The sequence below is a fragment of the Myotis nattereri genome (genome assembly GCF_964212035.1).
Source record: "Myotis nattereri genome assembly, chromosome: 5".
NCBI lineage: Eukaryota > Metazoa > Chordata > Mammalia > Chiroptera > Vespertilionidae > Myotis > Myotis nattereri.
This window is the reverse complement of record NC_138080.1, coordinates 76,643,312-76,713,800: the sequence shown is the minus strand read 5'-3', so window position 1 is coordinate 76,713,800 and position 70,489 is coordinate 76,643,312. Positions and strand designations below refer to the sequence as shown.

The 70,489-nt window shown below is 48.0% G+C and overlaps 2 protein-coding genes across 3 annotated transcripts; both read left to right on the top strand.

Annotated features, from left to right (window-relative positions):
* The first annotated feature begins 22,056 nt into the window (after positions 1 to 22,056).
* Positions 22,057 to 50,282, top strand: VDAC1 (voltage dependent anion channel 1). 2 transcript variants are annotated; one of them, XM_081091528.1, is made up of 9 exons: positions 22,057 to 22,179; positions 32,687 to 32,759; positions 33,286 to 33,335; positions 34,092 to 34,244; positions 34,332 to 34,384; positions 43,172 to 43,399; positions 46,179 to 46,329; positions 48,097 to 48,154; positions 49,375 to 50,282. In XM_081091528.1, exons 2-9 carry the CDS (start codon positions 32,693 to 32,695, stop codon positions 49,464 to 49,466), a joined length of 852 nt encoding a protein of 283 aa, XP_080947654.1. In that variant the 5' UTR covers positions 22,057 to 22,179; positions 32,687 to 32,692; the 3' UTR covers positions 49,467 to 50,282. The 2 variants fall into 2 exon arrangements, with proteins under 2 accessions (XP_080947654.1, XP_080947655.1); XM_081091529.1 differs by having other exon boundaries at positions 22,154 to 22,179; positions 32,690 to 32,759.
* A 3,451-nt stretch (positions 50,283 to 53,733) lies between these two features.
* LOC308519520 (keratinocyte-associated transmembrane protein 2) lies at positions 53,734 to 68,585 on the top strand. The gene is made up of 3 exons (XM_081091527.1): positions 53,734 to 53,891; positions 64,133 to 64,659; positions 67,140 to 68,585. Exons 1-3 carry the CDS (start codon positions 53,753 to 53,755, stop codon positions 67,269 to 67,271), a joined length of 798 nt encoding a protein of 265 aa, XP_080947653.1. The 5' UTR covers positions 53,734 to 53,752; the 3' UTR covers positions 67,272 to 68,585.
* Positions 68,586 to 70,489: the final 1,904 nt, after the last annotated feature.

Sequence of the window (70,489 nt, the reverse complement as noted above, 5' to 3'; positions counted from 1 at the left end):
AGGTGGACGCGTGTCCTCCTGTGGGGATGGATGGAGGCCCATGGCCTGGAGGGTGGACGTGGCCTGGAGGTGGGCGAGTGTCCTCTGTGGGGATGGATGGAGGCCCACGGCCTGGAGGTGGACGCGTGTCCTCCTGTGGGGATGGATGGAGGCCCATGGCCTGGAGGTGGGCGAGTGTCCTCCTGTGGGGATGGATGGAGACCCATGGCCTGGAGGGTGGACGTGGCCTGGAGGTGGGCGAGTGTCCTCCTGTGGGGATGGGTGGAGGCCCATGGCCTGGAGGGTGGACGTGGCCTGGAGGTGGGCGAGAGCATCCCTTCCCCCTCCCGCAGGAGCCGTCCTCAGGAGCTGGCTCACGCCCTCCCTCTCCCGACCTCCTGCTTGGAGAGGCTTTGGCCGCACCCCTGCCGTCCACCCTCCTCCAAGCTGTGGGGACACTGGCCGGATCTCTGTGGCTTCTCTGTGGGTTCCCCGCCCCCAGGTGCACCAGGGCCCCTGCCTGGGTGTCCGCAGTCACACAACCCTGCCCCTCTATGATCCCGGCTTCTCTCCGGCACCACCAGGGGCTTTCCGGCTGAGAGCATCCCTTTATCCCTCCCCAGGGCCCACGTAGGTACAAAGGCTTCGCTCCCTGGGAGCTCCCAGGGCAGGAGCTCAGCCTTGGTGACCAGCCTTGCTGGGCCATGTGTTTGGCCCTCCCCTTTCCAGGCCCTCACTTCCCGCGTTTCCGACTGAGCGGGTGTGGGTGGCTAAGCTCCTGCCGCAGCCCTAACAGTGCGGCCACCACACAGCACGCACATGGTGGCCCTTCATCATCACCCCACTTCCCAGATGAGAAGAGCGAGGCCACCAGGGACGTGAAGCCACAGGCCAGGGTGACCCCCTAGCAGGTGACCCCGGAAAGCAAACCAGGTGCTGCCGACCACACTGGGTGCAGCGTATTTCAGGAGAGCAGCTCCAGTTCGGGAGAGGCCTCCTTTTCCTCTGTCCTGGGGTGTTGCCCAAAGGGACCCAGAACTGGGGGCGGGGGGGGGGGGGCTCTGGAGCCCGAGTTCTGGCCTTCCCTCAACCCCTTTAGACCTCAGGTTGGTCCTTCCACTTCTGAGTGTGTCAGGCAGAATAATGCTCCCCCTCATCCTGATCCTGGAACCTGTGAGCAAGTTCCCTTCCAAGGCCAGAGGGACTTCCCAGATGTGGTTAGTTAAGGATCTGGCTTATCCAGGTGGGGCCACAGTCATCCTGAGGGTCCCTCATGAGGGAGGCAGGAGAGTTAGTCAGAAGAGCTATGGCAACGACGCAGAGGCCTGTGGGCGACTGGGAGACACCACGCTGCTCGTGTGGAAGAGGGAGGATGAGGTCATGAGCCAAGGAACCCTGGGAGCTTCTAGAAGCTGGAAAAGACGAGGAAATGATTCCTCCTTGAGCCCCCAGAACAGAGGTTCTCAACCTGTGGGTCGCAACCCCTTTGGGGGTCGCCTAAGACCATCGGAAAACACACATATAATTACATATTGTTTTTGTGATTAGTCACTATACTTTAATTATGTTCAATTTGTAACAATGAAATTGGGGGTCACCACAACATGAGGAACTGTATTAAAGGGTCGCAGCATTAGGAAGGTTGAGAACCGCTGGTCTAGAGTCTAGCACAGTGATGGCGAACCTTTTGAGCTCGGCGTGTCAGCATTTTGAAAAACCCTAACTTAACTCTGGTGCCGTGTCACATATAGAAATTTTTTGATATTTGCAACCATAGTAAAACAAAGTTATATTTTTGATATTTATTTTATATATTTAAATGCCATTTAACCACGAAAAATCAACCAAAAAAATGAGTTCACGTGTCACCTCTGACACGCGTGGCATAGGTTCGCCATCACTGGTCTAGAAGGAATGCAGCCCAGCTGACACTTCGTTCAGGACGTCTGACCTCCAGAACCGTAAGGTAGTAAATGTGTGTTGTTTTGTCACTGAAGTTGTGGTAAATTGTTACAGCAGCAACAGGAAACGAATATACTGGGCTTCAGCTGTCGCCTCTGTAAACAAGTGGGCAGCTGGCCAGGTGGGCCCTGCACGCTGTGCTTTCTCAACAGGTGTTGCAGGTCCAGGCCAGCAGGGCCTGGAGTCGCTTTGACTGGTTTTATGGACTTTCTTTGGGAATCTAGCACGTAGCTTTGTCTCCTACGGCCGTGGGCGGTTTAGTCTGCGATGAGCTTGGAGGAAAAGAAGGCAGCTTTGCAGGGTGGGCCTTGCTGGGGGTTTGTGGACCCCTGGGCTGGGCCTTGTCTTGGGACCAATCCCCTAAAAGGCCACAACTGCCTCTGGCTCCCTTAGAATTACAGCCTCTGCCCAGGCCTCCCCTCCCCAGAACGGCCAGGGTTGAGGATGCCTCGCAGGGCGAAGGGCTCCATGCAGACTCTGAACTCCACACGGCCCCATCCTGTTCCGCGTTCCCAGCACTGGCCCAGAGACTTCCAGGGAGCAGCTGCTCAAGAAATGTGTGTTGATTGAATGAATGATTCAATGACACACAGACACACGGCTGAGCACATCACACAGCCATTTCTGTACCGAGACACCTACCTCGGCAGGCACCTGCCTACGAGTTCACACGCACACACGCACACAGGCCTGGGCACGGACACAGTGAGCACAGGCACGTGCGGCCCAGCCCCTATTTTGGAGGAAGGAGGACACTTCTGTCCCATCATGAGAGCCGAGATGCCGGCGAGGGCAGCAGATCTGGGAGGATTTTATGAATCTACTGGCAGCAGGGGCTTCCCAACAGGAAGGACGGGGCAGATCTCCCGCTGATAGGCGGTGGGAGCCAGGTGCGGGCTGCCGTTGGTGGGCACGTGCACCTGCAGTGCCAGGAGCCAGCGCAGGTGTCTGAGTCCGCTCCCCCGCGAGGGGAAATGAGCCTCTGACGTTTGCGCCCCAATCGCAAGTCACCCTGGATCTTGGGGGAGGCCCTACTCTGGGGCAGTTATCCTAGAAATGAGGACCAGTAAGCTAAAAATGCCGCTGGTAAAAAGAAAAGGGTGGGATGGAGGGTACCGAGCAAGAAAGGACCCCTGCTCTCGGAAAGGCTTGGTTTGAGTGTGCCATTGAGGGCGCCATTGAGTCTAATCCAGTGGTTCTCAACCTTCCTAATGCCGCGACCCTTTAATACAGTTCCTCATGTTGTGGTGACTCCCCAATTTCATTGTTACAAATTGAACATAATTAAAGCATAGTGATTAATCACAAAAACAATATGTAATTATGTGTTTTCCGATAGTCTTAGGCGACCCCTGTGAAAGGGTCGTTTGACCCCCAAAGGGGTCGCGACATCCAGGTTGAGAACCGCTGGCTAATCCCTTACAAGGGTGCTTTTCCCTAAATGCCCACGAGGGGCTCTACTGAGCCGAATCCCTTACTAGGGTGCTGTCCTCTAAATGCCACAAGAGGGCGCTATTGAGCATAATTCCCTTACTAGGGTACTATTCTGCCCCTTACCAGCTGGTGACCTGGGCTGGTTCATTAGTGTCGCTGCATCTCTGGAATGGGCTGGTGAAGGTACCTACTTATCAGGGCTGGAGGGAGGATCGGATGAGAGAATGAAAGTGAAGTGCTCAGCTCATTGCCCAAAGATATAAGCAAAAATTGGGAGCGTAAGATACTGGAAGCCCTTGGTCCAAAGTCTGCTTAACCCATCCTAGGCCAGAATATCCAGGAGGAGGTGGGAAGTCCTCTCCGGCCACCTCCCACCGGTCAGCCGCACAGTCTAGAATCCTCTTCTGTGTTCCCAGCGCGGCCCAGTGACGCCCAGGGAGCAGCAGGCCCCTGCTGACCCGGTGCTGGCTTGCAGGGTGAACCTGAGTACATTTCTCCCCGCCTGTCTGACCCCAGCTGCTTCATGCTCTCCAGCCTGGAGAGTTGTGAAGCTCCAATGAGACTGTGCATGTAAAGCTACTAGAGGTGAGGAACCCTCACTTGGCCAGCAGCACCTCTGGCATCCCTGGTTCGATATGGATGACACTGTGCTGCAGGCCCGCGGATCCACCCTTCATCCTTGAGCCTCTCACCACTTCCTCCTGCACCTCTCGCGTTTGGCTCCCGTATGGTCACTGAGGCTGTTGCCCGGGTCCAACAGCACCAGCTGGGCGTCTGGGGTCAGTCGTCAGATGCTCCCATTTCCTCATCCCAACCCAGGAAAAGCCTAGGCAGGGCCCGCACCCAGCATGTCATGTCTCCTATGGCTCACATACCCTGCGTGTTGAGAGGTGAGTCCCAGATGCCTGGAGCATCCTGGTTTCTGCCCTACTGTGTGCTCCTTCCTGGAGGTGGGGGAGCCCAGTTTCATCAGGAAGCGTAAGTCCAACAGGCAGGTGAGACAGAGCCTGGACAACCCCCGTGATAGTACCCAGTGCCAAGTGGGTCCCCATGATCTCACCTGCTGGCCGGGAGCTCCCATGGGGCAGGGCCCAGGTCTGTTTCACCTTGTCCTGGGCCCCCATCTGGGACCTGGGGGCAAAAGGGATGCTGAGAGAGGGGATAGGTAGGGACTGCGGTCCCGAGTCACGGGGCTTGGTTTCCATTGCTGTGCCATCTCCCCACCCTCCATGCTGGGGGAGGAGGGTGTCTGCCAAGTCCACGCTGCCCAGTGAGTGTGGGGTGCCAGGGCCGGGGCCCACTGTGCGCGATCTGACCCGGCCACCGGCGCCGGGGCAGTGGCGGCCTCGTTTCCGAGCGCACCACACCCCCCTGACTCATTCTGAGACCGCGTTGCCGCGAGGGTTTCTGGCCTCTGAATTCACCTTTGGTTTGGTTTCTGCTCGGGCAGCTCAGAGCAGTTTTGTTTTTAAGTGCAAACCCACAGAGCTGCTTTCCCCTTTCTCTGATCCCCCAAAACAAACAAAGGATGTTGGTCTGCATTTTGGTTTGTTTTGAAGTTGAGAGGAAAGTGAGGGAAACGGGTCACCTCAGAAGCTTCGAGGGTGGCCAGGCCGGTCAGGGAGCGTGGGGGCCTCTGGGAGGGGCGGGTGGTGGTGAGGGTGGCGCCTGCTCCCTCGCTCCCTCGGGGGACAGGCCACCAGCCACGCTGGGTGGGCCCTGCTCTCATGGAGTTCACTCTTCTTCAACAGGGAGGCCTCAGGGCAAGGCCCTGCACGGGTGGGGGGTGGGGTGGGGGTGGGGCGGGGCATCGGGCCTGGGTCAGAGGCATGGCTCTGAGGCTCCTCGCTGTGTGGCCTCAGGCAGAGCCTACCCCTCTCTGAGCTCCTCCCTAGTGAAACGAGGCCTGGGCTCTGTTCCACCCTGTCTCTGCCTCTCCGCTGGCCGCGGGTTGGGGAGGCCACGCTGACTTCCAGGGCCGCCCTGAGCAGCTAGACCTGGGTCCATGGGGAAAGCACTTCACATCTTGCTGGGCCTTTGGCTCTCAGGCCTGGTGTCCCCAAGCCCCACCTGTCCTCCTCCATCTGCCCTCTGGTCAGGGAGAGGCCCCACGGTGCCGGGTTCCATGACCCGGGACGCCCACGCCCCCGGGCCTGTGGCCCTCTCCTGTGTCATGCGTGTACCTGAAGCAGAAAAGATTAGTCCAGGGACTCTCAGCCCGCAGGCAGAGGCCTCCCATCCGACACCTTCCAGGGAAAGCAGCCGCCTGCAGGGTGCGCTCCTTCGCACTCGAGCCTGCAGGCGCCCAGAGCTGTCCAGGGGGAAGCCGGGGGCCAGTCCTGGAAGCACCAAGGGAAGGGCTGTGCCTGTCAGGACTGTGACAGTGGGATGAGCAGGCACTGGATCTTAACATTTTTAATTTCTTCATTAAAGTCCATCTGTTTGACAGTTCTTAGTCATTTCTACGTGTAATCTTTCTAGTGAAAGCTACACTCTCTCCGTGGGGGAAGGGATGCACACGCAGAATGCTGCAGATTAAAGGGGCCCATGGATGTTAAACTCCTGGGGAGTCGAGGTAGTTCGGGGAGAAGTGACTTCCGAGGGCATCCCTCTTTCTCACTGGGGAGTAGACACTATTGGGAAACTGGGCTTTTCTTCCCAGGGCGTCTTGGGAGATGCGGAACCAGTCACTCCCCTTAAGCTGCCAGGGCGGCCTGCTTAGAGGCGTGCGTCTTGGCTGCCAAAAGGGAGGTAGTTTTCCTGTGGACCCAGGGAACGGAGGCCCCACCCCTGGGCCCCGGGGGAGCCTCTTTGGTGCAGGAGCTCCTGCACCTGAAGGGGTGGGCTGGCGCCCCTCTTGTTTTCTTAGTTGACCGGATCATTGGTGCATGGGGATGTGCTGTGTGTGGTGGGGTGGGGGGTGGGGTGGTACTGCTTCTGGGACCCTCTGCACCCTACTAAGGGCCGCCTAGGTTCCAACCAGGAGCAGCTGAGGAATTGGGGAAACGTCTTTTGTCCGACATCCACATCCTAAACCCCCCTTCAGCCAGGACTGCTCCCCAATTCTGAGGACGCCGCTTCCTCCCAGAGCTGGGGGACAGCCCCTGTGCTCATTTGGTCAGTTTCTAGCGCCACCTGGTGGGCAATTCTCTATTAGCAATGGGGTCTTCATCTGGCCACAGAGGGTTCTCCGCTCCAGCTGGGCTGCGCGTGTAGCATGTCACATTACTGATACCTGGAAGTCACCTCTGACCAATTAAGTCACCCTCTGGGGTGTGTGGGTGGGTGGGGGAGCAGAAGCAGTGTTCTTAGAGCTCTCCAGGTGACACGTACGTGAACCCAGGTTGCGAAGCACTGCAGCACCGGTAGCTGGTACCCTCGTCCTTTGCCAAACAGCAAAGAATGGTGGGCGGGGAGGAGAAATCCCAGACGCTTCCTGCAGAGACGCTTCGCTGCCACAGAGCGCTCTGAACCCGCTCAGGCGCTCTGAACACCCAGAGGCATGCAGGTCGGCGAGTCGTAGCCATGACCCTGCAGAATGTCCTAAGTAAAGAATGGGTCTGTGATTGGGCCTTTCTGTGAGTGTCTGCGGACATTTCCTTGCGGCCACAGGTATCCTATGGGCATTTGCTGATTTTGTGTCTCATCTCAGTGATAATGTTCAGAAGGCAGCATGGACGCCCCTAGCATTACCGGAGGGCGGTCGACGGGCTCTCTCTCCCAAGGTTTTGGTGTCCAAGGTCGTTCTGCGCCTTAGTGATGCCGAGCAGAACCACTTCCATTGTTACGGGCTAATTAGCAGAGGGTGAAGGGCTTAGCTGGTGAAGGGTGTGTTTGAACCAGGCAAAAGCTCAGAGAACATTCCAGAACATTTTACAAATGAAGGTTTTATAGCAGCTCGAACTAAGAAAGGGCTTAGGAGAACTGAGTCATCTCTTCATCTCTGCAAAACAACACGGTAGTTATTCCGAACTCGTAGCCTCTGCCCCCGTGCAGTCCCACACACATTCACATTGTGAGCGATGTTTGGGGAGGGGCGGGCAAGGAGGAGTCGTTGCCATGTGGGCAAGAAATAACGTCTCCATTCCTAACCATGGCAGGCAAAACCCCGTGGCCTGCTCCTGCCTGCCTCCTAACCTCCTCTCTCCACCTCACCCCACCGGCGTTACTCCAGCCACACTCCGCTTTCGCTGTTCTCGAACGTGGGCGCTGGTTCCCACCTCAGGGGCTTTGCCCTTGCTGTTGGCTCTGCCTGGAGCTCTGTTCCCCCAGATGTTTGCATGTTTGCTCTCTGCGTTCGTTCAGACCTCAGCTCTCCCCAGAGAGGCCTTCCCTGGCCAGCCTAACGGGCGCAGGGCCCCTTTCCCCGCCTTTGAATCCTCTGTGGCACTTTTCGCTGTTTGCAGGGTTTCCCGTAAGTATTTGTTCCCGTGTTTATTGTTGGTGAAGCCCTTGAAGGCAGAGGCCGTATCTAGCACTGACTACAGTGCCCTTGTTCTCCGGCACAGTCCCCAGCACACAGGTGTGACTCAATAAATATTACTTTTTTAAAACCCTCTTTTATTTTGAAATAATTCTAATTATAAAAAACACAACCAAGAGTTTAGATATACTTTCGCTCTGCTTACTCTAATGTCAGTATCATTGATAACCATAGTACAATGGTCCAAAAAGGAATTAGCATTGACATGATACAAGTGACTAATCTACTGATCTTAACAGAACTTCCATTGACCCATTAATGCCCTTTTTTTCTGGTGGAAGTTTCGGTCCAAGGGCTCCATCCTTTGCCTTTAGTTGTCATGTCTCGTTAGGTTCTCCCGACCTGGGACAGTTCCCAGCCTTTCATGCCCTTGACCCTGTAGAAGAGTACTGGCCAGTTATTTTGTGACTGTCCCCCACTTCACGTTGGTTTGATATTTTTCCTGATTAGATTGCGGTTATGCATCTGGGTAGGAATACCACGGAAGCGAGGCTGTGCTCTCAGCGCAGGAGGCCAGGAGGCACAGCGTCTGTAAGTCTCATCACGGGGGTGCTGGATTGGATCACTTGGCTAAGGTGCTGTCTGCCAGGTTTCTCTGCTGGAGAGCTATGATTTATTTTCTCTTTGTAATTAAAAAAATCTTGTAAGGAAATACATTGGGACTCTGCAGATATTCTATTTCTCATCATATTTTGGCTCACTAATTTAGCATTCCTTGATGATCCTTGCCCTGCGATGATTACTGTGGTGTTTGGCAAGTGGTGCTTTTTGATTTATTTTTTAAAATATATTTTTATTGATTTCAGAGTGGAAGGGAGAGGGAGAGAGAGATAGAAACATCAATGATGAGAGAGATAGAAACATCAATGATGAGAGAGAATCACTGATCGGCTGCCCCCTGCACCCCCACCCCACTGGGGATCGAGCCTGCAACCTGGTATGTGCTCTTGACCAGAATCGAACCTGGGACCCCCCCAGTCCACAGGCCCATCTCTATCCACTGAGCCAAACCAGCTAGGGTGCTGCTTCTCTATTTCTAACTTACTCAGTGGAATTATAATGTAAAGAAGAGTTCTTCCGTCTTCCCCATTTAGTTATTTACTAGGTTATTTATATCACTATGGATTCATGGGCATCATTTTATTCTGAGTTATAATCTATTAATATCATGGTTGATTTTGTTGCTCAAATGGTCTCATGTTTGGCAACTGAGAGCTCCTTCGGATTGGCTCCTGTGGGCATCTATCTCCTTCCACTCCCCCCAGGAAATATGTACTTTCTGGAACCAGGGTCATCTTGTACTTTCCCTGTGTCCGCTCTGGGACCGGCCAGTTCTCCAAGGAGCCCTGGCTCCTTCTACCGGAGCACAGTGCTTGGAAACCAAGATCCGGGTAGTGGATGGGCAAACTGTTACTGCAGCATCGCTGCTTCTGTGCCCTCTGGTGGACAGAGCTCAGAAATACATGTAGATATAGCCGACAACCTATTTCTTCTCTCTTAAAAAAATCATGAATTAGCCCTTGCTGGTTTGTTGGCTCAGTGGATAGAGCATTGGCCTGTGGACTGGAGCCAGGGTTGTGGGCTCGATGCCCAGTAGAGGGCATGCAGGAGGCAGCCAATCAATAATCTTCTCTCATCATTGATGTTTCTGTCTCTCTCTCCCCCTTGCTCTCTGAAATCAATATATATATATATCCATGAATTTATACTGATACCTCTGGTACCAATCCAATACCACAGTGTTTATTTTACCTCTCCCTTTTTTCTTATTTTTAACTCCTTTCTTCAAAAGTATGAAACCTGGCCCTCATTACCCACATGTATTTACTTATTTGCTCAATCCCCATATATACATTGTATTATTTCTTAAGGTCACTGCAACAGATTACCACAAACCGGGTGGCTTAACACAATGGAACTGTATTTCTTCACAGTTCTAGAGAGCAGGAGTTCAAAATCCAGGTGTCAGCAGGGCTGGTTCCTCTGGAGGCTCTGAGGGAAAATCCGTTTCCTGCCTCTCCTGACTTCTGGTGGCTGCCAAGCCCCTGGTGCCCCTCCGCGTGGACCTGCATGACTCCGATCACTGCCTCCTCCTCCCTGGGCGTCTCTGACTGTCAGATCTCTCCTGCTTCTTATAAGGACACCAGCCATTGGATTTAGGGCCCATCCTCATCACAAGATCTTTAATTTACTTATACCCGCAAAGACTATTTCCAAATAAGGTCACATTCATGGGTATTGGGGGGGGGTAGGACTGGGGTATATCTTTTTTGGGGGACACTATTCAATCCATTATGCACATAAAGTAGTCTTCAAATTGCTAACCTATTCTCTCCTGGAGAGCAGATTATTGAGATGTGTGTGCAGTTTGTTGCTTTGTCTTTAGTCTTACCAGGTGTATCAAAACAATGTTCCCCAAAGCTACTTGGATTAGGTCTTTTCTTCCACACCTCTTTGGCGTAGCTGGCTCTGTTATTTGTTTTTAATATAGTTAAATTCACTAATTACTACTTTTATTCCATTTGGGGCTTCCTCACATCCTGGTTGCGTTTAATTAAAATTTTTAAATATGTAAAATATTACCATGTTTTTAAGACTCAGAACGATTCAAACAGATGCACTCAGAGAAGCGGCACCGTCATTCCTCCTACCCGTCCCCCTTCCCTCTCTACCACCCGGTCCCCACCTCCCTGTGAGGTAACCTTCCTCACTGGTTACTAGGTCCTCCTTCCTCAATTTCCTTTTGCACAATGAGCAGATACATATGCATTTTCTTTCTTAAATTTTTAAAATTTATTGATTTATATTTTAGAGAGAGAGAGAGATCCGTTGTGCCACCCATTCAGCACTCCTTAGTTGAGTCCTGGATGCGCCCGACCTGGACCAAACCTGTAACCTAGGTGCATCGGGATGAGGCTCCAACCACGGAGCTACCCAGCCAGGGCCCATGTATATTTTCTTAACCCCCTACTTTTTTACATGAAAAATAGATATCCTTTTGCACTTTTCTTTTTTTTCCACTTAATATCTCTTGGGAATCAATTTGTCTCAGTTTCCCCCCGTTTAATTGTAGCTGCACACTGTTCCATCATACGGTCATGCTGTGGTCTAGACAGGCACTCTCCTAGCTGCAGGCATTTAGGTGCTTTCCAGAATTCTGCAACGACAAACAATTCTGCGATGAATAACTGCGGTGTATATTTTGTTTTGTTGGAGGTATACCCTCAGAGTAAATCCCTGGAAGTAGGTTGCTAGGTCAAACGGCACAGTTTTGCCAGGTAACGTATTAATTTTCTAGAGCTGCGGTAACGAATGACCACACATGGATGGCTTAAAACGGTACGGATTTCTTGTCTTACGGCTCTGGAGGCCAGAAGTCTGAAATGGTTTCCCAAATGCAGGCCTTGTCAGGGCATGCTCCCCCCAGGCTCTGGGACAGATTCTGTTTCCTTGCCTTTTCCAGGCATTTTTTTTTTTTTTTTTACATTCCTGCCGCACAATATCAAAACCAGGAAGCGGACGTTGGTGCAATGTGCATAGCCTACGTCATTTCCTTACGCGTGTAGGTTTGTGCGACCACCACCATAATCAAGACAGAGCTGTTCATCTCCACGAAGATCCCTCACATGCTACCCTTTCATCCTCCCACACACCACCTCTCCCCTCTACCCCATCCCCTCGGGACCACTCGTCTCTTGTCCATCTCCATGGTTTTGTCATTTTGAGAATGTTCCATAGATCAAATCACACATGTGCGCTATTTAAATTTGAAGTTTAATTCCTTGAATTAAACAAGTTCGGTTCCTCAGTAACACCAGCCACCTCAGAGTGCTGAGTGACTCTCCTATCGGGAGGCATGGACCTACAGGGACCTACGCGGACCTACGTTCCAGTGGAAAGGGCTGCTCTGGGGCTGAGCTCTGACCCGGGGCTCAGGTGCTGACTCAGAGACTGACCACCCGGGGCGCCACGAAATCCAGGCGTCTGGGTGTGTTACTCACCTATCGCTGCAAACAGAGTGGCTGCGGGCAGTCCGTCTGTATCATCTCACGTGCTTTCTGTAGGTCAGGAGGTCAAGAGGGACTCCGCTGGCCCTGGCCGGGTGCTCGGGTGGTTAGAGCAGCGCCCTATTACGCCAAGATTGTGGTTTCAAACTCTGGTCAGGGCACTACCAGAAGCAACCAACGATGCATAAACACGTGGAGCAGCAGGTCGATATTTCTCTCTCTCTCTCTCTCTCTCTCTCTCTCTCTCTCCCCCCTCCCCTCCCTCAAATCAGTTTTAAAAAAGGAGTGACTCAGCTGTGTTTTGGGGCTCAGCCTCCTGTGAGGTCGCAGTACCATGCTGCTCCCGGTGCTGGGTGCTGCGGTCATCTGCGGCCGGAAGCCGGCTGGCCGGGGCTGGGGGGCTGGCTTGCCGGGGGCTCACTGACACGGCTGGAGAGTTGGCGCTGCGGGTCGGGGTGGCCACTGGTCTCCATGGCCCGGCAGTAGGAGTTTCCCGGAATGTGGGGCTTCCACGGTGGGAACCAGGACTGTCCTAGCCGGTGCGACGGGAGCCGTTGCTGGCAGGACTCAGTTCCTCCAATCGGGCCTCTTCCAGGCCTGCTGGACCCTCCCCAGCAGGGCAGGAGCTCACTGCCTTCCCACCTGCCCCAGGCGCCCGCGTCCCTCCTGCTTCCTGTTTCCATTGGGAGCGGCTCCTACATCCTCTGGTCCTCCTCAGGAAGCGGGATTGGGATCCAGCTTTGGGAGGGAGGATTGGGGAAGAATTCGTGGACATGTTTTAAACCCTCCACTCGCCTCCGCCTGAGGTCCTGACTGGGCCCCAGAATCCGTACTTTATGGAGGTTCCCTGATGACCCCTGATCTGTCCGCAGTCAGGTTTGCCCACCACCGAGTTGCCTGGCCTCAGAGTCCCCCCCCACCTGCCTCAGTGGACACTCACAGGGGGGCAGAGGGCAGGGCAGCTCCAGGCCAGAGGAACTGTGAGCTGAGCTGATTCTGCAGTGCCGTTAGGCTGCATGGACGCCCCTCCTCACGTGGAAATGAACAACAGTTGGGGAGCCATTTAGGTAATCCTCTCCCTCCCGAAACATTGGACAGCGTTACAAATGGCCATCACCAAACAACATAGCAGCTTGGGGGAAAGTGGAAGATTCGGTCCGTAGACATGAGGGATGGTGAAATGCAGCAATATAGCGACAAGGCCTGGAGCTGAGTTTATTATACAGGAAAACAAAAACCAAAACAGAGTTGCAATGATGGTGGGTGGGCAGGGAGAGGACTGTGAGTAATTTAAGAAATGCGAGCTGGTGTTGTTATATTGTCCTTTCAATAAAAGAGGGTCCTTCTTTCTTCAGACCTTAGCTCAACCGTTAGTTCTGCGGCGGTTTTCCCAGCCTCCTCGGTAAAAGTTGGTCCCCTCGGTGTGATTTGGTATTATAGCGCCTGGTTTGTCCACACAGAGCATTCGTCACGTTTGCAAATATGTTGTCTCTCCCTGTAGCCTATGAACTCCGTGAAGAAAGGTGGGGGCCGTGTCTGCCTTTGCCCCCCATGGTCTCTCCAGGGCTAGCACGGAGAGGGAGGGAGAGGGAGAGAGAGAGGGAAACATCAATGATGAGAGAGAGCCATCGATCGGCTGCCTCCTGCTCGCCCCACACTGGGGATCAAGCCTGCAACCCAGGCATGTGCCCTTGACCGGAATCAAATGGTGACCTCTTGGGTCATAGGTCAACGCTCAACCACTGAGCCACACTGGCCGGGATGGTTTTGCTTTAGACCACCTTGTGTCTCTTTAGATCTTGGCAGCTTTGGTTATTTATTTCCCCCAGAAGGCTTTGTAAGCAAGCAGCCTGTCCCATCATCTCTGGAAAATAAGGGTGTTTCCTTATCTTTGGGGAAGCCTGATGTTCGGGGTCGTGGGGAGGCCGGGTGATCCAATCCCCAGTGGCTGGGCAGGATCACGCCTAAAAGCCAGGCAGGGAGAAGCAAACTGGTTCTCTGTGTGTGGAACTATGAGGTTTGTGTTTGGGGCTTAGGGGAGAGAAAAGGTGGGGTCCCTGATATGGGGGAGCCTTTAGCACAGTTAAGGGGAAGCCAGCATTTCCCCGGGGGTGAGGAGGACCTGGGGAGGGGGAGGGAGGATAAAGGGCCTAACACTCTTACATAAGAGTCATGGAAGAACTTGTTTTGTAATCCCAGGGCAACAGGGCTGCTAAGTTTAGATTTTAACCTGAAACGTCTGGACTTCTAGAGGCATCTGAGGCTCCTGTGGCCTTGGGCTGTGCTGACAGGGCAGGGAGGGCTGTGTGTGCGGCTCCACAGTCCCCCCTGGGCAGTGGGGGAGAGGGAGGGCAGGCGTTAGAGGGAGGAGGGACCTCACGAGTTCTAGGAGAGCTATGCCATTTCCAGAGAAAACCCTGGCGTCAGCTCTTCCTCCCCAGTCTCTCCTCCATCAGAGACCCCGGTAGCCCTGGTCCACGTGGCTCAGTGGCTGGGAGTTTTCTGATGTGCTGGAAGGTTGTGGGCTCCATCCCCAGAAGGGGGCGTGCAGGAGGCAGCCAATGATGTTTCTCTCTCTCTCTTCCTCTCTCTCTAAAAATCAATTTAAAAAATCTTAAAAAACACCTAGAAATGAAGCCCTTCCCGCCCAGGACGAGGAGGCGGCACTGGCGGGGGCCCGTGAGGGAGCAGCCGCTCTCCAGCTCCTGGAAGGGCCTTGGGGAAGAAGTCCAGCGGGCAGCGTGGTCTCAGCCAGGGCGACAGCAGACCTTGGTCAGCAGGAGAAATCAGGAGAAGACAGTCCTCGCACAAGACTCGCCCGCGCACGTGTGTGTGTGTGTGTGTGTGTGTGTGTGTGTGTGTGTGTGTGGCTTCGGGCAGTGGACATTAGAGGGCGTGCAGTCCACAGACCACTCCCACTGCTGACAGGTTTGGGGGCTCCATGACCACCCTTAATTTGATAATTCACCGAGGGCCCTTAGACTCACAGCTATGGTTTATCCCAGGGGAAGAGCACAGAATAGCCGGCCAGAAGCAGCAATGCCGGGCAGAGGACGGGGGTGCCACACGCGGGGCTCCGCTCTCCTCCCCAGTGGAGTCAGACAGTGTTAACTCCAGCAGTGCTGCAGGACCCTCTGCCCTGCACCCCGGCAGCCGGGGCGTCACCGAGCCTTGCTGTCCAGAGGTCTGCTGGGGTCTGCAGTCAACTTTCCACGTAGCTGACACCATCAGCCTCCAGTCCCGCTGGAGGTGCAGCTGTTACTGCTCAGAACCCGCACCCTAAATCCCAGGTTAGTTTATCCAGTATGGTCAGTCCCCACCCTAAATCATATTGTTAGTTTTTTAAAAAATAGGTTTTTATTGATTCCAGAGAGAGAAGGGAGAGGGAGAGAGAGATAGAAACTTGGATGAGAGAGAAACATCAATTGGCTGCCTCCTGCACGGCCCGCTCTGGGGATTAAGCCCACAACCTGGGCATGTGCCCTGACCGGGAATGGGACAGGCCACCTCTTGGTGCATGTGTCACACTCAACCATGGAGCCACCCTGCTCGGGCTCATATTGTTAGTTTATCCTGTGTGGCCAGCCCTCCCTCACCCTAAAGAAAACGCTCCTATCTGACATGACATGGCAAGGGCTTGGCAATCGTGTTCCAGAAGCCGAGGGCGAAGGCCACAGTCACCTGGGTGCGGGTAAGTGTTGTGTCACACATGCAGGTTGAACAGTCTCAGCCCGCGCCAAGCTGTGCTCTCTGGCTGCACACGCCAAGGAGGACCATGTGGGGACCGACCGGGAAGGGGGTTCCCACCAAGAACCCTCTGGCCTCTCACTTCCAGCCTCCAGACGATGAGACGTCGATGTCTGCATAAGCCCCCGGTCTGCGGCGTCCTGTCATAGCAGCCTGAGCTAGGGCCCCACCAATCATTTACAGCATTGCCTGCCAGGGGTATTAGTTTCCTGTTGCTGTTACAACAAACCACCAGGTTTGGGCTTTAAGACAACTTACATGTATTATTTTACCCTGGAGGTCAGCAATCCAACCAAAGTCAGTTTCTCGGCTACAAGGGAGGTGTTGGCAGCGCTGGTTCCTTCTGGGGGTTCTGAGGGGAGAATCCTGTCTAGTTTCTGGGGGCCGCCTAGATGGGTGGCTCATGGCTCTTCCTCCATCGTCAAAGCCAGCAGGCAGCGTCTTCCCGTCTCTCTCTCCTCTGACTCTTTCTCTTAAAGACCCTCGTCATTACATGGGCTCCCCCCGGACAACCCGGCGTGATCTCTCCATCTCAGGATCCTGAACGTGACCACATCTGTCATGGTGCTTTTGACATACGAGGTAACATACTTACAGGGTTGGGTGATTAGGACATAGACATCTATGAGCGGACATTATTCTGTCTACCATGGTTTGTCTCTCTAGTTCTTAATGTGGTGGGAGCACTAATCCTATATAATAAAGAGGTGGTATGCAAATTCACCATCACACCCTCACACAAAGATGGCCACCACAAGATGGCCTGCAGGGGAGGGCAGTTGGAGGGACCAGGCTGGCAGGGGAGGGCAGTTAGGGGTGACCAGGCCAGCAGGGGAGGGCAGTTGGGGGCAACCAGGCCGGCAGGGGATTAGTTAAATGTTGATCAGGCTGGTAGGGGAGTGGTTAGGGGGTGATCAGGCTGGCAGGCAGAAGCAGTTAGGGGCAATCAGGCAGGCAGCAGGTGAGCGGTTTGGGAGCCAGCAGTCCTGGATTGTGAGAGGGACGTCCCAGACTGGAGAGGGTGCAGGCTGGGCTGAGGGACACCTCCCCCACCCCCCTGCATGAATTTCGTGCACTGGGCCTCTAGTATTATATATGATTGCCCTCAATTAGCATTGTACCAGAAATATTTCCCCACAGGAAGTCTTTCTTATAAATCCACAGAGGGAATGTGCTTTGATTTGCTCACACTGGGAACCAGGCCATCGCCCTTCCTGAGCCCAGATTCCCTACACCTGGGAGTCCGCCTCAGCATGGGTTCCCAGGCACAGGTCAGACAAACGGCCCAACTGCTTTCCAGGATTGTGTAGTTTACCTGTCTCCTCATCAACCTCATTTGGCTTTCTTAAAAATTAAAAAAAAAATGTTTTCTTTTATAGTAAAGGTATTATATCTTTATTAAATAATATTTGGTACATAGAGAGAGAGACAAAGGGAAAAAAATCACTTATAGTCCCATAAATTGAAACACAGTTTTCACCAATACTTTTTTAACTAATGCATTTCTTTCCAATGTTTCTATCTGTGTGAGTATATATATAATTTTAAAAACCCATGTATATGATATTGAAACTTCATGGAACTATTTTAGATCTAAGCAGCTCATGAAATTTTCACCATAGGAGAAAATTTTTTGTTTGTTTTATTTTTGTTAATCCGGTGAGGATATTTTTTCCCTTGATTTTTTAGAGAGAGTGGGAGGGAGGCGGAGAGAGCAACATTGATGTGAGAGAGATACATATATTGGTTGCCTGTCATTAGTGCCCTGACCAGGGCCAGGGATCAAACCTGCAACCTGGTACATGCTCTTGACCAGAATCGAACCCGCAACCCCGTGGTTTGTAGGCCAATGCTCTAACCACTGAGCACACCAGGAGAAAACTTTTTATCGGTTTATCCTGCTGTCCCAATTGATTACTGCTCTCCATGACACCCAGAGTCTGTTGGCCTGGCCAGGTCCTTCCCTGGATGATGCGTGTCAGGGCACAGTGTGGAAAGTATGGCCGGAGATTCTTGACTACAAATTCTTACTCCTGACTCCTCCTACCTGACTCTAGTCTGGAGAATGGTTAGGAAGGAAGGTTTTATGACAATTCAGCTTTATACTCCAATTCATTGATGCTGGTTACAAGCAGAATATTTTTCTCTTTAAAAACTAATTTATATAAATTATATCTCTTTTTTCTACACTCATGGACCTTATCTTCAAGCTCTGGTTACTTTGGCAAAGACAACGCTAAGAAATCGTGTTGAGCCCTGGCCAGGTAGCTCAGTTGGTTAGAATGTCATCTTAATATGCTAAGGTTGTAGGTTTGACCCCTGGTCAGGGCACATACAAGAATCAACCAATGAATGCACAAATAAGTGGAACAACAAATCAATGTTTCTCTCTCTCTCTCTCTCTCTCTCTCTCTCTCTCAGTCAATAAGTAAAAAATTTAAAAAAATAAAAAAATAAATCATATTGCAGTACATCTGGTCTTGAAAAGAGAAGTGTGGGAAGTGTTTCAACTTGGGTATTATATTTATTTATTTTATAAATAAAATAATATAAAATATTATATTATATTATTATTTTTTTAATCCTCACCCAAGGATATTTTCCCATTGATTTTTAAAGAGAGTGGAAGAGGGAGGGAAAGTCAGAGAGAAACATCAATGTGAGAGAAACACACATCAATTGGTTGCCTCCTGCATGAGCCCCGACCAGGGCCCGGGCTGGAGAGGAGCCTGCAAGAGAGGTACCTGCCCTTGACCGGAATTGAACACAGGACCCTTCAGTCCAGTCCACAGGCAGACACTCTATCCACTGAGCCAAACCAGCTAGGGCTCAAATAGGGTTTTTAGAAAAGTGATTGACTGCTTCCATCTTAGTAAATATCTATAATAAAACCCATGGAAGTAAGTTAGATATAAGAAAACACTTCCCACCCTAGCCGGTTTGGCTCAGTGGATAGAGCGTTGGCCTGAGGACTGAAGGATCCCAGGTTCGATTCCAGTCAAGGGCACATGCCTGGGTTGTGGGCTCGATCCCCTGTGGGGGACTTGCAGGAGGCAGCCGATCAATGATTTTCTCTCATCATGGATATTTCTATCTCTCTCTCCCTCTTCCTTCCTCTCTGAAATCATAAAAATACATTTTAAAAAAACACTTCCCTAAAATGAAACATTCTTACACTGTTCAGCCATCCCAGTATTAAAAATAAAAGAAAGCCCGACTGGTGTGGCTCAGTGGTTGAGCAACAACCTATGAACCAGGAAGTCGTGGGCTCCATTCCCAGTCAGGGCACATGCCCAGGTTGTGGGCTCAATCCCCGCTGTGCAAAAGGCAGCTGATCAATGCTTCTCTCTCATCATTGATGTTTATATCTCTCCCTCTCCCTTCTTCTCTGAAATCAATAAAAAAAATATACTTAAAACAATAAAATAAAATAAATAAAAGAAAAACATAAACTGATGAACAAGAACAGATCCAGAGAAGAGAAGCATCCATCAGATGCTCAAACCTCAGAGGGAAGGTAGGGGAGGGAGGGAGGGAATAAAGGGGAGAGATCAACCAAAGGACTTGTATGCATGCATATAAGCATAACCAATGGATACAGACACCAGGAGGTGAGGGCATGAGCGGGGGGAGGTGGGGCAATGGGGAGATAAGGACACATATGTAATACCTTAATCAATAAAGAAAAAAATTTTAAAAAAAATCTCATCTTTCTGGATGTTGTATCTTGTTCTGCTTGAAGGGAGGAGTTGAATGAGTTAGGATCTGGAACAAAACCTAATCCAGTCTGGACTATGTAAAAAGGAAAAACTTCAGTGGAAAGCGCAGACAGGCATGGCTGGATTCAGAAGATGAAGTCCCCAGGACCTGGTGTCTCTCTTCTGTGGGCTGGGCTCATTTTCATTCAATAGCCAGGGAGTCTGGCACATCTCTTTGGTCCATCCCAGGAGAGTGCAGTGCTCGGATTGGTCAGGCTGAGCCAGGGGCCATCTAAGAAAGTCAAGGATGGAGTCAGCTCCATCAAAGTGTGTGGGCTGAGAAGAGAAGGGTCATTCCCTCAAAGAAAAAAATGTTAGACCTGACCTGGGTTTCTTAATTCAAATTTATAAGAGAGGATCTGATTGGCAGGTTTCAGGTCAGGTGCCCACCCCCAGCCCAATCAGCTGTGGCAGAGGGAGTGGAGGTGGGGCGGGGGTGGGGGTGGGTAAGTCTGGTGTGAAATGTTGCCTGGGCTCAGCTCTTCCCTCTGGGTTGTGTGGGGAGAGGTCAACACTGGTGCCCGAGGGCTTCCCTCTTCACCATTGTCTGAGTGTTGCTTGTTGTATGACTCATTCTAAACTCACAACAACCCTCTGAAGTGAAGCTGAGGCCTGTTGCCCAGGGTCGCACAGCCAGTAAGTGACTCAAAGGGTGCTCTGGTGATTAATCTGGAAGCGACTCCAGTGGAGTCTCAGAAGGAAGTAGAGCAGGGGGGCAGGGGGAACTCTCCCATGTTGGGGTCCTGAAAGGGGGTTTGGCAGGGCAGTGCTGGCGGGGAGGGAGCGCCGTGACCATTTGGTTCAAGCACCACACCCGGCTTCACGGAACCAGGGCATGGCATCTGCTCCTAGCTCGGCTGGAGTGAGGTTCCTAGAGCTCCATGGTCCCTCAGAGCCGCCCGGTTCTGCCCTGCCTCCCTGAGGCCCTGGGTGACTCAGCACTTTCTCTGCCTGGCCCTCGCCAGGAGCCGGCCTTGGTGTGCCGGGTGGGGAAGGCCAGTTGGGAAGCCCAGAGTCCCCAGTCAGCCATGGAGCAGCTCATGGGTCTGGGGAGAATTCCGGCATTGGTCCTTCACTCTTGAGGATGTCAGGGGGTTTAAGGACTCCTCGCATTTTCAATCAGACCAGAGCCACCTACAGGGCCCAGGGAACCCTGTCTGCACCCGCACCCCCCACCCCCCAATAAGCCCCAATCCTCAACACCCTGTCCACCACTGGAAGCCCAGTCGCTGCTTTCCAGCAGCCAGCCCCGATGGCGTCTTCGCCCGCCCAGCTGCCTACGCCTTTAATATGTGCCACAGCTGGTTGTGAGCTCTTGTCCTTTCTGTTTCTGTGGTTCCGAGACTCCTCTACAGGGTCTGACTCACCTCAAGCCTCGGAAAATGTTGGCTGAAGGAGAAGGATATGCAGAATCTTCATTCAGCCATGAATTCACCTCTTCTGGAAGTTGGATTGGAAAAGTCAGCTTGGAGTGGGCCTTGTGGGGGATGCCGCTGATACTCCGTGGTGATCCAGATCACCAGCCTAGCCTAGCGTGGTGACTCCAGACTCTTTTTGTTTTTAAAAATCTTTATTGTTGAAAGTATTACGTATTTCCCCCTCCCCCCTCCCCATAGACCTCTCCCAGTCCCCTCCCCCCCACCCCAGGCCTTCTTACCACACTATTGTCTGTGTCCATGGGTTATGCATACAAGTTCATTGATTGATCTCCTCCCTCCCTCCCCGCCTTCCCTCTGAGGTTTGACAGTCTGTGCAATTGCTTCTATGTCTCTGGATCTATTTTTATTCACAATTTATGTTGTTCATTAGATTCCACATATGAGTGAGATCATATGATAGACTGCAGACTCTAACCCAGCTCCGCGGGGAGTCAGAGTCCAGTTCCCCGAAGGCCCCCTCCCCTTCAGCCCCCACCCCCGGCCTACCACTTGCCGGAACCAGCGGTACCTCGGCGCGCGGTGCGACCCGATTAGACCCTCTTGCAGAATGCAATTTTTTCACTTCTCAAATGCTCCAGAAATAGCTGCTAGCAGCTTGATGCCGGGGAAAACTGCTAATCTGGAGTGCAAACTCGGTGCACAGGGTTTTCTGGGAGTTTTGTGGCGCAGCAAGAGGAAGGGTCTGCGACGCCTGAAACATAGTGTCTAGAGCGCAGGAGCCACCGTCGCGGCGGCTACTCTGTATCCCCGCCGCCAGGTTGCCCTGCCCCTCAGCCGGGTCCGGGAGCCCGATTTAATGCCCCGCGCGGGCTTTGCCAGGGGGCATCCGGGGTCACCTCGTCCACCCAGCCTAGGTCTCCACGGCCCAGTGTCACCGCCACATCAGCTCCCGGGGGAGAGGGGCTGGGGTGGCGAGGCGGAGCAGGAGGACCAGGACCCCGCAGTTGGCCTTAGCGCAGGGCATCCCGGCTACCGCTCAGCCAACCCGGACACTCCCCGCCTCGGAGGCTTCAGCCCCGCGGAATTTCCTGCAGAGACTGCATGGCGCTGGCGGTCCGCACGCCTGTCCGGGCGCACGCACTCACCGTGCGCACATCAGCCCTGCCAACACGTGCCCGGGCGCACGCAGGCGTTCCCGCGAGCCCGCACACGCCGCGCGGCTCGGGAGCGGAACCAGGAGCCAGGACCGGGCCGGGGCGGTGTCCCTGGGCGGGCCCTGGGGCGGAGCGCGCTGGGCGGGACCCGCAGGGTCGGGGCGGGTCCGCGTCGCCGCCGTCCGCGCCGCCCCGCCCTGGGTCCCGCCGCTCGCTGGGTTCCTCGCGCCGCAGCCCCCGCCGTACCCGCTGCCGAGCCCGCCGCCACCGCCTGAGGTAGGCGCCGCGGAGAGGGGCCCGGGCTCTGCCTGCGCCCCGGGCCGTGCGCCGGGCCCCCGGGGAGCCGAGGGGGAGGAGGTGGGGAGGTCTGGGCGCGGGCGCGGAGGGAGCCGGAGCGGCCCTCTCGGGCCTGCAGGGTCAGCGGCGGGCAGAGCAGGCCGCGCGGGCGTGTGCGAGCGGCCCGGGTCGGGGAGCGGGAGGCCGGACATCGGAGGCGCCGGCGGCTGCGGCCAGGCCCGCGGGGACGTGCTGGCGGAGGGGCACGGCCGGCGCGTGGAGGCCCGGTCGGCTGCAGGTCTAGGTGACCTTCTCCGGCGGCGCCCTCTGGCCCTCGATCCAGCCAGAGCGAGTCGGCCAGGCACCCGCCCGCCACCCACGCTCGCCGGGCCGAGCCCACGGGCAGGTGGGGGCCACGTTGTCGCCGCGGGGGTGAGCTCCTGTGACGACCGTGGCCCGCGCCCCCAGCCCCTCGCGCCCTGCCCGACCCACGCCCGGAGGAGCTGGCGCCTTGCACCGTCCGCGTGTGCCAGCGCCAGCGGGGCGGAACTGGAGAGTCGACTTAGGCCGCCGGGGCCGGGGCTGGGGCCATGGCCGGAGGTCAGGCCTGGGAAAAGGCGGCCCCGGAGCCATGTGGCCTCTCCGTGTACCGCCGGATCCCTGTTTCGGTCTCTCATTCATTAACCAAATGTGGTGGTGCCTTAGGAAGCCGGTTCAGAGCCCCTTGGGTTAGAGGCCCGAAGCCTCAGCGACTTGTCCAAGGTCACACAGCTGGGAGGGCACCCCACCTCAGTTCTCCCATTCGTGCAATGGGAGTCATTCCACCTCCTTCGCTGGGTTTTTGGGAAGAATAAAATGAATCGATGCACATGAAGCCTCCAGAACAGTGCCTGGCAAGGGGAGGGCCTCCTTAGAAGCCATGACCCTTACCCTTGAGGCTTTTTTAGGCGGACCTGACCCTTCCCCAGTAGACGGGTTTGCTCCACGTGTTGTTCTGGAAATCCAGGGTTCAATGGGCGCAGCCCCTGTTGCCCTGACTGGTGTGGCTCGGTTGGTTGAGCGTCGCCCAGCGCACGCCAAGGTCGGTGGCGGCTGGATTCTTGGTCAGGGCACATACCCAGGTTGCAGGTTCAATCGGGTGGGGGTTCATGCCGGAGGCAACCGATTGATGTTTGTCACATTGATGTTTCTCTTTCTAAAAAAAAAAAAAAAAAAAACATTAAAAAGACACACATAACCCCTGTTATTTTAAACATTAGGTATTATTAAGCATTTGTGTGCCAGGTATTGAGTAATTTTCAGGATATTCATGAAAAATCCTTTAAGACAGGCAGGGTCAGGCTGGAGCAGGAAGTTGAATGTAGGTGCGGACCTGGGCTAAGCCTGGCCGGTGTCATCCGAGGCCCCGTCTGCTTGACCCTTCTCTCCAGAGAAGATACGGAGATGGGCTCCTTTGCCTCACATGCTGTTGGCAAGGCCAGGGCAGGCAGCCCAGGGCCTGTCTTCCTCCTCTCCATCCCAGTTCTGGACGGAGTTCCGGCACCGGCAGGGCTAAGCCCCAGGCAGCTTTGTTTTCAGTGCTGGGTTGGTGCCACCTGGCGCACAGTGGGCACTTGAGAAGGGTCTGTGAGGTACACACACTTGCGTTTTATTTAAGGGTCTGCTCACCCTCATTGACAGGATGGTTTTTGCTGTTCCAGCACGTGACTTACAGTAGCTCATTGAGTATTTGTGGCATTATTGAGTGGATGTATGCAGTGGCCATAGACCCAGACCACAGGCCCTGGATCCTGCATCTCCTTTGTGAGGGACACGTGCATCTCACTCACTTCCAGAAGATAGCCTTGCTTAGCAGAGAGCACACACAGTATTTAAAGAGCTGCAACAGTATGTACAGCCCTGGAGCAGTGAGAGGCAAAACTGTTTCTTACTTGAAATAACTGCGTTAAACACGTTATCTTCATGCTGTGACTCCCTGAGTCCTGTGGAAACTTGTTGGACTGGTGTTTCTGGGCTTGCGGAAGGGGGCGGGGGGAGGGGGGTAACATGGGTGAACGGAAATTCTCCCAGAGGCTTTGGACCTGGTGCCTTTCCCTCTCTGATGGCTTCTGCTGGAGTTGGCGGGGGAGGTGGGCTGCTCTCAGTTGATTACGGTATGCAGTTTTATTTCTGTGATTCCACAGGCACAAACATAGGGGCTCAGGAGGCCGTATGGTGAGGAGCTGCTGGTGGGCCTCGGTCCCGCTGAACACTAGGCAGGTGTGGACCGCGACCTCCAGGCTGGTAGGAATGGGCTTCATTCACCCCCACCTTTACCGGTGAAATGCTCCGAGGCACTGCAGTCCCCTTTGCCCCTGACGGCATTTCTCACGATGTGGCATCTCTGGTGGTGGTGACAGAGAGGCATGTGTGTGGCTGAGGGCCAGCCAGGCCTGAAGACGGGCCCTCAGTGCCCAGAGGGTCTGTGGCCTTGGGCTCCCCCTAGACGGCTCTGGTCGCCCCTGAAGAAAGGTGAGCAGTGGGCTCTTCCCCCAGGCCTGAGCACAGTGCTCCCACTTCCTGCCTGCTCTCAGGGGTGAGGGTGAATGGGAATGTAGGCCCTTTAACCAGAACTGTGCTGGAGAGTTCTGCAGGCAGCCTGAGCTCACCACACAGCTCTGACAGGGGTCCGAGGGTCTAGTACAGGTCTGATCTCCCCACTGTAAAGGTGGGATCCATCATCAGTCATGGCTTATTGAGGGCCTGCTAAGCAGAGCCCTGGGGCCTTGACTTATGATGTGTGACACGAATCCACCATCTTACAAGTGGGGGGGCGGGGGCAGGGGGTAGAGTATGGTTATCATGTCAGGTCAGGAAGCTTGAGCTCTGAGAAGCGAGGTAACCACCCAAGGTCACACAGCTCAGCAGGAGTGGGGCTGGGGTCCGGCCTGTCTGGCTCTCGACCCTCCCCCGCCCCCCGCCCCCCATGCTGGTGCTTTCCCACCACAGTTGTCATTCCAGGGGCCATGGTGAGGACCTAATCAGTGTGAACACCTTTTGAAAAGTAGAATTTGCTGTTCACAGGGGAAGTTATTTTTTTTACACCAGTGGTTCTCAACCTTCCTAATGCCGCGACCCTTTAATACAGTTCCTCATGTTGTGGTGACCCCCAACCATAAAATTATTTTCGTGGCTACTTCATAACTGTAATTTTGCTACTGTTATGAATTGTCATGTAAATATCTGATATGCAGGATGTATTCTCATTGTTACAAAGTGAACATAATTAAAGCATAGTGATTAATCACAAAAACAATATGTAATTATATATGTGTTTTCCAATGGTCTTAGGCGACCCCTGTGAAAGGGTCGTTCGACCCCCAAAGGGGTAGCAACCCACAGGTTGAGAACCGCCGTTGTACACTGATCGGAGTGAGCAGGTCCCTAGCTGGGTGCAGGCCAGCTGTCAGTGGGCAGCGGTCAGTGCAGTTACCCCTGTTGCAAGGTCAGTGGCACGGAGAGTCGTTCAGAAGGGTCGGTCTTCCTGGGATGAGGCGGGAGGCCTTCTTCCAGGACCTGGCTGGACTGTTCAGCTAAACAATGCCTCTTTATGGCCGGGGAGGATTCTGGACCCTGTGGTTCAGGGTGACCTTTCAGCAACCTGCACAGCAGCCCTAATTATCATAAGAAATACAGAAAATGAAAGTGATAAAATACCTGTGTTTGTTGCATACCTGTCAGGTGCCACCCACTATACTAAGTGTTTTATATTCATCTAATTTAGTCCTCACAGTGATGCTCTTTCCCCATGTTAGAGCTGGAGAAAAATTGAGGTGCAGGTCTGAGGGACCCCCTCGGCGCCCTCCGGCCCTCCATCCCTCCATCCAGCCAGCAGGGAGGTGCGGCCAGGTTGTGACTTGCGGGTGGTCACGTACCTAGAGAGAGGTAGAGTGGGACCGGAACTCAGGGCTGCTTGACTCCGAAGTCCACCTGCCTAGGCACCGAAGTCCACCTGCCTAGCCACCGTCTATTTTAACCCTGGCGGGTCAGCCAGGTGTGAGGCTCCAGGGAACTCGGGAGCAGGCAGAAGCCCTGGGTGTGGCTGGGACCCAGACCTGGGCATGCTGTGTGCCTGCCCAGGCCTCCTTGGTGGGTGGGTGGGCAGGCTGCCCCCATGTCAGCTACATCCTCTGGAGGCTGGTGGAAGGCTGTGCTGGTGGTGGCCCAGCTCCCAGCATGTTTTAAAATAGAAGCAACAGCTTTGCTGCCCCCGCTTGAGCCTGATGTGGAAGGGGGAGGGGAAGACAGCTGCACTGAAAACACAGACCTGCTACCAGAGCATGGGACACGGGCTTTGCCAGCACCCTGGAGTCCCAGCCAGGGGCTGTTCCGGCCTGCCTCTTTCTGGTGAGAAAGTATGGGGTAGAGTATGTAAGGAGGCTCCCGATGGTGTTGGCCCCACAGACTGGCTTTCAGAGCTGGGCTAGCCTCTGGCTTGGGAAGTTGCTTTTCTGCTTTTGCACTAATCCCTGCTTGGTCTGATGTTCCTCCGATAGGCTGGCGCATTTCTGCCCTGACAAACCACCTGGAATAATAGTGTTAGAGAAAAAGCGGAGCCAAAGGCATTCCTGCAGCTCTCCCTTCCCAAGGGAAATCTAGGTTAGTGATGGTGATGGTGATGGTGATGGTGATGATTGCCTTGTAGGTCATGGACCTCACAGGAATCCGATACACACTCACACAGGGCAATAAAAAGCATAACGAAGGGATCATTTGCAAAGGTGTGGGTAGAAGGTGGGACACCAGACAAGGGCCGTGGCCCCAGGGGTCCTTTGGAACGGGGAGGGGCCCCTTGGCAGGAACTGTGGGCTTGGGTAGTGGAAAGTAGTCACTGCCCACCCGAGGTCCGAGCCTGGGCATGAGTGCCCCAGCCTCACTCCCACCTTCTGCTGATGCCTCCTGTTGGCCGAACCCAGCCGTAGCCCATGGATAGCAGTCCGTAATGACCGGGTCTTGGGGCACAGAGCAGGATGGAGGGAGGAGTGGATCTGGATGGGCAAACAACGACCAGAATAATGGATCGCGGTTACCACTACCATTTATTGAGTGCTTGTGTGCCGGACATTTCTGCGTGCTCTTCCTTTGCTTGCAGCAACTCCGGCCTAGAGATACTATTGTTTGCTCCATGTTATAGATGAGCAAAATGAGACCCTGGGAATATACGTTACCAGTGGCTTGTCCAAAGTGACACAGCTAGGGAAGGCCAGCGCGGACTAGAACCTCTGCAGGCTCCTACCCCTTCCCGCCGTCACTGTGTCCTGCTGCCCGGGCACCCCGACGGGCTGGGGAATGCTGTGGCAGGCTGGCTCCTGGTGTTTAGTCCTAGTCCTGGGATACCCTTGCTCTTGAAGATAATATGGTCTTTCAGCCCATTGGGTGTTACCTGTGTTCAGAAGACTTTTCCTCCCAGCTGTTCCTGACTGAGCTTTGGGGCCTTGGCCACTTGCTCCCTGGGTCAGCCATGGCAGTGGTTGTGGCTCTTTGAGGGCACGAAGGCTCTGCTACCTGAGGGCTCCTCTGCAGAGAAAGGAGCGTACTTCCCTTGGGAGTCCTGGGGTGCTCGGTGCAGGGAGCAAGCAGCCCACTCTTCTCTGTGGCGCCTGCAGGCTGTCCTGCCTGTTAGGCAGCGAAAGGCTGAGAGGGAGGCTTTTGAACAAGTGCATCCGGCAGTCCTCACGCTCACTGAAGTCAGGGAGCTCTGCCCTGCTGCCTCCGGGCAGGGTGGCCAAAGCGCAGGCATTCACCTGGGAGTAGAACGTGCCCCCTATGGGCCTTGCTTGTGAACCCTGCATCTCAGTGTGGTTGAATCTGGAAGGTGGCCTTTCCTCCTGGCGCTCCTGCTGCAACAGACTTTCAGAATGAGTGTGACTGGCGGCCTTGCAAGGGCAGCGTGCCTCCGTTGCAGACACATTGGTTGAAATTTTAGATTTTTCTGTCCTTAACTTGAAAAAAAAAATCAATATATGGAAACAACTTAAATATTGAAGTAGAATAAAAAATGAAAATCTTATTTTAACTCCACTCCCCCCGTAAACCCCCTTTCCTTTCCAGAAGCAGCTCTGAGGCAGCCCCATTTGCAGATGGGCTCGATCCTTCCCCAGGCGCTCCGTTCACTCACAAATGTGTGAGCATGTACAGGTGTGTGTGTGAAAAGGCGATCCTCTAATCCAGGGGTCCTCAAACTACAGCCCGCGGGCCACACGCGGCCTGCCGAAAACATTTGTTTTTTTTACTTCAAAATAAGATATGTGCAGTGTGCATAGGAATTTGTTCATAGTTTTTTTTTAAACTACAGTCCGGCCCTCCATTGGTCTGAGGGACAGTGAACTGGCCCCCTGTTTAAAAAGTTTGAGGACCCCTGCTCTAATCCCATGGAACTACAAGTTTTCCGTGACTTCCTTTTTTCATTTAACTCTGTCCTGGCTAGCTTTCTGTGCCACCACGCATACATTCACCTCCTTCTTTTTGCTTGCCACTTGGTGCTCCTTAGTTTGCGAGCACCTTAATTTTTATTCGTTCCTTTGCCTATTGATGGGCATTCAGATTGCTTCTGGGTTTTGTGTTACAGATAACACTGCAGGGAGCATCGCCGTCTTTGCTTGCTTTGGGGACTATGGTGGGTGAGTCCCTGGCGGGGGATTGCCCCGCGGGGTAATGCATGCCTCCATTAAGTGGCACTGCCGGTACTTGGCTCCAGGAGGGGTGTGCTGTACCTAGTACTCTCATTTGGCGTGAATGGGAGTGACCGTTTTCCATACCAGTAGTTTTGTTAGCGTGTTGGTTGAGTGAGCTTCCCAGACACAGGCGTGTCATTCCCTCTAACGTGGCTCCCCAAGGCCCTTAGAATAAAGTCCATGCTTGGTTCTGAGGTCAGAGTGGCGGTGCTCACTTCTGAAGGCTCTTTCTTGGTCTCAGCCTGAGTTCAGCTCTCCTCAGGCCAACGTGGGGGTAGGGATGCTCGCTGTGGGTCCCCCATCCCTTAGCCCGGGTGGTGCTGCAGCGGGAGCTCCTGCTTCCTAGTTGTATTGTCACCTACTTAGTCCCTGTTGCCGGATATTTAGTGTCTTTTTTTTCCTCCTATAAAAACACTTCGATGCGCATTTACACCTACTGTGTGCCAGGCCTTGGCATCTTTGCACTCATAGCTTTTTCCATGTTTTGGATAAATTTATGCACTACAGGCTCTAGGATGCTTTGAGGTCAAGGGTGCGATTTGGGGGGTAGGTGTGCTTTTGTAGGGGTATTGGAGGGGCTGGGAGCAGAGCAGCTGTCACTGCCAAGTCAAGGAGGAAATGCCCCCAAGCCGGAGGTTATATAAGTGTTACACATGCTGGGTGATATACTATCTTTCCCCTCTGAGCTTCTAGTATGGGCTGGATTTTCATTCCTGAGCTGGAGTAGAGCTTGCATAATTGTTCAAGGTCAGCCAGGGAATGGTTGGGTAGGTAGGCTGGCAGGCAATGGAGGGGAACCAGGGACTCCTGTCTCCTGGTATGATTTATTGGTCCTTCTCAAAGTCATCAGTGACTTCAGCCAGGTCTGCTCAGTTGGCCCTGCCCATCCCTCACTTCCTACTTCCCCTGGGCAACTGTGCTCCTAAGGCCACGCCTTGAAGCCATCACCAGGCACAGACCTGGGTCCTGCCTTCCCCCACAGCCTTCTGACTTCCGCTGTCCAGGGCTGCCTGCTTTGCCCATGTTGAGTGCTCTGCTTCAGGCTCAGCCTCTGGAGGCCGGGCTTCTGAAAACACGTGGTGGATGCTGTAGGGACAGATGGTGAGCTGATTGGGGTGGAGGGAGGGCCCAGGGCCAGGGTTCAGCCTCAAGTTAGCGCAGGCAGGGAATTAAATGAGAAAGCAGAATGCTGGATTCCCTTTCCTCCAGCGCTGGCCTGGAAAACATGAATGGAATCATTTCTACCATAAAATTGTTCTTGAAGTGGGTGCTGAGAGCTGTGTTCAATGGCATTTTCTGGCCGTTTGCAGTTGTAAAAAGGCTGAGTTTCTCAGAGGCAGAGTGGCCGTGGGCCTTCCCTCAGATAAATGCAGCAGGAGACAGGGCGAAGGAAGACTGCACAAAAAGAAGGGGAAGCTACAGCCTAGGCAGCTGGGGGCCTTAGTGAGGGGAAGCCACCCCCCTGCCCCCTTGGTGTGCCCTCTGGTCCACGGGTGAGTTTGGTGCTGAGCTGGAGCCAGGAGAGCCTGGCCTCATCAGAGCCTCCTCTGCTGACCCAGCTCCCTTGTCCTTGGAGGGTTATCCCCTTCATGGCCCTGTCCTTAGGGTGATGTTCGCTGTGCGTGGAGTGTTTTTTGACAGGTGGCTTTGCCTGTTTGTTTCTGGGGATGAGTGATGAGAGGGCATTTGGGGAACATTAAATGGTGAGTGTTTGCTTTTTCCATGGGGGACGGGCCTGTCCAGATGTGAAAGGCGCGGTGTCTATGAGGCTGGTCCTGGAACCAGGGGCGGAGCTTGGGAAGGCCCTGGCCCTGGGGCACAGGGAGGTCTTAGCTGACCCAGAGCTCATGCCACTGGACTGCTCTCCCCTTCATCCCGGGGCTGAGTTTGGGGCCCACTTGCGGAGGAGGCAGCACTGAAGAGGGGTGCTGAGTCCACTGGTACCTGGTAGTGCTGGTGGGGGTGGAGAATGCTCTGGTGGAGAGCTCACCAAGATGTGTCCAGGGTTGTCTCATTGCTCCTGGGAGGGGCCATGCTGGGCCATATGCCTTAGGCTGGGGTATTTTGGAGGACCTGGGGCATAGTTTCCTGGTCTGTCCTTGTTGTGGGCGTGCCTATGGGGTTTGTTTGGGGTGGAAGGGGCGTCTCCAGACTTGAACGAGCCTGTGGGGACGGCCTAGAATGGCTCTTCTCCCGGGTTCTTTGTGCCCTGACCCTAATGTGGACTGAGCTGCCCATGGTTCTGGACTGATCATGTGTAAGAAGTAACAGCAACAAGAATGGGATAGTGTAAGCAGCTCACTGGGCTGCTCTCTGCTCTGACAGGAAACTGGGTTCTGACGGAATGAGCAGAACCTCTGAAGAGAGTAACATAGGACCTGGACCACAATTTTACTTTGTAAGTCTATATAGTTGTTTCTTTTGCAAAGGGCTCATTGGTTTTGTGGGCTCCCTGCAATGTGTTTGCAGTGGCCTTGGTCAGGAATGGACTTGGATTGTGTCATTGTTCCCCGGGGGCCCCCCTTACCAGGAGCGTGCCATGTCGGTGTTCATTTGTGTGAGTGAATGTGAGTTCGGATGGGGTGCATGCAGCAGTCGGTTATTTAGGTACTCTGCATTTCACAGATTAATGGAACCATCCTCTGGTTAATTAAGTTTCTGGCTAAAGGCTTTGGGGAGGGAGAAGATGTGGAAGATGATGCTATTTGGCGCTGCGCGTTTAATTCTGTGTACACAGTGTGTCCTTTAGGGATGTGGTGTGGTCTGTGGGGCAAGGACTCTTTGAGTGACTTGCCTTCCTTAAATACCATGGTGCCTAATAAATAAATGCTTGTTGACTGACTTGGTGATAAGCAACTATCCCAACTAGTACTTTGATAGTTGGTTTTAAAAAAATAAAGTCATGTTGGCGCTCACTAAATATTTGAATTAAAATTTTGGGGGGAGATGGGCTTGCGTGGCCTTTCATGTGAAGAGTCGCCTGAGGTTCACTCTGTTCTCTGTGAGGAGTCTGATACTCTAAAAGTGGGCTCCTCTAAAATGCAAAAGTTTTGTGAAAAGTTGGGTCCATCCTGGCACATATTAGATACACTATAAATATTTGTTGAGCCCTAGCCGGTTTGGCTCAGTGGATAGTGTCGGCCTGCGGACTGAGGGGTCCCCGGTTCGATTCTGGTTGAGGGCGCATGCCTGGGTTGCGGGCTCTATCTCCAGTGGGGGGCGTGCAGGAGGCAGCTGATCAATGATTCTCTCTCATCATTGATGTTTCTATCTCTCCCTCTCCCTTTCTCTCTGAAATGAGTGAAAATATATTAAAAAAATATTTGTTGAATTAAGGAAATCAAGACCCATATGGAAAATAGGTTGCCATGAAAAGCTCTGATTTCTATTCTGGGGATTTAATGTTCTAGCAGCTGAAATTTTGTAAGACGATATCTTTTATTGGCAAGAGATCTGCAATTCAGTAAAGTAGCTGGCTCATGACAATTAATTCATTCAGCAAATATTTACTGACTCCTACTATACGCTGGGCCTGTGCTCGGCTGGGCTGCCGAGGAGAAGGGGTCTGAAGTCAGGCTATCTGCTGTCAACAAATGCCTACTGGGTGTCTCACACTCTGGCCACAAAAAGGAGCATGAGACAGCACAGGCTTCTGTCCACCTGAGAGAACAAGGCACCTGGAATTCGGCGCTGGTGCTTTTTATTGGTGGTTCATTATATCTAATAATTTTATTAATGGAAAACTAATTTCCATAATTATCAATGCATTTATTCTGGTGGTTCTTTTATTGTAGCAGAAGATGGCTGTGCCTCCCACGTATATTGATCTTGGCAAGTCCGCCAGGGACGTCTTCACCAAGGGCTATGGTGAGTATTGCGTGGGGCGGCCTCCCAGCTCACAGACTGGGTGGGCATGTTTGGGATTTTGCCCATCATAGAGAGACCTGGGTCAGTCAGCTCTCAGAACTCTCACACCCAGGAAAAAAGATCAGCTCCCTGTGGCTAGGAAGGCAGTCTCGGTGGTGCACCCAGTAGGGGCAGCCTCATGAGCTGCTGCAGACAGGTGGACATGCTTGTTCTCTCTCCCAGGTGTGCAGCAGCTGTGGATGCTGCCGCAGTGGAGAGCGAGTTCTAAATTTAGCCCGTCCTTAAGCATGTGCCCACGCGGTCATGCACCTTCTTCTCCGACTCTGCTGGCAGCGCAGGTGGGGGCCAGGTGTGTGCCTGTCTGCCTGCCGCTGCGCCATGGCAGCTGAGCTCTGCACCCAGGCAGGCGGCCGTGCAGACGGGCGCCCTCGGCACTCACGCCATTTTGAAATAGCATAAGGGAGGCAGAGATGCTGCTCTCGGTTACTTAGCTAACCTGTTAACAGTTTCCATCTTCTTTCTTTAGGGTTTGGCTTAATAAAGCTTGAGCTGAAAACAAAATCTGAGAGTGGACTGGTAAGTTGTCTGGCCCTCCTGGAGCATGGGTGTTTATTGTAGATCAATAAATAACCGCTGTGTTCTGGGTGCAGCGTCCAGTGAAGGGACTTTTTCGTTTGTGGCAGTTTGTAGTTGTCACACTTACTGCATCCTCTGTGGAATGGGCGGCCCAGGGGGACCGTACTAATAGGTCCTTAGTTTGGCAGCTCTTAACACTCCCAGGTATATGGGGCAGGTGTCAGTTTTATTTTAAAATTGATCTGTATTTAATGCCACATAATTATTTCAAAAAATCGTAGTAGCCTGTTTTAGATTGTGCTTGTGGTCGTTGCTGGAAGGAAGACGTTTTGGGGTTGAATTACTGCACCGTCAGCGTTAGCTCGGTGCTTTCTTGCTTTACGAGGCTGCAGGCAGGATGGAAGGAGCAGTGCCTTCCTGCACAGCAAGCGTGTCAAACTTGCGGCCCGCAGGCCGCATGCCTCGTGTATTTGGCCCGTGTTAGCCTTTGAGTTTGACATGCTTGCTGTCCAGACCGAGTTACTGGGGAGGAAGGACGCTGTCTGCTGATAAGGAATCGCCCATAGGTTCTCTTCCTTAGCAGGTTCCTTTAGCCCCCTCTGTTCCTTACATATCTAAACGAGTTATAGCATTACCGTTAGCCCCGCACATGCAGGGTGTCCCCTCCTGCATAAAGGGAGCACAGCCTGTTCAGGGTTGGAAGGATGTAAAGTGCAGTGCTGCTATGCAGGTTGTGACTCTCTCTCTCCTTCAAAGGAATTTACAAGCTCAGGTTCAGCCAACACCGAGACCACCAAAGTGGCAGGCAGTCTGGAAACCAAGTACAGGTGGACTGAATATGGTCTGACATTTACGGAGAAATGGAACACGGACAACACACTAGGCACGGAGATTACTGTGGAAGACCAGGTAACCTGCGAAAAGACAGTGTTGTTAATTGGCATCTGCTAGCCTGCCTCGTGACTAAACCTACTGGCGAATTTCTTTTCCGTTCAGCTTGCACGTGGACTGAAGCTGACCTTTGATTCATCCTTCTCCCCAAACACTGGGTAAGAATCTCATCTGTTTTCTCTGCAAGGACACTTGGCTGCGTTTTATAGTAAGATTCTGCGCTGTAATCGCTCTGGCCTCAGCCGCGGAGGCTGAAGGATTTCTGGTCCAGTTACACTCCGGTTCATGCCAGTGAGGCTGCTGGTGATGCATGTGGCCGAGGCTCAGGGCAGTGGGCGACATCTGGAAGCAGGGCTAACTGACCTCTGGTGCCAGCCCCATTCCTGGGCCCTGGGCCCTCTCCCCGCATCCTACGGACACACAGTGTGTGGGCTTAACCGCAAGGTGGCTCCTGAGGCTACACTTTTTGCCCCAGGCTCTCCAGCCACAAACAGATTAGGCTTGATGGTCACTGGGCACATCAGGAGGCAAGATGGTGTGTTGGTCGGCCTCACCTGCTGGGCACTTTTCACAGTGGCTGGAATCGCTCTCTTCTAGAACACACTCTTGTTTTTCCTGCCCTGAGCAGCAGGTCTCCCAAACCTGGGGAAGGGGATTTTGCGTGCTGATAGCAGGCTCAAGGGCATGTACTGAATTTCATATTTTAGCTTTAAAAAATTGTGGTAAAATATGCTTACAAAATTTACCATCTCAACCATCTTTACGCGTACAATTCAGTGGCATTCTGAGTTTCATTTTTTGCCATTCCATCTTTTTAAAAAAATTTTAATTTATAATTTCTTTATTTTAAAAATTGATTTTTAGAGAGAGAGGCAGGGAGAGGGAAAGAGAGAAAAATCCGTGTGAGAGCAAAACATCAATTGGCTGTCTCCTCCATGCCCCCTACTGGGGATCAAGCCTGCAACCTGGGCATGTGCCCTGACCAGGAATCGAACAGCAACCTTTCAGTGCATGGGAGGATGCCCGACCACCTGAGCTGCACTAGCCAGGGTTTGCCATTCCATCTTATTTTCTCCTTTCTTCTTCTCTTCCTTTCCCTCTGACAAGTGGTGGGGTTTTTTTAATATTAAATGTATTGGGGTGACATTGGTTAGTAAGGTTATTTAGGTTTCAGGCGTACATTTCTATGATACATGACCTATATATTGCATTGTGTGCCCACACCCCAAGTCAAGTCATTTTCTGTGTCTATATATTTGGCCCCCTTTACCCTTTACTACCCACAACCCCTTGGCAGGTGTTTATTAGAGGGAGAATCGGCTGAGGTGAGACACTCTACAGGGTGCAGGATGACTACAAGGGGCTGGGTGGACAGGGCTCCTGCCTCGGGGGGTCATAGTCTTCTTATAAGTTGGTTGTGGATGATCTGAAGACCATTGGCTAGGAGCTGAGTTGACTCTTGTTCTTATCTTTGCTGGAGTTTCTCCTGCAGGAGTATTGGCTTCCTGCCGGTCCACTTCCTGTCTCCGCACCCTGCCCTGATGGGAGAAAGTGCCCAGAGGAAGCCTCTGATAGGATAAGAGGCTGCTGGACCTGCCCACAGGCTTGACTTTGCTGCCTAGGACTTTGCCCCCTGCCCTAGGTGGCACACTTTGGAATTTATAAGGGATTTCCTACTACCTTTGGGAGTTTTGCAGAGTTTCTGGGTCCTGCAGTAATACACATAAGAGGGAAGGTTTTTATTTAACTTTTTTTTCAAAATATTTTATAGTTAACATATACAAAAATGTATATTCTTAGACTCTTCACCCAGCTTCTCCTAATGTTAGCATCTTACCTAGCCATAATGACCAGAACCAGGAAATTAGGTTGCTGCTAACTGCCTGGCGCCTTGTTTGAGGTCCGTGATCCAGTTTAGGGAACTGCATTGCATCCAGTTGTCCAGTCTCCCTGTCTCTTCTAATCCGGAACAGTCTTTCTTTGTCTTTCGTGACCTTGACACTCTTAAAGAGGACTGGCCAGTTGTTTTGTAGAATTCTTCAGCTTGGATTTGCCTGATGTTTCCTCGTAGTTAACCTCAGGTTCTGCAGTTTTGACGACCATAGAAGTGCTGCTGTGTTGTGTGATATCGGGAGGTATGTGCATGTCAGTATGGGTCACTACTGGTGACACGACACGGACTTGCATCACTTAGTTAAAGTGGTGTTTGCCTGGTTTTTCTGTCAAGCTACTATTTTTCTCTTGGCAAATAGTAAGTATCTTGTGGGGAGGTACTTTGAGACATGCTAACGTTCTGTTTCTTAGACTTTGACTCACAAATATTAGTATCAATTGGTGATGCTTGCCTGCAACAGTTATGGTTGGCAAGCGTCATATGGTGATTTCCTGTTCCCATCATCCCTTCTGCATTGATTAATTGGGATTCTACTGTAAGGAAGAGCTTTTCTTTCTTTTCCATTTATTTATTTTACCAATTATTTATTTATATCAGTATGGGTTCGTGAAATTTTATTCTATGGGTTATAATCCGTTACTGTTATTTTATTACCCATATTGCCCACAGATATGGCCATTGGGAGCACCTTCAAGTTGACATCCTATGTATTTTGGACAAGCCTCTATCATTTTTTTTTTTTTTGAGTACTTCTTCAGAAGATATTTCAGACTCAGCTGCTTCTTGCTCTTCCCTAGTCTTGCTGTCAACCATTTCTCCAAAACCCCTTGGTTTCTTTAATTGAAGAAGGGTGTTTTGAAACCAAGATTGTGGGTGCAAGGTGTACGCGTTCTACTGGGTATCCGAGGAAAGTTTTGATGACATGCATGTAGATTGGAAGTGAAGCTGGCTTTCCAAAGTGCCTGAGGGTTATAGTCTGGGAAAGCATCCTGGCTTCCATGAGGAGCGGAGTGTAGACCACATCTGGATGAGGCTACAGACTTCATCTAGGGACCAGCACCCACACTGAGTACCTAACACAGGTACAGCCAGCTCGTGAACCACAAATCAGAGTCATGCCCCTCTCAGGTGCTTGTCAAATTAGCACCACTGTTTAAAGAGCGAGCAGTGGAATGCTTCCTTAGATCAGAAGCCTGGAGAGAAACCTGAGTCACTGCCCCAGCACTGCCCATTCTCCGGGGACCTCGTGTCCTTGGCCAGAACCCAGGGCGACACTGGAGGTGCTGAGTACACGGTCAGGGCAGCTGGAGCACACCAGTGGTCAGAGGCCCTGCCCAGGCCTCACACTTTGTGGTCAGCAGCAGCTTTTCACCTAGTCGTTATGAGATGCCCACTTTTTACATTTCTTGGCCTCCCTCTCTATCTAAATGTCAGCCCCTGAGCAGCTGTCTTTTCATTCATCATCCTACCCAGCCTGGTGCCAGATAGATGCTTGGCCCAAATCCAGGTTTCTTCCCCCAAAGAGCAGACACACCAAAACAGGTTTGAGCTTTTCTGATCGAGAGATAATTGGTTTGGTGGTTATGCCTTTCCTTCAAAGTTTGTGAAAATGTGCAGAAGCAACTTGTACGAAAGTTGCAGGTGTCAGTGTCCCTTGGGAAGGGTGTTGGCCTTATTTTCAACTATGACCTCTGGAATTCTTGTCTCATTGAGGACTTGGGACGTTTAACCTTCACATTTTTTTATTATGAAAAAATTTAAACACACAAAAGAATGCAGAAAAATATATTAAACCCTTATCATGTTCCTATCACCCAGCTTTAAGAATCATCAACCCATGTTTTCTTTATGCATCCATAATTAATCCCTCCCACCTGCAGATTATTTTGAAGCAAATAATATATCATACAATTTCATTTGTAAATATTTTAATACTAGAGGCCCGATGCACGAAATTTGTGCAAGAGCAGGCCTTCCTTCCCCCGTCTGCTGGCACTGGCTTCCCTTTGGCACCCGGGACCCGGGCTTCCCTCGCAGCCCGAGCTTTGTCCAGAAGGATGTCTGAAAGGACGTCCGGTCTAATTAGCATGTTACACTTTTAAGATTCCTTTTTACAAAAGCATAACTATAATATCATTACATTGTAAAAAAAAAAAATCACAAGGGGAGAACCAAGATGCCGGCGTAAGGTATAAACCTGTGCGTGCTGCCTCCCACAACAACACTGAAATTACAACTATAAGACAAAACAGCTGTCATCCAGAACCATGGGAAAGCTGGCTGAGTGGAAGTTCTACAACTAGAAGGAAAGAAAGAAGCGCATTGAGACTGGGTAGGAGGTGCAGAAGAGCCAAGAACAGAGGTACGAAGGCGCACACGAGGCGGGCTGCAACTGGATGCGCGGTTTTTTTCAATCGGAAAGGGATACAAGGTCTCGAATGCATTGAGCTCGTTTAAGGCGAGACTCTGAGGTCCCAGACTCCTATGGGGAGAAACTGGACTGTCTTGCAGCAGGTCGGAAAGCGAGGGTCGCTTTCTCGCAGAGCTGCTCGCAGGGATCATTGTTGCCGTGGGGGCGTGGGACACGGGGAAGCAGAGACGCAGAGTCGGAGTCGCGGAGACGCTGACGACAACCATTGCTGTTTGCTCCACCCTGGTGATTCTCTGAGACCCCACCCCACTCAATTTACATCCCTGCTCAAGCTGTGCCAGTGGCGCAAGGAATCACCTGCGTTTTTGCAACCTATCCCAACAAACTGCAGCTGGGTCATAGAGCTCCAAAACTTCCAAACCCCAAACAAAGAGGAGAAATCTGTTGATATCGCTGTAGCTCCTGCTGGGTGGACCCACACAATGGTTGACTTGGAGATCCAGGAGCCAGGGTTCCCTGGTTAGATACCAGATTTCAACTCCTCACATCAATAAGGGACACACTCAAGAAGCAGACTCAGTGAGCACCAAAGCCCCACGGAAGCAAGTCCTACCCCATAATGGTGTCTCCAGCACAGCAGTTCTTCCACTATAGACACAGCGGGTCCTCGCAGTCAGCCAAAATGCGGAGACAAACATGTCACAAATGAAAGAAATGGAGGACATAGAGTTCAAAACCACAGTTATAAGGTTACTCAAGAATCTTCTACAAAGATCTGAGGAACTTAGTGAGACCTTCAAGGATCTTAATGAGAATGCCAAAAAAATGGAAAAGGACCAGTCAGAAATTAAACATACACTGACTGAAATTATAAGTAAAATACAGAGATCCAACAGCAGACTAGAGGATCCCAAGAATCAAGTCAAAGATTTGAAATACAAAGAAGCAAAAAACACCCACCTGGAAAAGCAAAATAAAAAAAGAATCCAAAAATATGAAGATAGTCTAAGGAGCCTCTGGGACAACTTCAAACGTACCAACATCCGAATTATCAGGGTGCCAGAAGAGAGAGAGCAAGATACTGAAAGCATATTAGAAGAAATCATGACAGAAAACTTCCCCTACCTGATGAAAGAAATAGACTTACAAGTCCAGGAAGCGAAGAGAGCCCCAAACAAGAGGAATCCAAGGAGGACCACACCAAGACACATCATAATTAAAATGCCAAGGGCTAAAGACAAAGAGAGAATCTTAAAAGCAGCAAGAGAAAAACAGTTAGTTACCTACAAGGGAGTACCCATACGACTGTCAGCTGATTTCTCAACAGAAACCATGCAGGCCAGAAGAGAGTGGCAAGAAATATTCAAAGTGATGAATAGAAAGAACCTACAATCAAGATTACTCTACCCAGCAAAGCTATCATGTAGAATTGAAGGTCAGATAAAGAGCTTCACAGACAAGAAAAAGCTTAAGGAGTTCATCACCACCAAACCAGGAATATATGAAATGCTAAAGGATATTCTTTAAGAAGATGAAGAAGAAGAAAAAGGTAAAGATACAAATTATGAACAAAAAGTGACAACAAATAAATACCTATCAACAAATGAACCTAAAAATTAAGTCAGAATAAACTGGTGAAGATAATAGAAGCAGGGGCATAGAAAGGGAGTGGACTGACAATTCTTGGGGGGGAAGGGGGTGTGGGGGAGGCGGGAAGAGATTGGACAAAAATCTTACACCTATGAATGAGGACAGTGGCAGGGGGTAAGGGCATGGGGTGGGATGGGAACCAGGTGGAGGAGAGATATAGGGGAAAAAAAGAGGAACATCTGTAATAATCTGAACAATAAAGATTTATTAAAAATAAAAAAAAATCACAATTCCTTAATATGGGCAAATCTCCAGTCTGTTCAAATTGCATAATTTTTAAAAAATATATTTTTTGATTTTTTACAGAGAGGAAGGGAGAGGGATAGAGAGTTAGAAACATCTATGGGAGAGAAACATCGATCAGCTGCCTCCTACACACCCCCTACTGGGGATGTGCCCGCAACCAAGGTACATGCCCTTGACCGGAATCGAACCTGGGACCTTTTAGTCCGCAGGCCGACGCTCTATCCACTGAGCCAAACCGGCTACGGCTGCATAATTTTTATAGAATCAAAAATTGTCCATCCAAAATTGCAAAAATTGGTTTATATGGCTCCTAATTTTGGATTCTCCTCTCTGTTTTTCCCCCTTGCAATTTATTTGTTGAAACTAGATATCCCCCTATTTCCTGTAAGTCTAGAGCAGCGGTTCTCAACCTGTGGGTCGAGACCCCTTTGGGGGTCGAACAACCCTTTCACAGGGGTCGCCTAAGACCATCGGAAAACACATATATAATTACATACTGTTTTTGTGATTAATCACTATGCTTCAATGATGTTCAATTTGTAACAATGAAAATACATCCTGCATATCAGATATTCACATTACGATTCATAACAGTAGCAAAATTACAGTTATAAGGTAGCAACGAAAATAATTTTATGGTTGGGGGGTCACCACAAAATGAGGAACTGTATAAAAGGGTGGCGGCATTAGGAAGGTTGAGAACCACTGGTCTAGAGGCTTCATCATGTTTATATTCCATGGGGGGTGGTACTAAAATACACGGTACTCTACGAGATTCCATTGGGATGCACAAAGAAGGCCTGGTTTTCTCGTGCATGTTGGCGTCATTCATCTCAACCATCTTTAAGTGTACAATTCAGTGGCATTATGAATTTCATATTTTGCCAACCCACTCATTAAGGGTTGCAAATTGGTGATAATTCCTTCTTCATTTGTTAGCTAGAGTATTTTATTAAAGAGAAACTTCTCATCAACTATTTAGTTATAGTTACTATTTGAGATATAGTTACTATATGAAAGGTAGAATAGATGTTTAATTCCTTTTTTTATTTAATCTTTTTAAAATTACAAGTTAGTTCTCTAGCCTCTAAGGCTGACTAATGTGTGTGTTTTGTTGTTATGAATTAATAGATTTAAACATATTTGATATATTTCAATGTATCGCTGAGATTACTTTTTTTTTTTTTTTTTAAGAGAGAGTGGAAGGGAACGAGGGAAGGGGAAGAAAGAGAGAGAGATGTGAGAGAGACACATCAATTGGTTGCTCGGGCCGGGGATCAAGAACCTGCAACCCAGGTATGCTCTTGACTGGAAATCGAACCTCTGATCCTTCTGTGCACGAGCCAGATCTCTAACCACGTAACAACACTGGCCAGGGCTGCCGATATTACTTTTTACAATGCTCCCATTGCCCCATGTTTAAGCCCTTGGGAGTCTCAAGTCCTTTTGCCCCAGCCTCATTGTCCTTGAGGCTTTGATAGATGCCTCAAGCTTACCTTGCACATTTCCTGCAACCTATAATCGACTATTTCTCTGAGGAGCACTGGTTCCTTTTAGGAGGGAATGCTATTTAGGACCCATCGGCCAGGTGCTGGGGAGGCTTCAGTCTCAGTGTGAATGACTCTGGGATGGACAGGGCTGTGAAGTCCTTGGGCCTCTGACAGATCTGGTTTCTCCCCTGATCTCTGCTGAGAATGCAGCTTGCTGTCCATGAGAGATGTCCATTTTGTAGCTCAATGACAGAAACAGTCAGGTGTAAAGAGTATAAATATTGTTTGATAGATGTGATCTTGTCTTCAGTGTTGACTTTTGGTGAAAGGCCTGGTGACAATATATTTGCAGGTGACACAACTCACCTGCGCGTCCTGAGGGGTGCTGGGTCTTGAACCATAGGCAGGGGCGGCACTGACCTGGTCCTACACCAGCCTGGAGTCAGCAGACTAGACCTGGGTCTTCCTGGCCCTGTGACTGCAGGGCCCTAGCTTCTGTACCTGTGCCGAGTTCTCCTTGCCGTCTCATGAATACTGATTAAAAGCTGTTGTATTTACTTAGACAAGATCTAGTGTTTGTTTCTTTTTTGCTTAAGTGAGCCACCAAGTAAGAAGAGGACCAGACCATCTCCTTAAAGAGCTGCTGTTTAGCCGTAGCCGGTTTGGTTTCGTGGATAGAGCGTCGGCCTGGGGATTGAAGGGTCTGGGGTTCGATTCTGGTCCAGGTCATGTACCTTGGTTGCAGGCTCCTCCCAGGCCCGGGCCCTGGTCGGGGCTCGTGCAGGAGGCAACCAATCGATGTGTTTCTCTCACATCAATGTTTCTTTCCGTCTTTGCCTCTCTCTTCCACTCTCTCTAAAAATCAATGGGAAAATATCCTCGGTGAGGATTAACAACAACAAAAGAGATCTGCTGTTTAGGTATGCCTTCTTTACCAGTCTGGGAAAACAGCAGACACACCTGTTTCATAATTACATGATGGCGCTCTACCTAATACATGCCTGTGTAGGCCACTACAGGAGACACAGGGAGAGGAAGTAAAAGAAAATGACTCATGTGATTTTCAAGCTGTGTGCTCACTTCATTATTTCCGCAGCCTGGATTTGATGGATGACATCTGCCTATTGTGGCACAGCAGCTGCTTATGCTTAAGGGAGATTTGGGACTGTTTCTGTGCGGCCCCCCCCGCCCCCCCATTTAAACTGGGATTTTTTTTTTTTAATTTTTCATTTTTCGGCATGGTTGTCACAAGGAGAGTTAGCTCCTGATTTTAATACAATCTCTTTTCCTTCAGGAAAAAAAATGCTAAAATCAAGACAGGGTACAAGCGGGAGCACATCAACCTGGGCTGCGACGTGGACTTCGACATGGCCGGGCCTTCGATCCGGGGTGCCCTGGTGCTGGGCTATGAGGGCTGGCTGGCTGGCTACCAGATGAATTTTGAGACGGCGAAGTCTCGAGTGACCCAGAGCAACTTTGCGGTTGGCTACAAGACCGATGAATTCCAGCTTCACACTAATGTGTAAGTGCGTGTGAGTGTGGGCGTGCGAGTGTGTGCAGCAGGGGATTGCTCTTCATGATGACTGCTAAGCTCAATTTTTAGTCACTGTACAGTGAGTTTGTTGTAATCAGATGAGCCAAGTGGACTGTTTCCCACCTACCCATTTCCTGACCTGACTTAGGGTCTTTGTATTCAGTGAACAGTAAATGCTGTCGCTGGTACACACAGAAGGACGGATCAAGGGTGTGGTGTCAGTCCAGAGGCCTGTCCCTTCCCTGCAGCTTTACGGGCATTGGAGGGCCTTTCGGTTTTAGTTAAAGTGGGGGAAAAGGTGCAGCTCTCTCTTTCTCCGCATGTTGCCTGTGAGGATCAGGATGGGAGACAAATGAGGAGATGGTTTTCTCAGTTAAATACAGAGTGCCCTCTGCATGGTGGAGCATTGGAAAGTTTACTAATTTCTGGACAGTAGAGTGAAGGGAAGAGGAAATTACGGCTTGGATTAGAGAGCCCTTTGTCATCAAACTTGAGAGTTGCAGTGCTGATTTAGATTAAGGGAAACAAATATTTCATCCATAACATCCCTGTGGGACATGAGGAGCTAACCTGCAGCACAAGTCGGGTGCCACTTTACTAAATTTCTTTCTCTCCACTAGAGGTCACTCAAGAAGAGACTTCTGAAACTTAAACACAAGTAAATGGTATTAGTGTCTAAAGCAGGGGTCCTCAAACTACGGCCGGCGGGCCACATGCAAATACAAATATTGTATTTGTTCCCGTTTTGTTCTTTTACTTCAAAATAAGATATGTGCAGTGTGCATAGGAATTTGTTCATAGTTTTTTTTTTAAACTATAGTCCGGCCCTCCAGCGGTCTGAGGGACAGTGAACTGGCCCCCTGTTTAAAAAGTTTGAGGACCCCTGGTCTAAAGGAATCACATTTCCATTAATTCATTTTTTGAGGGAATTTCTTATAATTAAGTAATGTAATATAATAAATGAATATTATTCATAAATTTTGAGTCTTTGAAAACTAAAAAGTCACAGGAAAACTATAGAGATGTTCGGTCAGGGGCTCAGAGGCTGGGGAAGGTTGTGACGACGAAGGGGTGCCACGAGGGAGTTTGGGTTGATGGGACTGTTTTGTATCCTGATTGTGATGGTGGTCACGTGAGTCTGTACATGTGATAAAACTCATAGGAAATGTACACCAATGAAGGGGCAAAAAGGTTACATACATTTAAAAAGGTAACGTACAAAAAATAGGAAAATACCACAAGCATAGAAGTGTTTTTTAATTTACCGTTTTGACTGAAATGGAAAGTGGTCCCTTGGTTTGGAATTGGGAATTGGCACCAGGTTAGGAAGGACAATGGTTGTTTGCTGTTTTCCCCATGTACCTGAACTTCACGATTTTTAAGAAGTGGACATGGTTTATTTTGGGACCTGGCATGGGATCAGCTGACACAGCCAGTCTGGGTACCCTGTGCTTACAGAGCCCCAGACGTGTAACAGACACTCTTTGTGCTTCATAGAGATGAATTTGAATGAGTTCCCTTTCTTTATGGTTTTGAGAACTCAGTAAGGGAAGGCTGTGTTACTGGTTTTAGAATATATAGAAAAACATGACACTTCTTTGGAAAACATTTAAGACCAAGAAAATATCCCCTTTTGAGTTATACCAAAGCCACTCACATCTGTTACTTTTGACAAGCTGCTGTTTTGCAGCATGCTCGGACTTCCTGAAGAAGTCAGGGTTTCAAGTCAGGTGGTTCCTGTTGTTTCTGGAAGTAACAATTCTGAATTTCAGGGGAAAACGTAAGAATTTAGAATCTATTTAATGAGCACCTACTTTAGGGAGAGTGTATTGGTGAAAAGCAGAGTTCGCAATGAAAGTAACAATTCATTCTTGGGTTAGTGAGTTCTAAGCTCTGGATTCTAAAGCACATGGGCTCTGCCTTAACAGTTTCCAATGTCATTTCCACTGGAAACATCCGAGAAGATGAGGCAGAAATTTGACAGTGTTTATTTATGTTGAAAATGTCAGGGAGTGAAGGGTCTATTGCCAGAGGCTGGAGTCAATATGGAGTGTTTGGAAGAGAGGAAGGAGTCTAGCCAGCGGGGTTCATTCCATCTTGAAAGAGCAGAAGCGTTCTGTCAGTAGCAAGTAGCTTTTTTTCAAATCCCACCAGGATCGTAGACGCTGCTGCCTGGACCAGCAGTATGCACAGGTGGACCAGTCTGAACCAGAGGTTGAGCTCTGGCAGTCGCTTCTCTTCCAAGGGGCTGGCTCCGTTCCCGCTGTGTCCCCGAGCGGTGGCTGTAGCTGGTGGTGCTACAGGCTCTGTAACCTGACTTCTGAGGAACCCTGGCCCAGCCTTGCTTGCCCCTTCTGGCTGTGTTCTCCTCTCATTTGCTCCCCGTCCCTTACCATTTTTATGATAAAAGCCTTTAAAAAAGTAATAACTTTAGCAGAAGAGAAATCACTCAGAATCCCGAATCCCAATGCTGCATCTATTTTTAAAGAGTATTTTAGAAGCAAACTTCAAGTTCAGTGGGGCCTGGGTGCTTGACTGAGCTGCCGTTGGGTGTTCCCAGTGATGGTTGAAATAGCCGCCCTTGCTCCGAACCCCCCGACTCTGGTGTCCGTTCCATTCCTGTCAGGCTTCCTGTAATTTGGTACTTGTTTTGTGAGCAGGTGAGTCCTTTTACAGCCTCCCTGCCCTCGGTTTGACGTGGGCAGCCCTGCCGCGCGCCAGCCTGCCTTCCTGGACATCTCAGCATCTGTGCTGTGCTTGTTTGCAGGAACGACGGGACGGAGTTTGGTGGCTCCATTTATCAGAAGGTGAATAAGAAGTTGGAGACCGCCGTTAATCTCGCCTGGACAGCAGGAAACAGTAACACTCGCTTTGGAATAGCAGCCAAGTATCAGATCGACCCTGAAGCCTGCTTCTCGGTGGGTACCTGTGGAATCGTGCATCACCTAGGCCCCACCTGACCTTAGGTTGGAGTCATTCCCGACTGTTGGGGTTCGATGCACTGGCTAGAGATTTTCTCGCTGTGAAAAGAGTTCGAAATAAGGAAACTGCTACCCGTAATAGTACTTACTGTGGATGCCAGCCGCTGTGTGGAGCCCCTTGTAGGTGGATTACTGTGTTTAATTCTTACACAACCCATTTGAAGTAGGTGCCTTTTTCAGAAATCATGCCATCCCTGTTATCACAAATGAGGAACTGGGAGCTTAGAGAAGTCGAGTAAGTAATGGTTTCTGGGACTTTTGGCCAAGATCAAGTGAGAAGTTGAGTAACTTGCCCAAGGGCAGACATTGGGTAAGTGCGGGGGCCTGGGCTTGACCCAGGCTGGCTGGCTAAGGTGCTTCCTCCTCTAACCAGTTCCGGTTCCATGCTGCAGACTAGAAAGGGGTTCCCTTGAACACTGTCCTTCTCTTGCCCAGCTCCCACATTGCACATTATGAAGACAGGCCCCGGTGCTGGGCAGTGGGCATCTTACCTTGCAGACCCTGTAGCGTTGCTCAGGGGCCCTTGGGTGCTGCAGAGTTTTCACATTAAATCCTGCCGAGCTCCATCTCTGTTCACAGGGCACTGCTGGCGGCACCCCCTTCTGAGTGGTTTCAGGATGTTGCAGGGTGGTTTCTGGGCTGGTTTGTATAAATTACAGACAGCCCATTTCAAGTCTCTTGAAATAGGAATGGAATTTGGCTCCTTTTGTGTTAGGCATGTAAAAACAAAGGGCGGGGGGGCGGGGGCAGGAGGAGAAGAAGAAAAAAGATAAAAACAAAGGAAGGAGCCTTGTTCTTTGGATGACATGAGCCAAAAGGAGCAGCTAGACGGGGCACTGACTGCCGGAGGCCTTCCTTTCCCTGCTCTGCTCTTCCTGACGGGAGATGTCAGGTCTGAAAATAGCCTTCGAACAGGAAAACACGCACCAGCTTTACCAGGACTCGGCGTTCTCATGGCTTGAGCTTGCTCTGCTCCTGACTCCTCCTCCTTTTAGAGAAAGGGGTCAGGGAGAGGCCCGGATTTCCCCACAACTCAGGCAGAGGAATGAGGGCAAAATCGTTATGGACTCACTGCTTTACTGAACTTAGTTATTAATGAACATTCACTAATTGCTGACACTGAAGTGATTGGCTAGGTCATTCTTTTACTCCAGTCTCCATTTTACACTCAGGCTTGTCAGTGCTGAACTTTCTTCATTGTCAGTAGATTTTTGTTTCTCTTTTTCATGAAGAAAAAAATTCTTTTTTTTTTTTTTTTTGAGAAAAATTCTAATGGTGTTTTCTGCCTAAAAAAAAAAAAAAAAAAAAAGCCTCAAAAAACCCCATCTCACATTTGCTGATTTTCCTCATTCCAACAAATAAATCTTGAAGAGTCTCCCATTTTAAGAGAGCCTGTTATCTCAGGGCCCATAAATGAAAGTGTCCTCACCTGTTATAACTTGACTACAGACCTACTTGTATAAGTGAAATTAGGCATTCATACCGTCAGGAATTAAATGTAAATAATAGCATCCTTTTCATTGAAAATGATGTTGACTCTTTGAGTTTCCCTTTTGAGACCAGTCTCCCTAAATTTGATACATTTCCTAGTGAATTTAATGAATCCCACAAACAAAGTAGTCACAAAAAAAGAGAATATGATTCTGAAGTTTAGAGTTGGTTGATTAAAAAGCTCTTATTGTGTCTTCTGTTTTTCTTGACTAGGCTAAAGTGAACAACTCCAGCCTGATAGGGTTAGGATACACCCAGACACTAAAGCCAGGTATGTGTTGTATGTGAAATTAGTTCTTTGTCTTAAAAAATATTGTGGTTCTTGTTTGCTGCATTATGTTATTGCTTACAAAATGCCTGCATAGTACATTGCAAATGAGTGTCTATAAAGTTTTATAATGAAATGTTTATAGAGGAGTGCAGTCATTATAAAACACTAGAGGCCCGGTGCACGAAATTTGTGCATGGAGGCGGGGTGGGTCCTCAGTCCAGCCTGTACCCTCTCCAATCCAGGACTGCTGGCTCCTAACTGCTCCCCTGCCTGCCTGCCTGATTGCCCCTAACTGCCTCTTTCTGCCAGCCTGATGCCCCTAGCTGCTCCCCTGCCGGCCTGATCGCCCCCTAACTGCTCCCTTGCCGGCCTGATCGCTCCTAACTGCCCTTCCCTGCTGGCTTGATCGCCTCCTAACTGCTCCCCTGCCAGCCTGATCGCCTCTAACTGCTCTCCCCTGCTGACCTGATTGCCCCTAACCGCCTCTGCCTTGGCCCCCGCCACCGTGGCTTTGTCCAGAAGATGTCCAGTCTAATTAGCATATTACCCTTTTATTAATATAGATTTGGAGAATAGGAGAAGTAGTAAGTAGGAGAGAAGAGCAAAGCTAACATGTTACAATTTTTGTTGTTTTCTTCCATCCTTTTTTCTTTCAGTGTACATAATGCTTGATACTGGTTTGCAGGTTTCCTCTGCACAGTTGGCTAGGCCAGCCCCTTGGGGTTATTTTGAATAGGTTGGGCCTTTGAACCCTGGAAATCTAAGATAACATGATGTCAGAATCAAGCTGTTCTAGGGAAAATATCAGTATTGTGTGTGTGTGTGTACGAGTGTAAGACCTCGGTGTCTGGTTCATGAAAGGGGTTTCATTTCAAGGGGCTATTGCTGAAGAAGCTTACTACATGGTGCCAATGGTAGAGATTGAGTGGTAGCAGGAGGCGATGAAAGGAAAAAGGAAAGTGGAGTCCCTAGAGTGGATTAGGTAGGCCGTGGAATCATAGTGATTGTTGAATAAGCTCATTCCAGCTATCTGTTAATTAGGCAGATGGCATTGAGTAACAGAAGGGCCATGTGGTTTTGCCCCTGATCACGGAGCTGGAACTGGTTTTGAATTTGGTGTGGTTTTGCCAGGGCACTCCGACATTCCTCCGTGTGTTAACTTTTCTTCTCTCTTCTTTTCTTCATCCCTCCCCTTTCATCTCCCGGACTTTTCCCTTCAGGTATAAAACTGACGCTGTCAGCTCTGCTGGATGGCAAGAATGTCAATGCTGGTGGCCACAAGCTTGGTCTAGGACTGGAATTTCAAGCATAAACGAAGATTGTTCAATTGTTTAATTTTAAACTATTTTGCAGCATAGCTACCTTCAGAATTTAGTGTACCTTTTAATGTTGTATGTCTGGGATGCAAGTATTGCTAAATATCATGTTAGACCTCCAGGTTAAAGATGATTCAGCTTTAAGGTGTTACCCTTTCAGAGGTACAGAAGAAACCCGATTCCAAAGCAGGTCCTCACAGCTGTAGACTTGGGGGAACTTGGCAGCCCCTCTAAGATGTCAGGTTTCTTTTTTATCGAGAAATGGCTGCAAGTGGAAGCTGATGATGATTTGTAAGCACTTTGTAAATTTGTATTGCTTAAATGTATGAAATTATGACTTCCTGAGAATTGAATCTTGATTTCCTACCCTAACTGAGAGAGGCTCACTATTTGATGGCGTGTACAAACTCATCTGATGGGACTTTTTTAGACCTGTTTCCACCCCGGTCCATCACCTCTTTTGCACCAAAAGTAGTCTGCAGGGTGTGGTAGTGTCTTTTGTGCCATTTTGGGGTGGAGAAGGTGGATGTGATGAAGCCAATAAATTCAGGACTTAATTCCCTCTCATGTTGTGGTTTTTGCCCTTGCACCAGAGTATGAAATAGCTTCCAAAAGCTCCAGCTGCAAGCTGGGAAGAGTCTGTGACTGTAATCACATGGTGACAACACTCGGAACCTAAATTAGACACTCGGTTTTTTAGCAGTTTAATGGGTACATTTTAGAGTCTTCCATTGTGTGGAATTAGAACATCCCTTTCAAATGCTGTAATTAACATCACTTAAAATAAAACTTGAATAAAATATTGAAACCTCGTCTTCCTTCTGTTGTTTTTATTAATAAAAGAGTGTAAATAAACAGGGCATTTGGTCTTGTTCTTTGGCCCCTGTTCTGTGTGTGTCTGTGTGTGTGTGTGTGTGTGTGTGTGTGATATTTTTAGTTTTCTGTTGCTGCATAACAAATTACCACGAATTTGGTTTCTAAAACAACACTCATTTATTTATTTCACATGTCTATAGTTCAGAAATCCAAGGATGTTGTGGTTGGGGTCTCCCTGAAAGTTCTCACAATGCTGAAGTTAGGATGTCAGCCAGACTGTGTTCTCAGCTGGAGTTTGGGGTCCTTTACATGGCAAAGTTCAGTTCCTTTTGGTTGTAGGATAGTTGTCTGTATTTCCTTGCTGGCCACCAGCGAGGGGCCACTCTCAGCTAATGGAGGCCACCTGCATGCATTGCCACGTGGTCCCCTTCATCTTCAAAGCTGGGACAGAACATTCACTGCCAAATCCCTTTCACACTTTAAATCTCCAGGAGTAGACCCACCCTCGCTTTAAAATTATTTTTATTTTTGAGATAAAATTGACATTATAGTTTCAGTGTACAACATAATGATTCAATATTTGCAAAGTTATTTCCACAATAAGTGTAGTTAACATCTATCACCACACATAGTTACAACTTTTTCTTCTGATAAGAACTTTTAAGATCTATTCTGGCAGCGACTTTCAAATATACAGCATAGTAGCTACCATGTTGTATATTACATCCCCATAACTTATTGATAACTGCTCCACCCTTTCAAGGGCTCACCTGATTAGGCCAGGCCCACTGAGGGTAATCTCCCATTTTCAAAGTCAGTTGTGCCATATAACAGCCTAATCACAGAAGTGATATATTCACTGATTTCTCCCACACTCAAGGGCAGGGAATCATAAAAAGGCATGGGTCGTTGGGGCTGTTTTAGAATTCTGCCATAAGTTTATAATTTTAAAAATAACGGTGAAAACTTCCAACACTCACAAAGTAGAATAGTAACAAACTACATATACATTACCCAGTATCAACAAACATGAACATTTTTTCCCACTCAATGATAACATTTTTAGGCAAAATTTCTTTTTATGGGTATCTGGAAGTGACAGTTCCAAAGTATCAGGTTTATTTCTCGCGTTTTGTGTAACTGATCACCCCATACCTCCTGGCCTCCGTATTTGCCATGCTGTCTTCATCAGGTTTATAATTATGTGCAGCCATTTCAAAATGAACTTTGTTGGGTTTGTCTAGGGCCGTGGTCGGCAAACTGTGGCTCTCGAGCCACATGCGGCTCTTTGGCCCCTTGAGTGTGGCTCTTCCACAAAATACCACGTGTGGGTGCACGTACAGTGCGATTGAAACTTTGTGGCCCTTGTGCAGAAGTCGGTTTTTGGCCTGGGCGAGTCTATTTTGCACTTGATCTTAGCGAAAAGGCCGAGAAGCGATGAGGACGAGTCTATTTTGATGAAGTACTGTTGATATTTGGCTCGGTTGACTAATGAGTTTGCCGACCACTGGTCTAGAGGTTTTGGCATAGAATGGATACTGGGTACAACCAGTCAGATGCCAGGTACAGTACTGGTATTTTGAAATGTACAAAGTGCCCTTGGAGTATGAGGGACTATTTTCCTCCCCATTTTAAATTAAATACGTGCCTATTGTATGCAGCATCACAGAAGATTGTGTAAAGTGCTTTGAGTTCATAACAGCTCACCAGTAAGAGAATAAACAATCAGGACAAAGACAAAGGAGAGGGTTGAAGTGTATTTATTACAGAAAAAGGCCTGTTTAAATCACTCCCAACAAGCAGAAGCTAGAATGAAGCTTATTCATGAAACTGAGCGGTGGTTTCTGCATTCAGAGGGGAGCTCCAGGGGAACTTGGGAAGACTTGTGCCCTGGCTGCCCTGGAAGCTTTGCGATGAGGGCACCATTCAGTCTGTGTAGGCTTGTGGTGGGCTTAGGGAAGTGAGCCCATGAATGACTTCTCAGTTTTCTTAACCGCGTAGTGTGTGTGTCTCAGAGCTGTCGCCAGGGCCAGATAAATGTTAAGGGAATCCAGATTCAGGAGAACACAGGCCCTTCTCTCAGAGGCAGCTCAGCTGTGTGTGTGTGTGTGTATGTGTGTGTGTGTTTGGGGGTGGGGTGGGGTGGCAGCAATCTTCCGAAGGAATCTCGGAGCCCAGAGTGGGGAAGTGGTGGGTACAATAAACATCTTCTTTCCTGACATGCTGATTTTCCTGCAAACTGACCCGATGGGACTTTTATCTGAAGCTTATAGATGTTTATTAAGGAAACATTCACAGAACATACAGATCAAACCGTTGTGCCTAAGGCCTTAAGGCAGTGGTTCTCAACCTTCCTAATGCCGCCACCCTTTAATACAGTTCCTCATGTTGTGGTGACCGCCAACCATAAAATTATTTTCGTTGCTACTTCATAACTGTAATTTTGCTACTGTTATGAATTGTAATGTAAATATCTGATATGCAGGATGTATTTTCATTGTTACAAATTGAACATAATTAAAGCACAGTGATTAATCACAAAAACAATATGTAATTATGTGTTTTCCGATGGTCTTAGGTGACTCCTGTGAAAGGGTCGTTCGACCCCCAAAGGGGTCGCGACCCACAGGTTGAGAACCGCTGCCTTAAGGGCCCTGTGTGGATGCTTCTAAGTTTGCATTTTCAGATGCTGGGAATTTGAAGTTTCAAGATTTAAAAAGTAACAGCGGCTTATTGCAGGAAATGTGGAAGCCCTTTGCCCCTCTATTTCTTAGCCCGCTTCCCGGCTTTCCTCCCTAATGCCTTTTCCATCGCATACAGTGTATATTTTACACTATGGTCTCCCTCACAAGAAAATAAACACCACAAAAGTCGGGTTTTGTCCTGTCCCCCGCTGTATACTGAAGTATGGAGAGGCTAAATGTTTGCGGAAGTGGTGAATGATTATGGGTACAGATAAAAGGTAAAAGCATTTACCTGTAATTCCACCCAGACATTGCCCTGTTCACATCCGTTTCCTTCGCTTTTGGGAGGGGAGAGGCAGTTACCTTCCTTTGGGGACCAGCCTATGACACAGTTGGCTCCTCCATTCACAGACCTTTTTGTTTTTGAAGTTTTATTTATTTATTTTTTAAATTGATTAAGTTATATATTCACAGACGTTTTAAAGCGCTTTTATTAGCTGTGCGTTTCCCATCACCGGGAGGCAGGCGGAGGCCCGCTCCTGACCCTCCCCACTCCGGACCCATCACCTCCTTGGCCCGCAGCCCAGTCGGGGGCGGGGGCTCCCCTTTGCCCAGCTCCCACCACCCTTCCTCCTCATTTCCCTTTCCAGAGCCCGCGCCCGGCTGCCGGCTGCAACGTCACCACGCTGGGACGCACGGGCTCCGGGCCCTGACGCCTGACGCAGGGTCTGACGTCATGACGCAGAGCCTAGCTACCGCGCAGGTTCCGGGCAGAATCCGTTATGGCCGCTGTCGCCCTGAGGAAGATGACTGGGGCTGTGCGCGCGAAGCTGCCGCCCAGACCGGGCACCCAGGCCCCCGCGGGTTTGGAGCGGCTGCTGGTCCTGACGCTCCTGCTTGCGTGCGCCACAGTGTCCAGTGGTAAAGGGGCGCGGCGGCGGGGCGGCTGCGGGCGACCCGAGGACGCGGGCGCGGGCCGGGAGGGAGCCCGGCGGAGCCAGGGAAAGGGCGCCTCCGAGAAGCCGAGGTCTAGACGGGGCGGGGGCTCTGCTGGTCAGAGAGAGAGTGGCGGTCTGAAGGGGTCTAGGAAGTGGGGTCCCTGCGAGGCCTGAGAGGCGCCGACCCGGGAGCAGGGGGCGGGGTGTGGAGGGGCGGGGCGGGGGAGCGGTGGTGTGGTCGCAGTCGGCATGAACGGGTGGCCCCGGGAATGGTGGTGGGCGAGGGTCTCAGGAGGGTGTAGATTCTGTGCCATAGAAGGAGGCGGAGGAGACCGGTGCTGAGGCGGCGGCCGCGGCCAGGAGCTGTGGTGTCTACCCGGGGTCCCCGGGGGGAGGTGGTGGGGGCACCCAGGGTAGAGACCGAGGCGGGCAGGAGCCGAGACCGCACCGAGCTGCGGGGTATTTCCGAGGTGAAGGGGAAAGAGCGGCCGTCGGCGCTGGGGTCCGGGAGGTCCGGGAGGTCCGGGAGGTCCGGTTCTGGTTCTGTGTTTGGTGAAGAGCCAGCTTACAGGGGTCTGGGAAGAGGAGAGGAGTCCGGGACAAGGAGAGTCTTTGTAAGCATGGCCCCCTTCCCTGTGTCCTGGGTTAACAGGGACACCCCTGCTTTATTTTCATGGATCCATAGGATTTAAGGACTTCATTTAAAAATGGTTATTATTTTTATGGAGGTGAAATTGACATATAATATTGTATTAGTTCCAGGCGTACAGCATAGTGATGCGATATTTGTATACACTGCAGACTGATCACCACAGGAAGTCTAGTTACCATATGTTCTCATACATAGTTAAAATTTTTTTTTATCTTGTAATGAGAACTTTTAAAATGTACTCTTAACAACTTTCAAGTATTCAACCCAGTTTTATTAGCTACAGTCACCATGCTGTACATCACATCCCTGTGACTTATTTTGTGACTCGAAATTTGTACCTTTTGACTCCCTTTAGCGATCCTTCGCACCCCCCTCCACAAACCAGCCATCTGCTCCTTGTATCTATGAGTTTGGCCTTTTTTCTTTGTCTTGTTTTGATTTTTATTTTTGTTAAGATTCCACATATAAGTGAAATCATATGTTATTTGTCGTTCTCTGCATAGAGCCCTCAAGGTCCATACATGCTGTCCCAAATGCAAGATTCCATTCTTTTTTATGGCTGAGTATCATTCCATGTTTATATATCTAGCATCCTTATTCATTCATCCATTGATGGGTACTCCCATCATTTCCATATTTTGGCTGTTGTAAATAATGCTGCATGATTAAGTATTGATTTTCTTAGAAATGTTACATCGTGAATCAAGCTACTGAAGGCGTCATTGAGAAATGAGGAAATCTGTAAACCAGGGCCTGAGGCGTAGGGCGAACAAATCCACTAATAAGAACTTACAATGATTAAGCAGTTTTTTTTGTAGTAGTTCCCTTTTTCTTTCAGGCCAGGAAACAATCCTGCTTTTCTCCCTAAATCTTTTTGAGTTTTCAGGTGAAAAACGGTGTGAAAGGGATAGTGTTCTCTTATTTGCCAAGGAGGGCTGTGTAGTCATTCATTCTCCTACTAAAGGGCTGTGGTTACCGAGGGTTCCCAGCAGCACTGAGGGCAGGGCCACTGGACACCCCCAACCCCTGAAGTGTTTGTAAGTCTGTAGGGAGGATGCCCCATTTCCCAAGGCCCTTTCATCATTAGTAGAATATAATGAGGATTTCCTTGGCAGATGCAGATAGTTGTGCTCCGAAATCACTTAAGTGCCGTGATGGTTTTGATCAGTCATCTAAGAAAAAACTGACATCTAAACATGTACATTTCTTGCTGGAATGCTTAAGATATATGGCTAGTAACTAGTTTCAGAAACAACTTTCCCCCCAAGAGATAGCTGGAAATCTTGTGAGGGGGAGTGTCGAGAAGTAAGGTGTCCTTTGTGTAGGTTTTTATTTATTAGAACCCCAACACTATTGCTCCAACTGTATTGGGACATCTCAGAGATTCTTTTTCTTCTTTTTTTAATGCATATTCTCTCCCCACCCCCTCCCCACACACACTTTTAATTATTCCCTACTGAAAATAAATGAAACTAACATATATGCTTTTAATAGGGAAACAGCTCGATTGCAGTATAGTGTAGCATTTATAAAGCTTTAGCTAAATATTAGTGTTTTTATAAACATGCCTAATGGTAGAGTTATTTCAGAGTATTACTCTTGTAATAAGAGAATTAAAGTCTAGATAGAATGTATTGAGTTTCAAACTTCAAGTAAGCATAGGAAGTTAGAAAGTTACCACATCAGATTTATTTGAACTTATTCCATATTAAGTTTCTTAAAATTTCAATGCTTGGATATATTCTTGGCAATTGGTAAGATTTTTTAAGTTTTATGTTTTTTGTTTTGATAAGGTCTAAAATATTAATATAAGCATTGTTTTGGATCACTGGATGGATGATCACTTTATGACCAAGTCTTGCCATGCCATTTCAGAAGTGTCTGCTTTTTACATTTTCCCTCATTGCCCCCAAATGATCACCTAACTTTAACGTGTAATGTATTTAAATTTTTAAGGTAAAGTGTGTGAATGAATTCTCAAGGTCCTCTGCATTCTTATTTGAAAAATGTTGATATAGTTTATTTTCTGTTTTTTTAAATTATTATTTTTAGCGGTAGTCTTATTTATTTTAAGAGAGAGAAAGAGAGAGAGAGAGAGCGAGAGAGAGAGATTTATTGTTCCACTTATTTATTCATTCATTGGTTGCTTCTTGCATATGCCCTGACCAGGGATTGGGCCCATATCCTTGACATATTGGGACAACACTCTAACCAACTGAATTACCGGCAGGATGACATAGTTTATTTTAATCAGTTTTTAAAAGGGACTAGTAGAAGAGAATTAAATTTAGGAAGCTTTATTTTTAAAATGTTAAATTTTAACTAGAGGTAATATCAAATAGGAAAGGGTAGAAATGGAACATTTAGAAGTCTAAAGTAATATATATGTTTGTAGAAGCTCAGCAATTAAACCCATAAAGTCAGAATTATCACTTTATTATGAATGCTCTTCTTATTTGATTGAATTAACTCTATTTTGAAGGAGTGGAAGTCTAGGAGGTTGATCTAATTTGCATAAAATGTTTTAGATGAGTTCTTAGTTTGTTGTTTTGTGTATTACAAGTTTTTAGTCCTTGAACAATACCTATTAATTCTCCTCCTACTTGGTGTCGCAACAACAAATAGAGAGACAATGGAAATATCCTTAGAAGAATGAGTGAGTTTTTGCCTGGCTGAGAACTCTGGGAAAGGTTTTTCAGAGGGTACAATCAGTACAAAGATGCACCTTGGGGAGTGGTGTGATGAGAGTTGGGTCAAGAAGGTGGTCACTAAATATTCAATGCCTACTATCTGTTAAGTAGGCAGTGGGGACAGAGTAGTTAGGGAGATAGTAGATAATGAGATTGAAATAATGGAACCAGATCATATAGGATCTTGTGGGATATTATAAAGACTTGGAATTTTATTTTTGAGAGAAATGGAGAGCTCCTAGAGGGTTTAAAATTTTTTCCCAAACACAGTTTACAGTCAGTATTATTTTGTATTAGTTACAGGTGTACAGCATAGTGGTTAGACAATCATATACTTTACAAAGTGATGCCCCTGATATTTCCAGGACCCATCTGGCACCATACATAGTTATTACACTTCTGGAGGCCCAGTGCATGAATTCGTGCACCAGTAGGGTCCCTTGGCCTGATCTGTGGGATCAGGCTGAAATTGGCTCTCTGACATCCCCCGAGGGGTCCCAGGTTGTGAGAGGGTGCAGACTAGGCTGAGGGACCCCACTGGTGTATGATCGGGGCCTGGGAGGAACGAGGGAGGGCTCCAGGGAGTGTCCGGCCCATCTTGCTCAGTCCTGATTGGCCGGACCCCAGCCAATCTAACCTACTGGTCAGAGTGCCTGACCCCTGGTGGTCAGTGCACATCATAGCGAGTGGTTGAGCAGCCTTAGCATATCATTAGCATATTACGTTTTGTTTGGTTGAACAGACGATTGGACACTTAGCATATTAGGCTTTTATTATATAGGATTATTGACTATACTCTATGCTGTGCTAGGAGAGCTCCCAGAAGGCTTTAAGCAGAGGAGTAACACCATCCTACTTAAGTTTGTACACGGTGACTCTGGCTGTTGTGGGGAGTGGACAGTAGGGGTTAGGGTAGAAGCAGGCAGATCATTTAGAAGGCCACTCCAGTAATCCAGATGAGATGATGGTGACTTGGACTAGGCAGAAGCAGTGGAGGGGTGAAAAGTCTTCAAATTCTGCATATATTTTGAAGGTAGAGTAACAGATTCGATGTAGGTATTAAGAAGATGATTCCAAGGTTTTTGGCTTGAGTAACTATGAAAATGGAGTTGCCATTAAGCAAGAGGGAAACTGTAGGTAGAACAAGTTTCTGTTTTTTCTTTTTGGAGTAGGAAATAAAAATGCATTTTTAAATTTAACTTTTAATCTTGAAATAATTGTAGATTCACTTGCAGTTGCAAGAAATAATACAGATTTCCTGTGTAACCATTTACCCAGTTTTCCCCTTTGGTAATATCTTGCAAAACTGTAGAATAATATTCAATCAGCACACTGACATTGATACAGTTAAGATACAGAGTGTTTTCATCACCATTAGGACCTTTTGTGTTGCCCTTTACTGTCCCCCCACTTCCCTTCTATCCACACTCCCTCCTGAAATCCTGGCAATCTGTTTTTTAGTTTTATAATTTTGTCATTTTGAGACTGTGATACAAATGGAATCAGATGGTATATAATTTTTTGGGATTGGCTTTTTCACCTAGTATAATTCTTTGAAGATTCATCCAAGTTGTTTCTCATGTCAATAGTTTGTTCCTTTTTATTGCTGAATAATATTCTATGGTATGGATGTGTACTACGCTTTGTTTAACCATTCATCTGTTGAGGGACATCTGTGTTGTTTCCAGTTTTTGGCTATTATGAATAAAGCTGTTACAAACATTCAGATTTTTGTGTGAACATAGGTTTTGATTTCTCTGGGATAAATGCCCAGGAGTGCAATTGTTGGGTTATATGATAGTTGCACATTTATTTTTTAAGAAATTGCCAAACTGTTTTCTGGCATAGCTGTCCTATTTTACATTACCACCAGCAATATGTGAGTTTCATCCTTGCCAGCATTTCGTATTGTCTTGTGTGTGTGTGTGTGTGTTTTTTTAAAGGGCTCATAGTTTTAATGTTTTTATTGATTTTAGAGAAGAGAGAGAGAGAGAGAGAGAGAGCGCGAGCGCGCGTGCAAGGGGTTGGGAGAGAGGTGGGGGGGAGCAGGAGAGAGAGAAAGAAATATTGATGTGAGAGGTAAACATCAATCAGTTGCCTCCCGTACACACCCTGACTGGGGACTGAACCTATAACCTGGACATGTGCCCTGACTGGGAATTGAACTGCTCTGACTTTTTGGTGTACGGGACAATGCTCAACCAACTGAGCCACATCGGTCAGGGCATATATTGCTGTTTTCTATTTGCTAATATTTTGTTTATTTATTTTTAAAAATATATTTTCATTGATTTCAGATAGGAAGGGAGAGAGAGAGAGAGAAACATCAATGATGAGAGAGAATCCTTGATCAGCTGCCTCCTGTACGTCCCCTACTGGGATCGAGCCTGCAACCCAGGCAACCTGAGCATGTGCCCTGACCAGGAATGGAACCACTGAGCCACACAGGCCATGCTATTTGCTAATATTTTGTTAAGGATTTTTACATCCATATTCATGAAAGATATCAGTGTTTAGTTTTCTTTTTCTGTAGTATCTTTGGTTTTGATATCAGGATGATAATATTAGTTTCATAAAATGCACTGAGAAATGTTCCCCCTTTTTCTGTTCTGTGAAAGGGATTGTGTAGAACTGGTGTTAATTCTTTTTTAAAAATATATATTTTTTATTGATTTCAGAGAAGAATGGGGGGAGAGAGAGAAAGAAACATCAATGATGAGAGAGAATCATTGATTGGCTGCCTCCTGCACACCCCCCACTGGGTATCGAGCCTGCAACCCGGGCATGTGCCCTTGACTGGAATCGAACCCGGGACCCTTTAGTCCGTAGGCCGACGCTCTATCCACTGAGCCAAACCAGCGAGGTCTGGTGTTAATTCTTTAAACATTTGGTAGGATTCGCTAGTGAGCCATCTGGGCCAAGAGATTTATTTTTGGGGAGTTTTAAAATCAAGAATTTAATTTTAATAGTTATAGAGCTTTTCAGATAATGTATTTCATATTGGGTAAGCAGTGGTAGTTTGTGTTTTTAAGACTCTGGTCTTAACCTTCCTCTTTTACTTGGCTTTTTAGAAAAAATCCTCATCTGAGGATATTTTTCCATTGATTTTTAGAGAGTGGAAGAGAGAGGGAAAGACAGAGAGAAATATTGATGTGAGAGAAACACATTGATTGGTTGCCTCCTGCGTGAGCCCCAACCAGGGCTCAGGCTGGGGAGAAGCCTGCAACCGAGGTACATGGCCTTGACTAGAATTGAACACCCTTCCATCTGCAGGCTGATGCTCTATCCACTGAGCCAAACCGGCTAGGGCTCTTTTACTTGGCTTTTTATGACTTTGCACTGGCAGGGGAGGAGAGGGTTCCTGCATATTACTGCCATATAGAGATAGAAATCTCCATTTGTTACTTCTGGCCAAGTGTGGGAGTTCTGGCTCCCCTCATGGTCTCCACTGACATAGTGGTGGGGGTAGCCTGGTTACTGCTTGACTTTTCCCTGGGCCGCCTCTGACATCATCCCATTTGAAGGGGCAGGGACACCTTGTTACAGGCTGGGAAGCGTGGAAATGTAGGCTCCCCACATGGCCTTTGCTGGTGTGGATGTGAGTGGTGTTTGCCTGGACTAGAGCAGCCATTGTCTAAAAGCTTTCTTTCTTGCTAGGCTGCCTCTCTCTTGATTTAGCTAGAGAGAGCAGGCTTTTTCTGGAGCCCTTTCTGTCTGTACCCTTTGGTGTTTCCAGGTTGCTGCTTTCTTCAGTTCCAAGTTTGCAACACCTGAGATACAAAACAAAATTCAGGGAAGTCACCACTGGGTCATTTCTCAGGTCCTAAGGTCTCTAACTGCTTTGCCTATTCTCTCCACCTTGCGGAGTCTTCTTGTGTTATGTTATATATATTATGCAGGATTTTAGTTGTGTTTAGAGGGAGGAACAAGGAAAAGTATGTTTACTTCATCTTCCTGGAGGCCAAAATCATAATTAATTTGGAACATAGTACTTTGAAGGTCAGCCATCTAAGAGATTTCAAGTAGGCAGTTGGATTTATGAGTCTAGAGTTCTGGTAGTTCGTGGAAGTTCTCTTCTAATCACTGCATTTTTCTCAGAGGAGTTAGGAAGTGATATCATCAGTTGAAAGTGAGTACAACAGAGAAGGTGTTGGAAGTTTGAGGACAGGGAAATGTGAATGGTCTCCTAAGGGAGCAGGAGGGTGGATGGACTAGGAAAATATGTAATTGCCAACAGCATTACATGTACACCTGAAGTTTTGGCGTTAAATTTAAGATGACAGAAAAACAATGGCATGGTTGTACATTTATTTTCAGTCATGCTCAGCTGCTTGGTGCAAATGGGGACTAGTCAGAGAGTTTGATTTAACTTGGGATATAGCCTCCTCATGTAAGTGGGACAAAGTGAACAAGGGGGAAGGAAATTAGAGGTACATGTGAGAGGGATGGTGTCTGACCACAGACTTGACTCTGGGTAAAGAGGGATGAGAGTGTATTGGGCGAGGGAGTAAAAAGGTGGTAGGTTCAGAGAATTATGGTCCTGATGGATTCAGAATATCAGGGAATGAATTCAAAGGATAGGTGGTCATGTCAGTGAGTGGGATGCATGAAGTTGAGATTCTGGAAGAGTTGTGATGGTAGATAATGACCATGGGAATGAGAAGTTAAGGGCTGCCTCATCAGAAGAGAGGAGGGTCAAGGTTTTTGAAATCAAGACAGGAGTATTTGGGTAGAGTGAACTCGAGCCAGAAGTTAAAATCATTGAGAATTAGGGATCCTAACGGGGAGTTCGGGGACAAAGGTTAGTGGGTGATAGCTGATGACAAGGAGAATCAAGACTGGGGGCATTTAGGGAAGGAAATGGGAGAATGGTCTGGAAGGGGCTCTACCCCTTTTCCAGTACAAGAATGTGGGAGAAAACAAGAGCTATTAATTAAAAAGGCTGCAGGGAAAGTATGACCTGAAGGGAGATTCAGGTTTCAGTTAAACAAGGAAGTGAAAGATCATAGAAAGGATTTGCTGGTGACTGGATTCTGGAGTGCATGGTGGAGGGTTTTCGGACATGGAGGGGCTTGGAGATGGGGACGAATTATAATAATTCCCACCCCGTCAGCTGTGTCCCTTTGCATATACATGACTATTCCAAAGGTCAAGCATAGAAAAATAAAAATTTAAAAAGTCAAGTTTAGCTTGTTGGCTTCCAGCTTTACAATTTTCTTTTAAAACATGTTTTCCCACACTTTGTCAGGAAAATTAAATATATCAGAGAAATAGCAATTTTTAAATGCTTGAATCATAACCAAGTTGAGGTGATGTCAAAATTCTTTTAAGAAATTCCTCTTAATAATTTTCTGAATAACTAATTTACAGTCTAATGTAGTATCTGTGAACAACTTCAAGAATATCCACTACACTTTTGTAGTCCCTGTTTATTTTTTTCTTCTAGTGACAAATCAAAAAACCAACTGTTGCAACTGTTATAGGAGAGTTTTACTAATTTTTTTACTAATTTACTAAGTTATTTTTTCTGAGAGTCTATTCAGTCCATTTTTTTTCTATTCAAAGTGTATGTCAACTATGATACACAAGCCAGTGAATTCACATAGACGAAGAGTTGGCTGTTAGGTTGTTCATTTGTGTTCAGGCACACCTGCTTTTGCAAAGCCCAAGAGTAATTTGGTTTAATCTTAGCCCTATAAAATATTTTTCTTTACTGTGATAGACTTAAAAATATTATGTGAGTATTTTTAAATCTCACGTGACATTTTAAAGCATTTTTTAACAAGTGTAATGGATATTCTTGAAGTTGTTCAACAGATACATTAGGTTTTAAGTTAGAAACTGTTAAATTTCAGCAGGTATGCCTCTGAACTTTTGGTATGTAGACTTACTGATGTGAATAATTTAACTTTTACTTTAGTAAATCATGCTGAGTTAAGAGCTTGTATGTATTTGGTGTCATTCCTGTATCCCGATTGCCTTCTTTAATCTTTAAAATAGTCTAGTTCACACTTTGTTTTTAAGCTCCAGTTTCCAATTCTTTTCCTTTAGGAGTTTTCCCTTTCTTCTTCCTAAGAATACTTTTTTTTAAATTTGGGAGGGGGGTATCTGCCAGTTCTAGTAGCACTTAGAAATGCTGTCTACATTAGCTTCTTTTGAATTTGTTGTACTGCATTGGAAGTACTTAAGTTCAGCCTTGGCCGGTGTGGTTCAGTTGGTTGAGCAACGTCCTGTACGCTGAAAGGTTGCTAGTTGGGTTTCTGGTCAGGGCACATGCACAGGTTGCAGGTTCGCTCCATGGTCGGGGTGTGTGTGGAGGCAACCAATTGATGTTTCTGTTTCACATAAATGTTTCTTTCTCTCTCCCTCTCCCTTCCTCTCTCTCTAAAATCAATAAAACATATATATATTAAAGGAAAGTACTTAAGTTCAAATTTCTTATGTAGTTTGTGACCTTGAACGAGGATCAGCATCTGTTTTTCTGTTCTGGGCATGGGATGGAGTCTGGCTGGGCAAAGATTACTGAAGTCCAACCCCTTTGTGAAGTGAAAACAGGAGATGGGTGAGAGCTGTGTGTGGACTTCGCCCTTGTGACCTAAAGTGAAACTCCTCTTTATTCTTTCTTTTTCCCTTCTGTTGGTAGGCTAGGTCTTCTTTGTTGCTTAAGTTGTTGCTGTCTGGCAAGACAGTTGTTATCTGATGCATAATTTACCTAAGAAGAAAACTAACTGCTGCCTATTGAGACTTAATAATTCTCAAGAGCAAGATAATAGGAATTTAGCAAAGAGAAATGCTTAGTGAAAAATTTAGGTTAATATGCTTCTAGCTTAATGGATATAAAGTTAGAGCTTTCATTTAATGCTCTTTATTCACTTACTTTAGCTCTACCACTGGCTGATTCACTGAACCAGACTGCACTCCCGGATGTTTCTACTCCAAATATGAGTGCTGTTTTAAAACCTGAAGAACAAACCGAACCTTCTATTTCCCAAATCAGCACCACTCTCCCTCCCACAACTAGTACAGAGAAAAGTGGAAGGGCATCTGTCCCCCCTCACTCTTCACCTACTGCTACTCTGTCCCAAGAGGAAGCTGATAACAATGAAGATCCTAGCATAGAAGAGGAGGATCTTCTCACACTGAATAGTTCTCCATCCACCGCCAAAGACACTCTGGACAATGGAGAGTACGGAGAACCAGACTATGACTGGACCACCAACCCCAGGGATGACGAGTCCAGTGAGGCGTTGGAAGAAAACAGGGGCTACGTGGAAATTGAACAGTCAGTGAGATCTTTTAAGACCCCATCCTCAAATATAGAAGAGGAAGATAGCCATTTCTTTTTTCATCTTATTATTTTTGCTTTTTGCATTGCTGTTGTTTATATTACATATCACAACAAAAGGAAGGTAAGTTTGGGTTTTTTAGCCCCCTAGTTGTCCTTTAATATCTGAATCATACTTTTTTTTTTTAAATATGGACCCCATTCTTTTTTTAAAAAAATGTATGTTTATTGATTTTAGAGAGGAAGGGAGAGGGATAGATAGATAGAAACATCAATAATGAGAGAGAATCATTGATCGGCTGTCTCCTGCACGCCCCCCGACTGGGGATCGAGCCCGCAACCTAGGCATGTGCCCTTGGCCGGAATCCAACCTGGGACCCTTCTGTTCGCAGGCCGACGCTCTTATTCACTGAGCCAAACCAGCTAGGGCTGAATCGTACTTCTTATCAATGCTTTTGGTGATTCAGGATTTTTTTCTTTAGTCAAGTTTAAAATGGTAAAACATGGACATGCCTAATCAGTTTATAAATCTATGATATATTTCAGTGATGGCGAACCTTTTGAGCTTGGCGTGTCAGCATTTTAAAAAACCCTAACTTAACTCTGGTGCCTTGTCACATATAGAAATTTTTTGATATTTGCAACCATAGTAAAAGAAAGACTTATATTTTTGATATTTATTTTATATATTTAAATGCCATTTAACAAAGAAAAATCAACCAAAAAAATGAGTTCGCATGTCACCTCTGACACGCATGTCATAGGTTCGCCATCACTGATATATTTTAACAGCTATAGTCAGAATGTTTTACTACATGTGTTTCTAAGAAAAATAATTTTTAAAAAATTGATTTGTGGGGAGGGGATGGGAGCGAGAAAGAGAGAGAAACATTCATTTGTTGTTTCACTTATTGATGTATATTTGTTGGTTGCTTCTTGAATGTGCCCTGACTGAAGATTGAACTAACAGCGTTGACATATCGGGACATTGCTCTAACCAATTGAGCTACCTTGCCAGGGCCAAAACCCTGTGATTAAAAAAAGTAAAAAGGTTTTATATCTTAATTTAGCATTGCTTTTTCAATGGGAATACTTGTGGAGAAAGATGGTTAATTTAGTACTTTTAATTAATTAAGCATTGAACTTAGTGATATTTTAATAACTTTTTTCCCTGGTTGTAAAAGTTTAGGGAATTCAGAAAATACGTAAAAATATAGAAATGAACATTTAGGCTACCACTCAAAGCTGAGCATTATTACCATTTTGGTATATTTCTGGTATGTGTATATATATATATATATATATATATATATATATACACACACACACACACACACACACACACACATACATACACACACATACATATATATACACACACATGCACACACATATATACATATATATAATTCAGACATATATGTGTATGTTATAATTTTTAAATGAATTTGATCTCATACAGAGTTTTGTATTGTGCTTTCTACCTAACAAATCATGAGCATTTTCCATTATCATTAATATTCTTTAAAAACATGATTTAATAGTTACATATTTTATTTAGCTGTTTTCTAGTTGAACATTTAGATGACTTCCAATTTTTAGTTCAGAAATAATGTGACGAACATTTCTGCACTGGAATTGGTTTGTTAGATTCCATGAGGCAAAGGGCGTATAAAGAGGACTAAATGGCCCTTGTGTCATCCTGTACACCAAAAGGTGGCAGGTTCAATTTCTGGTCAGGGCACATACTTAGGATGCGGGTTTGATCCCAGTTGGGGCAAGGACGGGTGCCTACAGGAGGCAACTGATCGATGTTTCTCTCTCACTTCGATGTTTCTCCCCCCTCTCTTCTCCCTTTCCCCCTTCTTCTCTCTAAAAATCAATAAACATATCCTTGGGTGAAGATTAAAAAAAAAGAAAGAAAAAAAAAGAGGACTGGATAAATAATTTAGTGTGAGGGTGCATTTTGGCACTCTTAGTCCCAGAGCTGAATAGTTAAGCTTTTCAAATATTTTATTAAAGGAAGATCCAACACACAATGCCCTTTTTAATACTTACTGGTCAGGAAGTCTCAGATTTTGACTTTATTGTAACTTGCTTTGTGATTCCTGGCAAACCACCTTTCCCTTTGGGACCTTGACTTTTTTACCTGAGAAATGACAAAACGACCAGATAATGTCAAAATGCCTTCCATATTTGAGAGTCAGTGATTCTAAAATCCTTTCGGTTATTTGTGGTTTAGTGGCCTATCACTAGCTTTGTAAATGCTTGTAGGTGGACAAAAGTTTGAATGCCAGGGGTATTGTATCCCGGTGTTTAATTTGGGTCATCTCTATTATAAACACCTAAGGGATGTGTTAAACAGGTGGGTTCCTGGATTCCACTGCAATCTACTAACTCAGTTTAGAAGAGAGAGCCCAGCAATCTGTTTCTAACAAGCACTCTATGTACAATAAAATGGAAAACGAAATAGCCTTTTTGCTGTTTTTGATATTTTTTCATATTTGGGAACCTAGGAAAGAGGTATTTCACTTGTTATAAAAACTTTTAGCATCTCCTCCATTTTTTCTTCTGTATGTCTAATTTATTTTTGTCTTATTCCAGATTTTCCTTCTGGTTCAAAGCAGGAAATGGCGTGATGGTCTTTGTTCCAAAACGGTGGAATATCATCGTCTAGACCAGAATGTTAATGAGGCAATGCCTTCTCTGAAGATTACCAATGATTATATTTTTTAAAACAATGTGATTTGAGTTTGCTTATTATGTAATATTATTTGCTTGACTTTTTATATGATATCGTGAAGATTTTTGCCATAGGCAATTGATATTTAAATGAGAGGTGGGTCTCTCTTTATTTTGCCTTGGTGCTTTGGAAATTAAATATCACAAACAAGGAGTATATAATTTTTTTACACTTTCAGAGGTGAATTCAGTCAGGTGTCTAAAATGTGGAGCTAAGCATTACCTTTTATTGTTTTAGATTTCTTTATTGTACTTCTGGAAGTATTAGTGATGCTACTTTTAAAAAAGATCCAAAACTTGTAACTAAATTCTAACATATCCGGTACTGTTGATTCAGATTCTCTTCCTGCCCTCCAAATACTCCTTTAAAAGCACATTTCTTTGTGCTCCCAAACTGTAATCTACAAGGATGTATGTAATAATACATACATAGGTTTGCATATAGGTAACATTTTTCTTCTCTAGGAAAATTGTTCTGATAATTTAAACATAATTTAAGATAATAATATTACTCAATATGACCACAATTTTAGCTCAGTTAATAAATGTTTCTAGAAATTCCGGCAGTAGAGATGCTGCAGTTTGCAGTGGATTTTGGTAAAATGTTATAGAGATACCATTTTTTGGTTAGAATTACTGAATTAAATTTAGAGGTAGAAATTGTGGTAAAATAATAAATACATGTACAATTGCTTTTAGTTAGCAATTGATTATAGCACGGGTTCCTCCAAGCTTTCAAGCAGGGGGCAGAGTTTAAAATTATATCAGATTTTTTCATATCGTTTATTATCTTATAGTAAGTTTGAATAAATTTTAGGGGCCATTATTACTTAAATAATATTATATCTAGGCCTTTCAAATTAAAATTAAACCTGAATGAAGTTGTATACATAAAGAATATATGTGTACACTGATGTTTCCTCTCACTGTATTATTTTTAACAGCAACTGGAAACTAATCCTGTATTTTATTTTAGCCTATCATAAAGAATTGATCAATGTGTAAATATATGATTTGAACCATGGTTGACTTACAAGTGTCAGTACCAACTTTTTAGAACATATAACCCCGTATGTACATCAAACGCCCACTCACAAAGCCCGGTGAGCAGGTGGGTGTGTGCTTTGTGTAGAGATGGGAGAAGGGCAGTCCATCATTTCTCGTAGATAATTTATGGTCCTAATCAGGAAGGGAAGCACAATGGAAATACACCTGGACTGTTTTATTGCAGTAATTTTTTTCATATCTGAAATTGTATTATTTAATATTTTGAATAAGATTTTAAAAAATAAATGGCAAAGATATCAACCCATGACTTTATAAGTGTGCTTTATTTTAATGATGGCATGGGTCCTTCATTTGGTTGGTCACAGAGGGTAAGTGCTATGTCTGGGGGAAGCTAAACTGACTAGCTTGCTTTTGTACCCTTTTTAAAAAATATATATTTTTATTGATTTCAGAGAGGAAGGGAGAGGGAGAGGGAGAGAGATAGAAACATCGATGTTGAGAGAGAATCATTGATCAGCTGCATCCTGCGTGCCCCCAACTGGGGATCGAGCATTGTTCCTTTTAACAGTAGAATTCTGCCTCTATGAATTCCACTGAACTTCTAAATCCTACTTTAGGTCCAATTTACCACAAAGTACTGAAGTAGGATTGTAAAGAAAAGTAAAGCAGCTAAATCAATGTGTGCCTTCTAGCATGCTGGCTTCCCTATTGTTTCCCTGATGAAGGCACCCCTGTCCTGAGGATCATCCCCCTTTAGTGGATCTAGGGTTCTGGGGTTCTTCCTGATGGCACAGTCTTTGCTACCAAGTTCAATGCTAAAACCAAATAGCCTCTAATTTTTAGAAAATGCATTGATTAAAAATGCTCCCATAGTCTTGCAGAGGCACCTGAGCTGTTAGTCTATAAATATGTAGTCTAATTCTACCAAGGTCTGGGACCTAGAACTGCATGCAGGATGTGGTGAGTTACCTTTATCCGAATGACCACATTAATTGTGAGATCTCATCCTTCCCCTAAATCCAGGTTCCCATCAGAGCAGCTGCTGCCCATGAGGTAGAGGGAGTGGAGAAGGCTACTGCTCTCACCGCTGCCAAAGTGCTTCAGCCTTCTCTCTGGCGTTTGGCTGCCTGCCTTTTGCCCTGTCTGGCCTGGTGGTGCAAGTTTACCTCTCTTCTGGGTTCTGTAGTGAGCAGTCTCATCCTTCCCAGCAGAGGTTCAGAGCAGTGGTTCTCAACTTTGACTGCACATTAGAATCACCTGGGAATCTTTTTAAAATCCTGACTTCTAGGCCTCATCCTCTGGAAATTCTGTTTCTTTGTTACTAATGTTGTGGCCTCACCCCATAACAAACAGAATTTCCTGAGGATGAGGCCCAGAAATCAGGATTTTAAAAAGATTCCCAGGTGATTCTAATGTGCAGCCAAGGTTGAGAACCACTGTTTTAGAGGTTAAAAGTATTCCAAAGGCCAGGTGTCTTCCAAGGAAACGGAAAAGGAGGCTGTCCTGTGGTTTGAGGTCAGGCTGTAGCTGGATTGTGTTCACCTGTATTTACTTACTTTGACACGAGGGGAAGTTGCGGGGGCAGATTCTGGAAATGGAGCTGGGGCCGTTTCTGACTGTCATCTCAGTAGCTCTGTGCAGTGGTGACCTATTGTCTAGGCTACTGAAGTGACTCTAGGAAGCCTGATTTTGGACTAGTAAGTAGCAGCTTCTACCCCGTGAACCCCAAGCCCACCTGTCTTCTAGCTGCCTCCTAAGGAGTCCCAGAGCCTTTGGCCGCTGTGATGACGCTCCAGATTTAAAAGCTTTGCTCCTTGGAAGCCTCTCTGTACCTAGCATCCTAATATGTCGGCTCTGAAACCCTATGCTGCTGTCTCTCACAACCCCTACACTGCCTCATTTCTTGCTGGGAAATCCAGAGATGCCATGTTCTGGGAATCCTTCACTTCCTGCACGCCTCTCTCATAGGGCCCAGGGAATGCGCCCAGGCCTGGGACTGCTTTCCTGGCTCCCCCAGGGCTCCCTTGATGTTGCAGCTTATCAGAGTTGGGTTTACCCAGAACCATCCAGGCATGGACAGCCTGCTAGGTGTCAGATGGGGCTTCCTTGGAGCCTTCCAACCCCGTTCTTCGTTCCCCATTCTCATCCTTCCTCTGAAACAAGGCCAAAGGGTCCTTCCCATCATGCTGTGGGCTGTTTCCTAG

Excerpts from the sequence above, each read along its gene's own strand:
- VDAC1 (XM_081091528.1), top strand. The coding sequence starts at position 32,693 with ATGGCTGTGCCTCCCACGTATATTGATCTTGGCAAGTCCGCCAGGGAC. Across the intron at positions 33,336-34,091 it reads CAAAATCTGAGAGTGGACTG|GAATTTACAAGCTCAGGTTC; the intron begins GTAAGTTGTCTG and ends TCTCCTTCAAAG. Across the intron at positions 34,385-43,171 it reads TCCTTCTCCCCAAACACTGG|GAAAAAAAATGCTAAAATCA; the intron begins GTAAGAATCTCA and ends CTTTTCCTTCAG.
- LOC308519520 (XM_081091527.1), top strand. The coding sequence starts at position 53,753 with ATGGCCGCTGTCGCCCTGAGGAAGATGACTGGGGCTGTGCGCGCGAAG. Across the intron at positions 53,892-64,132 it reads GTGCGCCACAGTGTCCAGTG|CTCTACCACTGGCTGATTCA; the intron begins GTAAAGGGGCGC and ends CACTTACTTTAG. Across the intron at positions 64,660-67,139 it reads CATATCACAACAAAAGGAAG|ATTTTCCTTCTGGTTCAAAG; the intron begins GTAAGTTTGGGT and ends GTCTTATTCCAG.